General features: G+C 32.3%; 2 protein-coding genes and 1 long non-coding RNA gene across 6 annotated transcripts in view; all 3 read right to left on the bottom strand.

Moving 5' to 3' along the window:
• Nucleotides 1-6241, bottom strand: part of GLT1 (NADH-dependent glutamate synthase 1) — a 12253-nt gene extending 6012 nt beyond the window's left edge. Inside the window, exons 1-13 of one of the 4 annotated variants that reach the window (XM_085707204.1) lie at nucleotides 5598-6241; nucleotides 5175-5294; nucleotides 4038-4142; nucleotides 3523-3675; nucleotides 3211-3311; nucleotides 3004-3100; nucleotides 2422-2531; nucleotides 1983-2086; nucleotides 1720-1899; nucleotides 1288-1631; nucleotides 1135-1205; nucleotides 573-1042; nucleotides 1-483 (exon numbers count right to left, since the gene is read on the bottom strand). The exon at nucleotides 1-483 is cut by the window's left edge and continues 387 nt beyond it. In XM_085707204.1, the coding sequence (XP_085563330.1) occupies nucleotides 1-483; nucleotides 573-1042; nucleotides 1135-1205; nucleotides 1288-1631; nucleotides 1720-1899; nucleotides 1983-2086; nucleotides 2422-2531; nucleotides 3004-3100; nucleotides 3211-3311; nucleotides 3523-3675; nucleotides 4038-4142; nucleotides 5175-5294; nucleotides 5598-5951 (2692 nt within the window). In that variant the 5' untranslated portion in view covers nucleotides 5952-6241. Of the gene's footprint in view, nucleotides 484-572; nucleotides 1043-1134; nucleotides 1206-1287; nucleotides 1632-1719; nucleotides 1900-1982; nucleotides 2087-2421; nucleotides 2763-2799; nucleotides 2943-3003; nucleotides 3101-3210; nucleotides 3312-3522; nucleotides 3676-4037; nucleotides 4143-5174; nucleotides 5295-5597 lie in introns of those variants that run through there. The other 3 variants (XM_085707207.1, XM_085707215.1, XM_085707213.1) reach the window with 3 other exon arrangements.
• Nucleotides 6242-33847: 27606 nt separating this feature from the next.
• On the bottom strand, nucleotides 33848-38612 carry LOC146952952 (rust resistance kinase Lr10-like). Its single transcript, XM_085707199.1, has 4 exons — nucleotides 37717-38612; nucleotides 37023-37064; nucleotides 35801-35824; nucleotides 33848-35308 (listed from the first exon to the last, which is right to left on the bottom strand). Exons 1-4 carry the CDS (start codon nucleotides 38516-38518, stop codon nucleotides 34059-34061), a joined length of 2118 nt encoding a protein of 705 aa, XP_085563325.1. The 5' UTR covers nucleotides 38519-38612; the 3' UTR covers nucleotides 33848-34058.
• A 17615-nt stretch (nucleotides 38613-56227) lies between these two features.
• On the bottom strand, nucleotides 56228-58487 carry LOC146952951 (uncharacterized). Its single transcript, XR_015026395.1, has 2 exons — nucleotides 57231-58487; nucleotides 56228-56316 (listed from the first exon to the last, which is right to left on the bottom strand). It is a non-coding gene; the product is annotated as an uncharacterized LOC146952951 (long non-coding RNA).
• Nucleotides 58488-72089: the final 13602 nt, after the last annotated feature.

The following is a 72089-nucleotide window of genomic DNA, read 5'->3' as shown; positions in this document are numbered from 1 at the left end:
CCAACTCATGCAGATGAAGTGCATCTTGAGCAAGCATCTCAAATGTTGCACCCTCAACTCGACTTGGAGTTCCAGCAAAGCACTTTTCAATCACTTCTGAAGAAAGACCCAGAGCTTCAAATATCTGAGCACCTTTATATGATGCCAAAGTTGATATTCCCATCTTGGCAAGAACCTTCATCATCCCATAGGTGCTTGCTTTGAAATACTTCTTGACCAACTCATCTTTTGAGTTGAAATCACCACTTGCTTTTGGTGGGATCTTTCCGTCAACCTGCAGTCGCCAAATTGCCTCTATAGCCAAATATGGGCATATAGCATCAGCGCCAAAACCAACAAGTGTGCAGAAATGGTGCACTTCACGTGGCTCAGCAGATTCAACCATTAGAGCAACTCTTGTGCGCTCAAGTGTTTTAACTAGATGTTGGTGGACTGCACCAACAGCCAAAAGAGAGCTCACAGCAACACGTTTCTTTGAGAAGGCTACAAATTCAAACAAAGATTTAAATACATTAGGTGAATGTGGATATGGTATATTTATGCAACAGAAAGATAACATAGAAGTAGAATACCTCTATCAGAAAGAACAAGGGTGGTGTAGCCTTCACTAATTGCATTGTGTGCTTCTGTGCATATCCTGTCTAAGGCTTCCTCCAACCCTTTCGTACCACGTTCCTTTGAGTAAGTAATGTCTATAACTTTGCTCCTCCATCCCCTATAATTCATTTTTTTGATGGCTTCCATTTCCTTGGTGGATAAAAGGGGACCTTTTAGTGAAAGGCGGTGGCATTGTTCCTCAGTGGTTTCTGTTAGATCACCTTCTGGACCAACCATACATCGCATAGAAGTGACTATTTTCTCTCGAATAGGATCGATAGGAGGATTTGTCACTTGAGCAAACATTTGTTTGAAATACTCAAAAGTGAGTTTTTCTCTATTAGACATGACAGCTAATGGAGTATCATTTCCCATTGAACCAAGTGCTTCGACACCATCCTTTGCCATGGGAAGTAATAGAATTTCCAATGATTCTACAGAATACCTACATAAAGGAGAGCAACGATATTAAAAAAAACTTCATTTGTGAAGATGGTGGATAGATTGGAAGAATTACACAGTAACGAGATTACGTACCCAAAAGCTTTCAATGGAGCCAGCAAACCTTGAATTCCCATATTTTCCATGTCCACATCATCATTAGACAGCTGTTGTTCATGGAAGATGCAATAATTAGACTTGACTATGAGATATTTATAAGAAATTGACATTGGTTTTTATGTTACTTACTGGAGGCACTCCTGATATGGTTGGTGGCACAATATCAGATTCATGAACAGAGTCAATTATGTCCTTCAGTTCGATCTTCTGCTTTTCAAGCCAATCTCCGTACGGTCTTGCCAATGAGTATTGCTCTTTTAAGGCGTCATCGTTCACAACTATTTGCTTCTCAAAATCCACCAGAAGCATCATGCCTGGATTTAGTCTTCCTTTCCTGCACACATCTTCTGGAGGAATATCTACAACGCCAACTTCACTTGCCATTATAACCCGTCCACTGTGGGTGACATAGAAGCGGCCAGGTCGTAGTCCATTCCTATCTAATGTAGCTCCTAGATAGTGACCATCGGTAACTGTAATAATATTAGATTAGATTAGGCATCAAATCAAATACTAGCATGTATCAAGAGGAAAATAGAAGAGTGGTCCCAGAAAATTTACATGAGATAAGAGCTGGCCCATCCCATGGCTCCATCAGAGCTGAATAGTATTCATAAAATGCTTTACGCTGAGGGTCCATGTTCTTGTCGTTCTGCCATGCTTCAGGAATCATCATCATAACAGCTTCTGGAAGACTTTTTCCGGAATGAAGCAAAAACTCGAGGACACCATCAAAACATCCTGCAGAAGGAAAAACCATGCGTCATGATTCAGTAATATGACCACAGTTTAGCAAGCTAACAAAAAAGTCATAAAGGCTTCACCTGAATCTGATGAATTTGCGTCCACAATCGGTAAAAACTTCTTTAAATCATTCTCTGATAAGCCAAGTTCCTTGCATTTCAGTAGGCCCTCACGTGCTTTTATCCTACAAAATACACCAGATTAGCTGATATATCTACACAACTTCAACCAAAAGACAGTGAATAAGACCCCCGAATACACAACACTTAATGCCGTTAAGCCCATGCATAATCAACTACAATGACATCAGTTGAACAATGGACTTGGACACTTTCTACTTTAGAGGGGGGAAAGTAAACACAATCATGTGTAACTCCAACAGACAATGTCTACTGTTTTATTGATCCATTTCACCAGCAGTTGGATGATAACCGTTTAAATTTGTAGTGCAACATAGTATTCATTTGTAAGGGTCGTTTAATTAAAACTAGAGTACGGCAAAACTTTTTCAAGACATACCAGTTAACATTGCCTCTGAGTGTGTTGATTTCCCCGTTGTGGCCCAATACACGAAAAGGTTGGGCACGATCCCAACTAGGGAAAGTATTTGTAGAGAATCGGGAATGTATCTACAGAGAAGTATACCAAATTATGAGTTTTCATGGTTAAGTTTTTATAATAGTGTAAAAATCAAAGTAAAAAGTCAAGTGCAGTTTTCTTCCAGCACTTCGATATAAACATATACTGAAGTGCCAGTAGAAATTACAAAAATCCTATCCACTTTCACCAAAGTGATTATTCCCTTCACAACTTTGAAGAAATTGTCATCCAGACCAACTATAAAGCATCGGCAGAAATTTCTGCAAACATGATTATCTTGATAATGAACTTTCTTACCAACTCAACCATTGCATCTAATCCAGCATCCAAAATCAAATAGTAATCAAGGAAGCGGAAGAACTTAAGAGATCATTCAAACCTCAATGCCTCAGAAGTCATTCCCCAACCTTGCACCTCTTCAGTTACTGGTTGTTCCTATGCTGTTTGTCGGAGTATAGAGTTAGTGGAGGAAGAAGATGAGTTAATGGGCAAAATATTTACCAGGGCCATGTAGCTCGTAAACCTTTCATTGCCAAGATCTGCATAATAATATTCACCCAACTGAGCTGGTGTTAGCTGACCTTTGTAAATAACAGTCCTGTGCAGAATTGGAGAATCGTCAGAAATTTGAAATTTATTATTAGACAACTGCAGCAGTAACCAGAATTTACTTCTCAAGAAAATCAGGATGCCTCTTTGACAGCGCACCTAGATGAAAGTGAACAGATATAGAAATCTGTAATTCCATCGCTTTGGAGGTTTAATGCAGATGTAATAGAAACCATGCTGAGCTTCCTTAATATGTACATCTGCAAGTAAAGTATATCTATTAATCACTATTCAGTTGAAGCAAAATGAGCTAAACCAAATTCTTATATATCCTTTTTTCTTAGCAATAAACTCTACTTTGACCAGGATACTATGTCTAACTCATAATATTAACTGAAGTAATTCACTTGCTAATCTTTTCTTTCGTAAGGAAATCCCAATTCAATCATTTATTCACCAGATTAAACGTACCTGTTTCTCCAAATCAACTTTTGAGTCAGAACTTGGTGTAAGAAACACTTGTTCAATCACTGGTTCGGTCAGCTGGGCTGATTTGCCCAACCCTGTGTTATCCGTGGGCACAGAACGCCAACCAAGAACCTTGTGACCAAGAGACTCGGCAACCTTAAGCAAAAAGCAAAGTAGTATTGTCAGTAGAAGACCAAATCACTACAAGGATATGTGCAAAAGGAACGCAATATAAATACAAAAATAGCATATACAAGGCTAGAAAAAAAAATTGCATGGTGTACTAAGATAGTAGTATATGGTAGCTTGAAAACCTCATGCATAAAATCAAATTTCAAACAAGACAGAATAAACATCATAATTAAACACGGTGCATAAGTAATGCATTTTTTAGTGGTAATTCAGCACAATTACAACTGGCAGATACAAGGCATGAAAAAAGTATGGTATGCTAAAGTATGGCAGAAACACAGTCTATTTATGCATGAAATCAAATCATATTTCAGAATTAGATTTACCTTAGTAAATATATTTTTGCTTTCCTTTCTCCGACTATCGGATTTAGGTAAGAAAAACATGCCAACTGCATAGTTTCCTTGAGGAGGAAGCTGAAAATCCACAACCTGTAACAAGGCAAACCCATTACAATCATCAGCTTCTTTCAATATAACAGGTGAAAGATAGAAAAACAACACCCATTAAATCAAATGTTCTCTGTTAAACTTTAATTTCTATTCTAACTATTAATTCCAAAATTGGCACTTTGTTTTCACTTTGGAATAAGTCACATTTAGTTTTTTAGTTTTACAATTACAAGTGAAAACAAAAAAAGAAATAAAGCATTTTCTAAAACCAAACAGGCTTAAGAAATACACCCAAAATCCAAATATGAAGAAGGAAAATAGAATTTATTTTATATAAATAGGTAAGAATATTATGGCCACAATATTTCTCGAAGTCCATAAGTCATGTTCTTAAAAAAAATACATTAAATAAGATAGTAACTTACTACTGATAATAATATTACAAAAAAAAAAGTGTTTTTTGAATGTATCCAGTTTTTTTGAATGTATCCAGTTTGTAAATAATTGTGGGAGAAATTTTAGCAACTAATATTACAAATATCATCATCAAACATAGTTTAGGAGGATAATTTTTTATCAAAATTGTGAAGGATATTTTAACAATAAAGTGGAAAAATAGTCAACTCAGAGTTTATGAATTAAATCCTAACAGAAAACGAAAAAATAAAATAAAAGAAAGAGACAGCCAAAAAAGTATATACTGCTACTACCTGGTTGGGGGGCAAAATACACTTTCATAAATTTTACTTTTTAAATAAAAACAAATAAAATTTCATAAAAGCAAATAAAAACATCACATAAAAGCAAACAAAAACATCACATGTGCTTATAAGAACATCAATCACTCAACAACAACAACAACAACCAAGCCAACATCAATCAATCACTCAAACAAGAACAAAAATTAAATTCAAATAGATAATTCTTTTTTATCAAAAATATTCAAATAAAAAAAAATAGATACATAAACAAACATAAAGAAAGAAAGAAAAAAACAGAAACATTTTATTTTGTCAAATAAAAAACTGAAATATTTTAAAAAAATAAAATAAAAATAAACAAAAAACGTGCCTCTTGGTAGAAGCCATGAGGCAAAGCAACAAGTATCCCAGCACCATCACCAGTATTTGCTTCACATCCACAAGCACCTCTATGTGTCATCCTAACCAACATCTCCAACGCATCAGTTACCTATATAAATACACACAAAAATATCAATCTCAATCAAATCATTTACATGCGACCAGATACTCAGACACCTGACATAACACTGACACATCACGTCTCGACACTTGCGATCATTTTGAAAAATTAAAATAAATTAATTGAAAATGATCGCGTGTATCATGTCAGTGTCATGTCGTACATCAGACATATGTTTTTTTATCATAAGTGTCTGATGTCGAGTCAGACACTTGACATACACTTTCGATCAGAAATGTCAGTGCTACATGATCATTGACATCAAATAAACAAAAACTACAATCCTCTAACCGTTTTTCGACTACTTTGACCGTTCAATTCAGCAACAAATCCAACACCACAAGAATCCTTATCAAAAGCCGGATCATAAAGTCCCATCGGTTTATCCGGCACAGCCGAAAACGACGACTTAACCGCCACTCTGAGCTTCGGCAACCTCCCTAATCCACCGGATTCCCATAACTGAATCCTCTCCGAACCACCACCACTTCGCAATTTCGTCCCTAACCATCTCTTCCTCTCCACACACGTGGCAGAACATCGCGTAAACCTCGCTAACGGACGCAAACGAGCGTTAGGGTTACTTATAGCGTTTATCTGAGGATTGTTTAACGCCGTAAACGTTAACGAAAGAGAATTCGACATTGGAAATTAAAATTAAAATTATTCAAAAATATTGATTCGCGTTTTCGAGTTTTGGCTTTTTCTAACTGTTATTCAGTTTTGTTTGTTATTAAATGCAACAGATCTGAGATTGTTGAAACTGAAGAACAATAAGATCCAGATTTTTGAGAAGTGGTTATGTGGAGATTCGAATCTGAAAAACTGAAAAAACTAAAACAACAACGAGAGAAAAAAAAACAAGACAGAGAGAGAGACTATTAGAGAGAGAGGGAGAGAGAGAGGGAGAGAGAATAGCGGCTATTGTGTGAGGTAGGGATCGAAGAGAAAGAGGAGAAGAATGATTTATAGAGAAAAAAGGAAGAAGACAATGAACTGGGACCACAGAGTAATTTTTACTCGAGTTTAATTAGTATCGAGTGGTAGTGCAAATTATTTTACATACGTATATTTAATAAATGTGTTACCACGAAAAATTAACATAAGTTTAATGATGGATATGATGGATTGATAATCCAAATCAACTTTGTATACATAATTAAACTAAGGGTCATGCTAACCGATGCTTCGGAGGCATTGGTTAAGCATAACAAAAAAGAAATTATTATCATAAAAGAAAATTGTTCTTGACTTTTTATAAATTAATTACACAATTTCAATGCATTAACGGTTATATAATTTCCTTTTTTTATGTTTATCAGTGTCTGGGGCATCGGTAAGCATTTCCCTTAAACTAAATATTTATAATTGTTATATCACCAATTAATATTTTTATTGATTATGTGTGTAAAGTTGTTTTGTATTGTCAATCCATCACAATTAAACTTAAATTATGTGTTACCATATGTATCGACTGAGGTGTTGTCACAACAATTAATAAATACGATAAATCGTGTTTTCAAACAAAATAAATGAAGAAATTAGTTGTGTGTACAAAATAGTTTTACAATGTCGATAGATACTAACTAAACTTTTTTCTAATGTTGGTCAAAAAAAATTTGTGGAAATAAATTGTTCTTGCTATTAGACTTTAATTAATATAATATGTCGCTCTTAATTATATTAAAAGAAATGTTTTCAAGTGACCTTAAAGTATTTATTAATTAAGTTGTTTGACGAGAAAACTTTATCTTGAAAATTGTTTAATTATATTAAAAGAAATGTTTTCAAGTGACCTTAAAGTATTTATTAATTAAGTTGTTTGACGAGAAAACTTTATCTTGAAAATTGTCTGTTCATTAGCTTGAAACTTTGAAAATTGATTTTTGTTCCATCGAATTTAATAATTATTTCTTTTTTATTTGTCTTTTTCAAAAAAAAATTGTGTTTTTATCTTACCAAACGAAGAAAATGGAAAGAATTGTAAATGGAGAGGAACTTAAACATTGTTTTTTTTTTAAGGAAGAGAGGATCTTAAACATGTATCTAGTATATGTTGTTATGTTAATTATTACTAAATAGAGAGTTGAGATCATCTCCATTTACAATTCTCTTCATTTCCTCCATTTGGAAAGAAATAGACACAAAAAATCTTGAAAAGATTATACAACAATTAATGAGGACGAGATTCATTTATTGAAAGCATTCACTACCTTTTTTGTCTGTCTATCTCTCCCCAAATTGTATACTCCATTTATTTTGATAAATTGAGAGGTTCCTTACTCCTAAATAGAATAATTTGCATATTCATTAATTAATATTACACGCATTATTAATTACTCCCTCTATTTCAAAATGCATGTTGCATTTTTGTAATGTGTACTATTTACATGACTTACTTTGATCTTACTTTTTTTTTGTCAAGTAGCCTAGTTGCTAGAGCTCACACGATTAAATGTGGAGAAGTGGGGTATACGGGGTTCAAACTCCGACCCCTGCATATAATATACAATATCTCTACCAACTGAGCTAAGCTCACGGGGATTCTTACTTTTTAACTAATACTCCCTCTGGTCACATTTATAAGCAAAAAATCACTTTTTAGGTTCATTCAAAACCTAATGTATTTGGTCTATAATATATATCAAATTATTCAAAATACCTAAAAAGTGGTATTTTGTTTATAAATGTGACCGGAGGAGTATATCGCTTTCAAAATTTTACATGTATCAATATACAACTTTAATCGTTAATATCTTTTATTATCTAAGGTAAAAATTTATAAAAATTAATATTTTAAAAATATTTGTCGAAACAAATTAAACAACATCTTTTTTTGAACAAGAATCAAACAATATTTTACATGCTAACATTTGTATTTATATTAATTAAATTTTTACTACCAACAATACCAACAACAACTGAAAGCGCTCTTCCTTAAAAAAAAAAAAAAAAAAAAAAAAAAAAAAAAAAAACTGAAAGCGCACTTAGAAAAAAACACTGCGAGCGTTTGCACTGTTTTTTCTGTTTGATTTAGTTGACAGCTAAGGATTCAAACATATGACACGTGTGAGATGCGTCTATGCGGCACGCGACAGCCGTTTCTGTGATTGGGTCCCATTGTTTTTTGTTTTGGCTCGTGTGTGATAACATGTTACATAAATAATAAATTTGTTCTTGTTCTGGTAAAAGAGATTGAAACTATATTAACCAATTATGGTAGGTGAAAATATAAAACTAATTTATCCGATTTTCATCCTTATCCATTTGCTTTTACTTTTACATGTACTTTTACTTTTGTGAGTCAGAGAAGAGAATAGGAGATTTTGTAAATATTACTACCTCCGTCCTAATTTAATTGACACAATTTTGTTTTTAACACATATTAAAAAAATATATAAATAAAGGGAAAAGTGGAATATATTGTATTGAGAATGATAAAATATTATTTAGTGTTATATTGTATTAGGAATGATGAAAGTTATATTGAAAATTGAAATGAGTCAGTTATTTTGGGACACTTTTTTTTAGAAAATGGGTCAGTTATTCCAGAAAGGAGGGAGTAGATTAGATATTACAGTAGGTAGTAGTTTTTGTCCTTTGAAAGAGTTATTATGTTTTTTTTTTAATGATTTATGTGTGTATATAAATATAATTATTACTATGTGCATCGTAAAGTTTTCTGAAAATTTTAGATCAAAATGTGCACTCAATTATTCACCATCGGTGCATCCTACTTGTTTTATAATTATTTTAAAATTGTGGTAAAAAATAATAGGTTTGTCTTTTTACGTGAACTTACCTCAATTTTAATTGAGACTTTGTTAATATATGTGGTGATTGGGATTTGAATTTTGAACACCTCTCTTATGTATATTTTTGAAGTAAACTTTTAGTCACTGTATTATTTGACAAAAAATATATTTATTTAACCGTATCGAGAATTTTTATTTGAAGTTTTCTTCAAATAATTTAATGGCTCTCCCTAAAAAAATGGCTCAAAATTCACCACTAAGATTGCTCTTCGTTCATCTTTCTCTTTGCGGTTAGCGGTGTTATAAACATGGAACATGGAATTTTCCCATCACTGTTCAGTCCCACTTTCCTTTGACCAAGGCTAAAGTCACTACGATCCATGTTCTGAGTTAATGGGCTTGAGAAAGAATCAACTTCCCTCGCTCTGCTGCCTCATCATAGCCTAATCTTCCATCGATTGGGATATTTTTTCGCTAAAGCTAATCACTTATTTGTTGAGGTTGATAATGATAATTACCTTTACGTGTAAACATAACATAATATAATAGATTTTGTTCAAGAAAAAGTATCGTATTTGAACTTATTGATCTTTTTTTTTTAATTATTAAATAACTTATCGTACGAGAATTTATTAAATTTGACCAATTATGTGAATTACAATCACAGTCGATTGCTCTAATAGTATAACATACTCTAGTATATTTTGTTAATTTATTGAATTATGCCGATCACCTAAATATCTTGGTAATCTTTAATAACTTTTTACAATATAAAATCTTCATAAAGTGCATATAAATAGCTTCTTCTTTTTTTAAGATAAAAACTTATTTACGAAAAAAAGATGGAGTGGAGGACATAAACCTAACCTAGCACAAATAGCTAAAAATACAACATAAATTGTATTATTAAATACAAAATATTTTCATGTATGAATTGAAACTAAAATGCATCTACATGCATCCATTGTATCATAATCTAGTAAACAATCTTCTCTTATTTTAATAAAGATACAAAGTGGCGCACATAATTTAGATTTTAAATCAATAAACTCGCATAATTTTTTGACACAATAGTATCTCACATACTTTAAAAACAAAATAATTATTTACTCAGATAGATATGACTGATGCAGTTGGTGGGAGTTTATTAAAACAAATAATAATGTGACTTTTTTTTGAAGGAATAATAATGTGACGTTATGAGTGACGAAAAGATAATATTAAAAAAAGGAAATTATAATTATATAAAAATATTAGTTTTTGACTATATTAGTTAATCATACGCGGCTAATTGAGTACGTGAAAACTTAATTTAACAACCATTACTAAATGCTTTGTAAAAAAAAAAAAACATTACTAAGTGTTTTCCTAAAAAAAAAATTACCAAGTGCCAACAAATTTACTCATAACTAAAAAATGTCAACTTGTTCTACCACAACCAAGATCTCTCTCTCAAGTCAATTGTAAAATATTTTAATTATCAAATCTCTTTTATTGAATGGACATATTTAATTAACCTTAAAAAAATTGACTATATTGTAAATAAGTGACTTGGTGGTTTGGGGTAAAACATGGGAACTGAAGTGATATGAAGCAATAGATTCAACTCCTCGTACTAATAAGAAAAAAGCTAATATTTGTCATTTAAAATAAAATTATGTAAATATATGAATAAAATCAAATAGTTAGATTAATCCGGGAGAAACTTCCATTCCATATATTGATGTTGTCTAGGCATGACAACAAAACCCATACCTGCGGTTACCCGCCCGAACCAAACCCAATTTGACGGGTTTTCCCTGTTTTGACTGGGTTTGGGTATGGGTATGGGTTTTCCCCGATTTCAAAACACGGGTATGGGACGGGTAAAGGGTATATAGGTACCCACCCCGAACCCATACCCAAACCCTTCCCAAATGTAAGAAATTACTTTATTGATATGTCATGTTATTTTGTTTGATAATTATCATTTTAATAAAAACTACCATTGATATTTAAAGGATCAACTGAATCAATCTGTCTAACAAATGTTAAAGTGAGTGTATTGTTGGATAATGTATTACAACGTTGCTTTTGGGATGAAAAAAAACTTCTATTTTTTATTAAAAAAATTATTCAATGCGGGGACGGGGATGGGGCGGGGATACCCGAACCCGTTGGGGACGGGGATGGGATTCAATTTCTCATCCCCGTTGGGTATGGGTAGGGTAACGGGTAAGTATATTTAAATCGGGTATGGGGACGGGGAAGGTAAAACCCGTCCCCACCCCGCCCCATTGCCATGCCTAATGTTGTCTTGATGATTGAAGGGTAATGATCTTGATTTGTCTAATTGTGCGCCGTCTTAGTGTGACATTGTTTTGTTCGTCGTATTTGTGCAACGTTGTTTGTCTTTTTTGTTTCGTTCAGGTATTTGTTCGGTTTCGATTGTCAAATCAGCCTCGATCAAGTGCAGATTCAATCAATGACTTTGGCGTCGTCAACATTGCAGATCCGGAGACATGAATATTCCAGAGACTCGAATATAGTCATATGTGTAGGCTTTTGTACTTTTCAGTTTTATGCTATTAACATGGATGTTGTGAGTTTGTTCGCAGATTCATCATTTTTGTTTTTAGCGAATTTGCATTATATCGATGTATTCTAACAATTTGAATGAATAAATATCATTTATTTTTAGTCAAAAAAAATGCTGGAAAAAAAACTCATGCTTATGACTCGTGGAGCTATTAGAGTTGTGTGTTGGCTCTAGCATTCGCTAATGCTAACATGGTTGTTCGTCTGATGCTGAAACTATAACTAACTTTGTATGGCTTGACTCTAGGCTTTAATGTTGCCTTGGGTGTTTGAAGGGAGGGGAGGGTTTTGTGAAAGTGGAAAATATTTGAAAAATTCTTTTTCATTTTTTGAAAGAATATTTTTTTGAAGAATGATAAACTAATGTAATTTGTTTTTAATTTAAAGAATATTATAACATAGGTTGAATTTGAATAATTCATATAAATCCTCTAAAATTCGAGTTCTCACAAATGAGGATATGATTTTGTACTATAATCTCAAAGCCGTTTTGTTTCTTCCACTTGTTCATTCTTTTTTCTTTTTTTTTCAAAATTCTCCTTTATTTTTCTTTCCTTTTAAACTCGCAAACAAAGCTTATATTGTCGATCGAGTTGAAGCTTCTTAGCATCGACCATAAAAAGTCAGACGCTACCAATTAGCTTTGATGTTTAGAGAGGCAACCATAACACCGATGTTATACATCATGGATTTTCCAATAGTGAATCCACAATATACCTCATGAACAAAAAATTCAAAAAAAAATGTCAATGTATCAACTTGTTATACAAATAAATTTAAAGTGGTTTTGATATAAATTTGGATACTACAAAAAATACGTTATTTAGCCACGATCAATTTTTTTGGATCTTATACTCACGAATTTTTGAGAAAAAATAAATCATGATTGAAAATGTATTCGAGTTGAAAATCATATATATTGAAATAGTTCTTTTTAATTAATAATTAATATGGTTAAAAAAACGATAAACTAATCTTTTCTCCATCTTTTATCGAAAATTATTTTATGTGAAAGTCAATATAACTACTTAATTTTCAGCATAAGTTTTTTTTTTTTTTTTAACAAAGTAACTTTAGAAGGGCCATAACAAACCTAATTCAAACATGAAAAATAATTTTCAATTTTTTTTAACAAAATGACTAAATAATAACATGTTACGAGAGATCTTTACTTGTAAAAAAGAAACATGTGACGAGTTAAACCCAGACGTATTGCTCATCATTTAGCATACACTATCAACTTGATATTTGTTAATATTTTTTGAAAAAAAAAAAAAACTTGATTCTTGGAGTACTTTGGAAGATACTATTTAACAAGCTGAATAGGGTTGTGTTAATTATGCTTTGCTTTTTATACTATTGCTAATGTGCATGATCACACTTTTGCTGTTGATATTCTAAATGGGAGTGTGTCTAGATTACGTGTGCAAATTTAAAGTTCAAACTATTGAAAGTTGTTTGTATTTTGTGTGAAGTTATACATTGCTCAAGTTTATTAATTATTGAGTGTATAAATGTTTTGAACACTCTTTTCTATTGATATTATTTGTAGTTTGTTTGAAGTCTCACACTGCTCAAGTTTATGGGCTATTGATTGCATAAATGTGCTTGAACATTCTAATCACTAAGCTTGCTTTTGAGATGAGATTCAACTCATTTAACATGGTATCAGAATCAGGTTAAAGATCGTAAGGTGGAAATCTGATCAAGCTCATGTTGGTGAGTATCGAAATTGCTCAGGTTCTAGGGTTATTGAGGGTATAAATGTGTTTGGGTATCCTCATCTTTGAGTTAATTTTTGGGATGAGATTCAAGCTCATTTAACATAATATCATAGTCAAATTAAAGATTGCAATGCGAAATGCACGAAGGTATGTATTAAAGTTGTTTGTAGTTTTTTTTTTTAATCTCACATTGTTCATATTTTCGAACTACTGAGTGTATAAATATAGATGAACACCCTCATCTTTTAAACTAAATTTTAAAATAAGATCCAAATCCATTTAACACAAGCAACCAAAGCTATTATTGCCACTAGGATAGTTTGCATGACCTGCTTGTGTATTGCACATATTGAAAGTCAAAATTTGTATGAAGTGTCAATATTTACACAATTAAAAAAAACATTTACATAGGACACCAGATTAAGCCACCATAATTTTTATTCAACTTTGATAAAGGAGTTATGAAACTGATGGTGATTTCCTCCTACTTTATGAAGAAGTAGTTACGGATGTCTTACTTCAGTTGGTGCTATTCTTTTCTCTTTCTTTCTTTTTAATCTTTTTTATTTTTGACAATCTTTTTCTAATCTAAACTTTTTTTGAACGGTAATATAAACTTATATAACTCCGAAAGTATCATAGACATGCACGTGTATAAAATAATATTTTCGGAAAGGGAACAACCTCAAGATGAACTTGGTTTTTATTTATTTTTAACTCTATATCCGATCAAAGAACCAACTAATCACAAATATTCGTTTCATTATTCATTGACAAAGGTTCAACTGAAGTCAAAACAAAACATTTATGAATTTTCGATCACTATTATAAGCAAAAATTTATTTTTTATATTCATTCAATAAATGATGTATATAGTCTATATATAAACCACATACATCATTTATTGAATGAACATACAAAATGAATTTTTACTTATAATAGTGACTAGAAGATATGCAATAAAAAACATAACACTCATAATTTCGAAGTTACACATTTTTTCACGATCAAACTTAAGTTCAAAATTTAAATTGTTTATTTACCATGAAAATAAATTTAATTTTGAATCATACAAAAAAATTAAAGGAAATACTAATCTCAACGTTTTTTGTTTACGTGCATTCAATTCAATACCCATTATATGGTTTTTAGGACTTTGTAAACTACTCCCTCCGTCCTAAAATATAAGCAAAAAAATCTCATTTTCTTTGTATCAAAATATAAGCAAAAAACACCAACTTTTATGTTATTATTGTGTTTTTTCAAACAAATCATCTTTTCCAATATAAAATTAAATGCATGTTGCATTCAATTTGTTTCTCTTTTTATTTTCTCCATAATTTTTAACCAATGACAATTATTTTTACATCTTTCCATGAAACTTATTCCAAGGAGAACACAAAAAATTATACCTCAAATCACTAAGTATTGGTTTTCTTAATAAGTGTGAATTAGTGTTTTTTGCTTATAAAAAAAGACGGAGGGAGTACCTTTCCAATTTCTAGTCGTATATGTTCCGCAACAGTGACAGTCAACTGAAACAGCCACGTGACATGCAAATCTAGCGGTTGAAAGGGACATATGATCGAGGTCTCTTCCCCTCAAATTTCTGTAGTAGGCAGGCTGAGATAGCCACAGCCACATGGGAATCATATAAGACTCTGTTTGGTAAAAATAGCGGATAGCTGATAAGCTAGCTGATAGCTTTTAGCTGATAAGCTAGCTGATAGCTTTTAGCTGATAGCTGATAGCTGATAAACTAATTAGAGTGTTTGGTAAAATTAGCGGTTCAACTAGCTGATAAATGTAAAATGACATAAAAAACATTTTAATTCATAAAAACTTTATATCAATTAATGTTTTAAATATTTAATAAGTAAATTTTTAATTGAAGATATATTTTATATATTATTAAATTAATTTTTCAGTAAAGTTTTTTTTTAGTTTATTTCATTTCATTTCATTCCTAAAAAAAAATCATTTCATTTCAGTTTTTTATTTTTATATGCAGTTTACCTAAAGTAGATGAACATTCTTTCATAAATGACAAAAAATATATATTTTTCATAAGTCATACTAATGTAAGCAACTAAATGACATAAAAAATATATATTTTTCATAAGCCATACTAATGTAAGCAACTAGATTTGTACCCAGAAAAAAAAAACGGAAGCAACCACATACATTCATATAAAATTCAGTTATAAGGAACATAAATGCAATTATTTGTGAAGAAAAAAATGTAACGATTGCTTAATGAAACTAAATAAATCGTACGGGACTCAGTGAAGGTGTGTGGTCATAAATAAATCATAAAGGGTATATGTGGGTTTTAATAAAAATAATAAGGGTAAAACTGGAATTAAAAGTGAGACGCTATAAGCTATAAGCTCAAACGCTACTTGGAATAGCTTCTGAAAAATAGCTTATAAGCTCGTTGAAATTCGTGAAATAAGCTATAAGCTCATTGTAAAAAAAGTTACCAAACAGAGCTTATTTTGTCAAATGAGCTTATAAGCTATAAGCTATAAGCTCTTTTGGTGGCCTTACCAAACAGACCCTAAATGTGCTTCTTCAAACTAGTTCAATTTTGAAATTCGATCTAATATTAATTGATGGATCATGCTAATCGATGTCTTTTGGTTAAGGAAAAAAATAAGTTTTTTTTCTCTCTCCCTCTCTCTACGTTTTCTCTTTCAGTTTCTTCATTGAGGGGTGGTTTTGGGTTAATTTTTGACCTGAAATCACCCCATCTTCATATTTCTCTCTATTTCAATCTAAATAATTGATTTTTACATAGATCTAGGTTTTTTCTTTGTGATTTCATCATCTAAGTGTGGCAGTTTGTTTTCCGTCGTCTTGTGCGGCGCTGTTTGATTTCTCGTCTTCTTGCGGTGTTCAGTTAATTCATCTTGAAAGATCAATTATTCAATCAAAGATTTCGGCGTCAACGTTGCAGATCTGGAGGTCATGGATATTCTGGTCACTTTAATTTTATCATATATTTTTGTAGGCATTATGTATTTATATGCTATTAACTTGGATATTGTGAGTTTGTTCGCAAATTCATCATCTACGTTTTTAGCGGTGTTGAATGATGTAATATCTCGATTTGAATGAATGAATATCAATTTGTTTTTGTCAAAAAAAACATTTTTTACGTTTTTGATGCATTGACTACATAACTTTCAACATAAATACCATTCCCTTTGATTTTGTTTGTTGGTCTCATTTGATTTTGTTTTTGTTTTTTTAACTATTGTTGACTTGAGTACTTTTTGGACTTCTTATATAATCTTTGCTCTTTATAGTTTTAATTATTAATACAATTTGTCATCAAAAAAATTGTCTCAAATAAGATTTTTGCGAGCCAATACGGAAAAATATCAAGTTTAATATTACTGTCCAATAATATTACACTTGAAATGTCCAATAATATTACAGTTGAAGTGTTAGCTCAGTAGTAAGAGTTCAGCTTTAAAAACAGGTGTATAATGACCATTAATGCCACTTGAATACAGTAGAAACTCTTTAATTTAATACTCGGTAAATTAATAAACTCTCTAAAATAATAAATTTGTCTGGTCCCGATTTGGGCCAATGTAAAAAATTGAAAAACTCGATAAAATAATAAGATAATAATTTTTCGGGAGATCCCTTTATAATTTTCGGTCCCAAGAAAATCATAAATTAATAATTCATAGAAACTGAAAAAAATATATTAAGAATACATTGAACACATTTGTTCCTCTTGTTTACATTTACTGTACTTCAAAAGTCATTATTGATTTCCAATGCATATGAACACAGTAGTTACTAATTTACGTTGAGTCCCAAGGTTCGCTGCAACGTAATTCTAAGAGGCATAGACTAATTTGCCTTTTTGTTTGGTATGTACAGTATAATCACTTAAAAACTCTTTAAATTAATAATTATTAATTTATCGATAAATTAATAACTCTCTAAATTAATAAATTTTTCCGGTCCTGACATTATTAATTTATAGAGTTTTAACTGTAAATACAAATTTTCCTCTCAAGGTGTTGAGTTTGAGCGCCTTTGAATAAACACAAATTTTCCTCTTCTCTAATTTTCTAAAAAAGAAATATAATTAATTTTAATGATTTTAAAAAATTATTTATTTTTCAAAATATAATTACTCTTCATTAAAATATATTTAGAATAACTAACCAATTATTTCACTTACATTTTTTGTTTTTTAACACAGAGATCTAACGATGTTATTTAATGATCGATTAGAAAACTAATATTTTTGTAATTTATCTGGTCTCAACATCACAGTAAGAATCTTGAATCACGAGTTGATCCTAACCACATCGGGGAAAATACATTTATAAAAAATTCTATACTTTTTTTTTTTTGAAAGGATAAAAAATTCTATACTATAATGTGGATGTATGTGTATTAAAAAAAATATGAGGATATGGACCCCCGTTTTGTATTTTCCTAGGTTTACATGAAAATAACTAAAATCAAGGCGGGTTTGATAGATGCCTAAGGGTATGTTTGGATGATCAAAGAAAGTGAAAGGAAAGATAGTAAGAGGAAAGATTGTTGAAGGAATGAAAGTGAGTAGAAAATGAATGGAAAGTGAGATGATTATTTAGTTGTTTGGTATCAAAGAAAGTGGAAAGAAAGTTGAAGGAAAGATAGATCTATTTTTATTAAATGACATAAATATCCCTACATTGATATATATGCACACACATACATAATAAATATTAAATTTACGGTATATTGTATATATAGAAAGTTAAATAAAATTATGTTTTAATATAAAATATTTTATTTTTTAGTTTTTGATATTTTTACTTATATGTTCTTTTCATATTTTTTAATTTGTATATTTTGATAAATGACATTAGATGCATTATTTTAATCCTATACTAGCATTATTTTATTGTATTAATTGAGTGGTTTTTATGAATTTTTAAGGCACAATATCAATCCGTGCAGTTTCCTCACTAATTTGAGGGTAGCACTTTGGTGCCATTAATGACACCGTGCCATTAAATCTGGGTCACACAAACACATTGTCATTGCATCTGGATCACACAACACATCTATCTTGGTGCCATTAATGACCCAGATTTAATGGCACGGTGCCATTAATGGCACCAAAGTACTACCCCTAATTTGAAGAGAAACATTTTCTGGCATGGGACCCACATAAATCTTTCTTTCCTTAGAGCATCTCCAATGGGGGGTCCTTACTTAACAAGGACCACTCTCCGTTAAGGACCCTCCATTGGAGGAAGAAAAAATGAGTTCCCGTTAAGGAACAGACAACTATATAAGAACCCTCTCTCTCTCCTGGGTAACTAACGGGTCCCACGTTTAAAAAGTAATAAAATGTGTACTGCTTAGTCCCACTTGCATAAAGGAGTAATAAAATGTTTACTACTCGGTCCCACTTGTAAAAAGGAGTAATTGATAAATTATTTTTGTTTAATGATATAAAGATAGTGGGAGAATTTTTCATTGGAGTCTTTATTAGTGTATTACCATTGGAGTCATTGAGTCATTAATATGTACTTTTATTAAAAAATTATAAATAAGTGATGTGTCACGTGGGGTCCATTTAAGGAGTCCTTGTTAGAGAACTACCATTGTGGATGCTCTTAGCAGTTTATAAGAGAACCAAACCGTGGAAGTACAAAGATCAATAAACTTTCTTTCCACTTGTGCTTCTTTCCTTTAACCATCATTGGTTCCAAACAAACCCTAAAGGATTCTTCAATGATTAATGTCCTATAAATACAGCTTAGAATTGCAAATTATCTTATAAGATCTATGCAACCCTTTATATAAGATTGGCATAGTTTTTCTATGTGGATGTTGGGGTTTGAATTTTTATTAGTAAAATGCCAAATCTTAAAAAAAGAGTACGTACACTTCAAACATTAAAAGGTGGATTCCTGTGTGCTTAACTCGGTTGGTAAGGACAATGCATAATATATACAAGGTCGGGAGTTTGAATCCCCAAAAACATTAAAAGGTGGCGAAGATATTTGTTATACTATGATGCGGGTTTGAAGTAATAAATCAAATTTCTCAGCATTTTGTGTGTGTAAGTTTCGTCCCTAAAGCAACATCGTAGGTTGGTGGATGGTAACAATTAAGTTTATCTCTTATTTTTTACAAAAATTTTGACTTTTGATTTTTAAAAGTCAAAAATTCCTCCCATGTACCAATTTAGGTAAACTAATTTAGTTTCTTAAAAAAAATCAAAAAAATCGTGGGCATTTGTTGGAGAGACAAATTTATTTGTGCTTTTATGGATACATAAAAATACAATGAGTGTCTAACTACACCAATAATGCAATAAATGACTTTTTTTTTACTTAGAATACAAGTGAGAAGAAACAAGTATTGCTCAACATCACAATGTATCGACTCATGAAAGTTACAACACTAAAATTACGCGTGTCAATCGAAAGCTATCCCTTCATATAGAAGTAGTGTCAGTGACCAAGGTTAGGATTTTTGAGATAGGAATTAGTGAGTGTGGGATGAGTGAAAGGATGTGTTTAGGGTTGTAACAGATCCTTGCAAAAAAAACGGGGTATGTGAATGGGTCTTCCATAGTTTGAAGGGGATAAAGATAAATGAGGAATTTTAGGGTTTGAGGAGGAGTTGCATGTATGTTTTTTTGAGGAAGATGGGAGAATGGTTGATTCTATTCAAGTTGATCCAAAAACTGGCTTTTCTCATTCAGCGTGGGTGATGTACGAAGTTCGATCCACGCTGGTACGATACATTAGAATTTGAGACACACTAACTTTGTGTGAAAGAAATCTTCATTTGTGCTCTCGAACAATACAGAAACCACTTATAGTCGAACACAAGTATGACAAATATGGTGATCGTGTGTGCACGAATATATGTGTGGCGCATACTATATAAGCAAAATGTAGCTGTTTCTCATGGATTTTAGCATTTAGAATTAAATCAACAACCAGTTACAAAATCGAAGGCTCCTAAGATATACTTAAGATCTACTCTACTGAGTATGAATTCTAAATATTTGTAGAATAATTTTTGGGATGTTATACCTAACATATTCTAAGCATGGAACTTGTTGCACCCTTTTAACTATTTTATAATTGTTTAATATCTCAATTCGATTCAAACCGTTTTGATAAGTTCTTCTTTGTTCTCCATTGTCTGCTTTATCTTTTATCAAAAATGTGTTTGATTCAAATTTAACAATTGTAAGCTTGGATTTGTGAAAAGTGAAAAACAATTAGGCCTCAAAGTCAAATGACTTGCATGTCAAGTTGTCCAATTTATTCACTTGGCAATACCGACATCAACAGTCGATCTTTCTCTAAAGCAAAAGACGTTGACCAAACCTTAATGATAAAACCGCTTTTTGTCAAAAAGCTAAAAAAAATACTAATAAAATCCCTAATAAAATGTAGGCTAAAGTGCAACTTTGGCCCCCTATCTTTCAAAAAGTTGCGATTTAGTCCCCTAAGTTTGAAAACTACAATTTTGGTCCCCTATGTTTTAGCCCCTTTGCATATTTGGTCCTTTTGGTCAATTTTGACCAAGTCAACGCATACGTGGCATGCCACGTGTGTAATTAATTAATTAAAAAAATAAAAAATCGAAAAAATCAATTTTTAAATTAGATAAATGAAAAAAAATTAAAAAAATTTGAAAAAATGAAAAATAATGAAAAAAATTTAAAAAACGAAAAAATATTACAAAAAAATGAAATAAATTCTTGAAAAATAAAAATATTAACAAAAATGATTAAAAAACGAAAAAAATTTCACAAAAATTCATGGACAATTCCAAGAATCACTTATTCGAAAAAGTAATGTCAAGGAAACATTCATTTCCCTAAAGAAGAAATATGTACCAAATTTGTGGCCAAGTTGTATTCTCGTCGGTGTTTTTGTGTATACTTTTTTCATTTCCTTACGCCTTTAGAATGTCAAATTTTCAACATTAGAAAATTCTGTAAAAGATTCTGGAAGAAATTTGAAAAAAAAATTCTGAAAAAATTTCGAAAAAAATAATGTCAAATTTTCCAGATTTTTTAAAAAAAATTCCGTATTTTTTTCGAATTTTTTAAAAAATATGGAAAATTTGACATTATATTTTTCAAATTTTTTCTTTATTTTTTAATTTTTTATTATTTTTTTTTCATTTATTTAATTTAAAAATTGATTTTCTGGATTTTTTTCATTTATTTAATTTAAAATCTGGAAAATTTTTAAATTTTTTCATTATTTTTCATTTTTCCAGAATTTTTTAATATTTTTTTATTATTTTTCATTTTTCCAGAATTTTTTAATATTTTTTTATTATTTTTTTCATTTGTTTAATTTAAAAATTGATTTTTTCGATTTTTTATTTCTTTAATTAATTAATTACACACGTGGCATGCCACGTATGCGTTGACTTGGTCAAAATTGACCAAAAGGACCAAATATGCAAAGGGGCTAAAACATAGGGGACCAAAATTGTAGTTTTCAAACTTAGGGGGCCAAAATCGCAACTTTTTAAAAGATAGGGGGCCAAAGTTGCACTTTAGCCTAAAATGTAATCTATTGGTGGAACAGTTGTGGTGTAATCTTCTATCGTTTTGTGGTAAACGTAAGTGTCATATTTAAAATAATTTTCTGTATTAAATAATTTGTCACATGGTTTTTGACACAAAACGATTCGTACTTTAAGACAATTAAGAAAATATTTTTAAATTTTTTTAATTTCATTAATATTCTTTTTTTTTTTGGTCAAGATATTCTAAAAGATATTCTTATTGATATACACACACTAGATACCCTACTAGTTCTACTTTAACCAATTATGACAGGGGCCTATAACATATTGGAATGGAACTCACACAAGTAAAAGGAATCAGGGTTTGAATCTCGGTCACGACGTCCTACTCAACAATTTTAACATTCTTTATCAGTTGAGTTAGGGGTTGATTATGAAGTGTGCATTATTTTAAACAGCACTTCTAGTAAAATAGTGAAATACTAACGTGCAATTCTATGGATTTGAACGAAATTAATACTATTTCTACACTACATACATGTGCTTCTAAATTTATGTAAAGTTAACATCAACGATTAAAGTTGAAAAATACAAATTTCAGTGCGTAAATAATAACAAAAGATACTCCTAATAGAGACTGCATGTCTCACATGAAAAAGAGAAAAGAGATCAGTTATAGAGTGATTCTTCCATAGACACAAACACAAATGAACAGTGTTTGGTCACACACACATAAAAATATCATATTTTGAAATACTAAATCATTTTATTATCAATTTCTTTTTCATTATTAAAAAAATCTTAGTGATGTGTGTGTGTCCAAACACTATGTATTTGTCTTTGTGACTATAAAAGAATTTCCCTATATCTTAGGAGTAGCATTTTACTTCCATTGAAGGGTCTATATAATAAATAACTTATTTAATAATAAGTCGACGACTCACTCATCTTAAAAAAGATAAACATAGCTGTCTCACATGTTTTACTTTTTACTCTTAAGTTTTTTTAATAACTTTATCTACATATAAGCCCATGGTTTAATTAATACTATGGTTGGTCAACGTATACTAAATTATCAATTAAATCCACGTGACACATCGATATAATGTGACGTGAACAATGTATCGAACGCGGCATATCGAAAAAGTTGCATAATATTTAGATAATAAATACAATTCTGAGAAAGAAAAATTACTTTTTTCTATGCTGCAATGGATGATATGGAATATTGAATTAATCGACCATGCTTATGAAGCTAATTTGTCTATGTGTGATAGTGGTCGGTTTCATATAGTTATTGGGACGTATACGACACGACATCGTTTAATTTGCAACTTGCATACCTAAAGTTTAATAAATACAAGTTCTATGCACATTTGTTTCGATATATAAGTACTGTTTGCATAAGCACTTTAACAGCTCATGTTGGATATTTATATTATAGATTCCATAACTATATTAAATTGGGTGGAAGGGTTGAATTTGGCTAAAGTTTAAAATTATTGGTATATGCCTTGGCCGTTTGGTTCGTTGAGGAGCTCACTTTGGGGTTCAGGTGGGGCCCGTGATCACTCTTGACTCCTACTCACTCGTACTCTTTCACTTATTCTAAGAGTCACTTGTAACGTGGATATGAAGAAACATTCACCTTGTGCTTAACCTAATATTAGGAAACTGTGCTAATAAACATTCAAATATGGTAAATAAGTGATGTTAAGTGATGTTCATGTATATAAAAATTCAAATATGGAAATTTAGTTTCCTTGATCCTCTAAAAAAAAATAGTTTTCTTGATGTATACTAAAAGTCTCATGTTGTTTTTAGGTTTCATGATATTGATACGAAGTTTTTACCGCCGTTTAGTGGACATATGTAAGAGGTCAAATATGTTACCACTTGTACCAAGTTTCATGTTGTTTGAGAATCAATGTTTAAGATATTTTATAAAAAAATTGAAGCAGTTATGATATTTTATTAATAACACTTATATTTTTAAATCCATTGAAACAACTTTTACGAAGGATAAAATTGTTGGACTTACACAATACTTAAAGTAGATAATACCTTGAAAATGCGTTGTTGGCAGCGGCGGAGCTAAAAAAATTATAAATTGGAAAGACTACAAATATAAACTATAATATATACACACACAAAAGTTATGTTTTAAAAAGAATTAACACAAATTTAATCATTAAAATGTTAAATTACATACCTCAAATCACATACTAAGATGGAGAAAAGGGTGAATCAAAAGGTAATTTTATTTAAAAATAAAAATAATTTAGTAATTTCCTCTATAAAAAAAATGTAAGTTTTTTGGTGGGGACGACCAAGGCTCACCCGAGCCTTAGAGTTGCTCCGCCGCTATTGTTGTGGACTTAAGGTCGGAGCAAGTTTGTATTTAAATTATACTTTGTAAAATTTATTTTGATTTTAATCATATTAGTGATAATTGTATTTGATTTTTCTTCTTTTTTGGTACAAGTATTTGAATTTTATTATGTAAGGATATAACTTGTCCGTCTTCATTTAATTTGATAGTATGGAATACAAGAAAAATATATATGTTGTTTAGTCAATCTGTTCATGTTGAGTTTGTCAAGGATCAGAGGGAGTTAGGAATTTAGTTTAGAGGGTACCAGATTCATTAGTATAATGTAGTAAATAAGAAATAAAATTTCTAAATACATAACATACACAATAAATTCCAAATTAATATTGATGGTTCTTTTAAAACCTCATCGGTAGCTGTCCTCGTGAGCTTAGATCAGTTGGTTGGACAATGCATAGAAATATGCAAGGTCCGAGGTTCAAACCCCGGCCACTACCAAAAAAAAAAAAAAACTCATCGGTAGCTCTATGAATGGAGGCTAATTCGAGATTCTCATGGTAGATTTGTAATAAAAAAATAAAAAATAGTAGAGTCTGTTTTCGCTCTGCTATTTAGGCAGAACTTTTGGCACTAAAACTTGGTAGAAAATTTGCAAAGACTCAAAACTTTCCCCCCCGATTATTTTTTAACTAGATTTAATAGTGGTGGTCAATATTATCCAGTGATGATTTACCTCCAATGAGTATCTTCAACCTCTCCTTCAAGTGGCCATACACCTTTAGTAGAGAATTAAGATGAATTTTTCAGAGTTTATTTGAAGATGAAAAACTCTAATTTGTTATATTTTTTTAACAATTCTATAAAAAAAAATATAGCAGTGTTAATATTTAAGAACGTAAAAGACCAAATCGGAAAGGAAAAAAAAAAAGATAAATGATTGAATCATTAACTAAAATTAAGTTAAAAGACTGCATGAGTAATTTTGCATATACAATATCATTTAAGGTACACACTACTGAAGAATATAGAGATAAAAAAAAAATAGAATAAGTATGTATTTAAATTATACTTTGTAAAATTTATTTTGATTTTAATCATATTGGTGATAATTGTATTTGATTTTTCTTCTTTTTTGGCACAAGTATTTGAATTTTATTATGTAAGGATATAACTTGTTTGACTTCATTTAATTTGATAGTATGGAATACAAGAAAAATATATATGTGGTTTAGTCAATCTGTTCATGTTGAGTTCGTCAAGGAGCGGAGAGGGAGTTAGGAATTTAGTTTAGAGGGTACCAAATTCAATAGTATAATTTAGTAAATAAAAAATAAAATTTCAAAATACATAATATACACAATAAATTCCAAATTAATATTGATGGTTCTTTTAAAGCCTCATCGGTAACTCTAAACGTGGAGGCTTATTCGAGATTCTCATGGTAGATTTGTAAGAAAAAATTAGTAGAGTAGGTTTTTGCTCTGCTATTTGGGCAAAACTTTTGGGTCTAAGATTTGGTAGAAAATTTGCAAAGACTCAAAACTTTCCCTCAATTATTCTTTAATTAGATTTAATAGTGGTTGTCAATATTATTCGGTGATGATTTACCACCAATGAGCATCTTCAACCTCTCCTTCAAGAGGCCATATACCTTCAGTGGAGAAGATGAATTTTTCTGAGTTTATTTGAAGATGAAAAACCCTAATTTGATTTTTTTAACAATTTATAAAAAAAAAATTAGCAGTGTTAGTATTTAAGAATGTAAAATATCAAATCGAAAAAGAAAAAAAAAAGATAAATGATTGAATCATTAATTGAAATTAAGTTAAAAGACTGCATCAGTAATTTTGCATATTAAAGTAGAGAATTAATTAGATAAGGTATTAGCTCCTTCCTAATTGGCGTCTACACATATAAAAGAAATCACAAAACATATGATAGTAGATTCAAACATCCAAAACTCCCGTGAAATATTGTCCACCATCAAAATCACCAACATGATTATCTTCACCAGCATCCTGACCATCAACATCAAACTCTATCCCAGATAAAACACCTTCTTCATTGTTATCTGTAACCTAACTTAGATTGTTCTAACCTCCACCTAATTCAATATTGCCTCCACCACCACTTTGCACATCATTGATAACAATATAACAAGAGAAAGACATTAATGAAGGTAGAAGGAAACATTGTCGTCAAAGGTGAGAGTGACCTGAATTCTTTCATCATCAGTTAGAGTGAGAAGTTTCTAAATCGTGAGAACAAAAAAAGAAAAGAGATTACTATGTTTTTTTCCTTCAAATTTTGTTTAGTTTGGACTTGGTTGTTTTATTTCAAAAGAAAATTGTTTTAAAAAAAAAAATCGACGGACTCGTAAACTCGTCATGAGTCTAATCGAGTCTACTTTAATCTACCATAAAAATGATTCTATGTACGATTTTACTCGTTTTTGCCTTCTATGTATGAGTCTACGAAATCTACTCATAAGTTTGCCAACGATACTCGTAGTCAAATTCAAATCTTAGATCGTTGTGCCCAATTAGAAGGTGCCAAATTAGAGTATATGAGAAGTGAAAATCTTAGACACAACCTCATTGATCACTGCCTTACCTTCCATTTAGAAGGTGCCAAATTAGAGTATATGAGAAGTGAAAATCAACAAACTGAAATAATCGTGTCTTGATTTTATATTAGCATGATTAACAAAAAAGGAAATAGCACTTTATAATTTTTTAACAAAAACTCGAGAAATTCAGTTTGTCAAAATAATAGATTTGCTGCGCACGATAATCAGATTTAGTCAAATGATGAGAGGTGGAAATTAACTTAAAAAATCCATGAAAAACACAGACGACTTTATTCGAGTTTCTTAATTTTCTTGAAAGTGCTTATTGATTTGCTTGCAGATTAAACAACTAAACTTCCCAAAGTATCTTCTTGTTTTTTTTTTTTAATAATCAAAGCATCTTTTATTAAACTATTCCATAATGGACAAAAGAATCATCAAAATATGAATCCCACCCACTGTGTCTCGTGCTTTTGGGGAGGAAAGTTACATTAAAAAATAAGTTGGAATCTTAACTGTTTTCAGACAAAAGATTTTTTGTGAAATATTAAATCACGAATTTAGCAAATAAAAATAGAGAAGTCAATTGATCTATTGATCTTTTAAATCAATAAAATAAAAAATAATTTATGAATTAAAAAACATTCAATCACATTTGTCTTTTTAGATTAACTCTAAAAAATTATTATAATTGAAAATATTTAATTTTATAAACCAATTTAAAAATTCTTAATCAATTAATTTTATGAAGAAAAAAAAAACAATCAACACTACCACTACAATTTTCATTGACTATCATACTACGAGTAGTTATTTATTATGTTTGGAAACCTAGTATAGCATGTGTTTTAATTGTTGGCTAACATGGAGTTATTAATAATTAATTGAAGGTGAAGGCTTAATCGGGGGTAGGTTTGAATGTTTAATTATTTATTAGTAGGTGGTGATGATTCATAGAACTAATTGAGTGGGTAGCTAGGGATGTTTGAATAAGTACTACTCCCTCCGTCCCAATTTATTTGACCTCTTGGCTCATTTCACACAGATTAAGAAAAATGTATAAATAAAGGGGAAAGTGGAATATATTGTATTGGGAATGATAAAAGTAGTATTATTTAGTGTTATATTGTATTGGGAATGATGAAAGTTGTATTGAAAATTGAAATGAGTCAGTTATTTTGGGACACTTTTTTTTAGAAAATGGGTCAGTTATTCCGGGACGGAGGGAGTAATAAAGTGAAGTATGTGTAACACTCTTGTTTGATTAATTTAAAAGCTTGTATATGAAAGGTAGTGAAGTGATCATTGTTAGGGAATTAAACTATTTCACCAACCCAATTTCCTTGCATTTTATTAGCAAATTAACAATATTTAATTAAAAGAACTCAAATTGTATACTCCCTCCGTCCCGGAATAACTGACCTATTTTCTAAAAAAAAGTGTCCTAAAATAACTGACTCATTTCAATTTTCAATACAACTTTCATCATTCCCAATACAATATAACACTAAATAATACTACTTTTATCATTCCCAATACAATATATTACACTTTCCCCTTTATTTATACACTTTTCTTAATCTGTGTGAAAAACCAAAGTAGGTCAATTAAACCGGGACGGAGGGAGTACTTCTTTTGCGATTGCCACTTGTCTTATATGGACTGTGCTGTTGGTGTGCTGTCTACTTTGTAATAATATTAATAATTGTAATTGATTCTAAAAACTTGTTTGATTAGTTAAAAATTACAACTTTGATTCTAATTCTTTTTTATATAATAATTAGAAAGTTTATGATCAGTCTTCATAGCTGAAAAAGGTAGTGAAAAATGAATCTCCCCACTGAAAATATTCACCATTATACATATAAAATAATTTTTAAGGGTTGGTTGAGATTCCAAACCCCATGTTATGAGGCCCTGGCACATTCATGAAAATTTGTTTATTTATTGTTTGCTACAAATTAGCTCAGCCAATGATTATGTAAGGAGATTTAGGTTTATTTTATACACATTTGATTGTTAGAGGGGTGTGATGGAAATCAGGTCATAGTTTTATGTTTTTCAAATTTATTGTACTCAATGATATGCTTAGAACTTATGGATGATTCTTGTTCACTTTCACTAATAATTTTTCTTGTCCAATTGTAATTTTCTACACAAGCAAAGAAGGGTGCATCTAATATGGATTTTTTTAAAAAAGAGCCTAAATGTGAACTCTTAGTATTTTAATTAAATTTTAATAAAATATTCTCTTCCTTTATTTATCATTATGAAATTTACTATCATTATGAACTTAGTTGTCATTTTTTTATTTTTTTTTATTGTTTTGAGAGGTGTTAATTAGTTAGCCTATGTTTATTAATCAAAAACCTTTTATATAGACTAATTTCATATATCTCTAATAAAAAGGAAATCAAAAAGAAAAGAAAGAGAGAAAAGTACTGAGCATTTCACCAACCTTTACTCCACTGTGGAGGACCATCCATTAATGATTAATAAATGTTGAAATAGTAAAACTCAGTACCATAACACCTGATAAGGACTGAACTACTCTAACTACCTCTCTATCTATGAATATGATAAGCAGGATGATAATGTTCATAGATTATTACATCCAACAATTTTACAAGGCCTTACATTATCAATGAATGAATATTCTGTAAGTTTTTATTAAAAAATTTAAAATATAATATTTTCACTAAAATTGATAATATGCAATAATATGTAGGGTTAATTATGTTTCTAGTCCCTATAAAATAGCGACCTTGTAAGTTTAGTCCCTACTTAATTTTAATAGCATTTTTAGTCCCTAATTTTGTTTTTCTGCACTGAGTATTAGTCCCTACTCAATTCAAATTTGTTTAATTTATGCTTAAACTCTTAAATTTTTGAACAATCTTTTGCAGACATGTTTAGAACATTACTAAAAGTTCGTCCGCAAAAAATTATTGCAAAATTTGATTTCTACATCCAGATTTTATTACTTTTTATCTTTAACTTTTGTCGTTTTAAAAAATTCATATTTAATTCATTTCATGTCAGAAAATTCTAAATTTTAGTAAACGAACCTTTCATAGTGTTCTAATCTTGTCTCAAAAAAATCGTTCAAAAATTTAAGAGTTTAAGGATAATTAATCAAACTTTGTTTTAGCAGGGACTAAAATTATAAGTAAATTTTTTTTATAGGGACTAAAAATGCTATTAAAATTAAGTAGGGACTAAACTTACAAGGTCGCTATTTTATAGGACTAGAAACATAATTAACCCTAATATGTAAATAGCCTTAAAAGCTTATTTTTTTATTATTTATTTCTTAAATGAATTTATTAACAATTTTGAAATTAGATAAAAACAAAGGAAAAATAGTAGTAGTAGGGTAGGTAGCAAGAAAAGTCACGAGAAGGACTAGAAAACAAAGGGAAAAAGGGGGTGAGATGCAGTGAATACTACCAAACCGGGGCACTTTTTGATTGATCAATAAGCTATTATTATGACATTTCATTTTCAAACTGGGGTACTTTGTTTTATTGTCTGTTTGACCAACCTAAAGAAAACCGTGAGTGAGTGAACGTAGAGTATAGTACATAGTTTATCCAAAACAAGATTTAGCACTGTAGTTTGTACCAAAGTACAGTAACAATGTTTCAACTATGCACGTGAAAAATGATAATTTTACATGATTTGGTTGAATATTAAGCATGGTTTGACTATACTCAAATGCATCATTCACCACTGTACTTAAATCTTCTTTTTCGTGTTTGTTTGGTACAACGTTTGTAAAACAGAGTTTGATGAAATCACGACAAAAAACTATGTTAGCGTAGAAGCTAGTATTTGGAGTTTTTGGAAATCACATTAAAAACACATCGGAAAACATACCAACATGATTTTGTTTGTTGTAAACGGGAAACCAAACACACGCTTAATCATTTATATCGAAAATTATCACGACTAAGAATTTGAGTGAAATTGTTCAAAGATTAAATTTTAGGGCATATCAAATGGTTTGAGCTGGATGGGGCTATTGCTGCCTAAACTCTTTGTTGTTAGGTTATTGCTTCCTACACCCTTACGTTTTACAAATCACATTTCCCATTTCCAGAAATACTCGAAATATTTTTGTTTCCTGGAAACCACTCAAGCCACTACAGCAGTTTATTCAAGTTTTGAAAACTAAAGGTCCTTTATTGAAGGAAAAATTTTCTATTTCATTTAATAAAATTTGTATTAGTTCTTTTAAAGCAAAAATTTGTATTAGTCTTACTTCTTAAGAAGAAGAAAAGAAACGATCGTAAAGCGAACAATTGTTTCGCATTTTTTAAAACAATAATGAATCATCCTGATATAGCATTCTATCTTCTCTTCATCACAAATACTACTCGTTTTTAAAAGTATAATTTCATTTTGTTAACAAATAAAACTAACATGAATTTAGAAAATGATAATAAAAATTGTTTTTGCGAACTAAACAAGTTAAGTTTCAAAATTCAAATTATTTTAACTTTAAGAATTCAAAACTTATTTTTATAAATTATTTTGGAAATGCCGGTGTGTTTTCCAAAATGTAGGAGTGTAGGTAGCATAAGCATTGTTATTGTGCGTCTTAAATTCTATGTAAAGTTTATATTGGATCTTTCTTACATTATAGTTGGCCCATTTGAGGGAAGTAAACATGCATATTGCTGTTCACACTTCAATGTTTGCTAAAAAACACCAGTATTTTACGAAAATAAACCCTCGGCAGTTAACTAACGATGAACTAAACCGGAGGTAGTTAACTACCGATGTGGTTATCTGTTTAGAATGGAAAATTTTAGGTTTGAAGCTCCGCGGCAGTTAACTGCCGATGAAAAATAACCACATCGGTAGTTAGCTACCATCAATTTAGTTCGTTGGTAGCTAACTGCCGAGGGATTATTTTCGTAAAATAATGGTGTTTCTTAGCAAAACATTGAAGTGTGAACAGCAGTATTCAGTAAACATAGGTAGTGTTTTTTTTGTTGTTGACAATTATAGGCCTTGTTGTGCATATATCAATTGTCACATTGATTGGGATGTTAGAGAAAGTGTATCTTTGTGATTTCTTCCCACAACCGGCTCCAAGGTTAAGGGAGTTTACTCCCAAGAGTTCATTATAGATAAAAACAACAAAATCAAAAGAAAGCAAGAAGTGAAAACATGAATACTTTATTAAAATAAGGGTTAATTATGTTTTTAGTCCCTATAAAATAGCGACCTTGTGAGTTTAGTCCTTACTTAATTTTAATAGCATTTTTAGTCCCTAATTTTGTTTTTCTGCACTGAGTATTAGTCCCTACTCAATTCAAATTTGTTTAATTTATGCTTAAACTTTTAAATTTTTGAACATTTTTTTGCAGACATGTTTAGAACATTACTAAAAGTTCTTCCGCAAAAAATTATCGCAAAATTTGATTTCTACATCCAGATTTTATTACTTTTTATCTTTAACTTTTGTCGTTTTAAAAAATTCATATTTAATTCATTTCATGTCAGAAAATTCTAAATTTTAGTAAACGAACCTTTCATAGTGTTCTAATCTTGTCTTAAAAAAATCGTTCAAAAATTTAAGAGTTTAATGATAATTAATCAAACTTTGTTTTAGCAGGGACTAAAATTATAAGTAATTTTTTTTTATAGGGACTAAAAATGCTATTAAAATTAAGTAAGGACTAAATTTACAAGGTCGCTATTTTATAGGGACTAGAAACATAATTAACCCTTAAAATAATAAGAATAATACAAGAGTTTCCTGTGTAAAAGTGGTGAGTAAAACTTCAATTACATGCCTTTTTTATAGTCACTAGTGTTGGAAATTTAGGTCTTAATGAAAACAGATTTCATAAAATATGTTCAACAATTATGAATCAATAGCGGAAGCAAACAAAACATTAAACATGATTATGATCGGATCTACGACATGTTTGATTTATCAAGGATATCAAGAATTAGGGTATTAGGAATACCTGGATAAAACTTTCATGGCAGCCTCTCTTAACAACGTTAAAGAAAAGAGAGGATGTGAAGATCTGAAACACACAACAGAGGGTTAGCGGCGGCTGATTTGGTTCTTCCTCAACCGGCACCTTTATGCCTCAAGTTCTCTTCAGATGGGGAGAAGAGAGAGTTTGCCGTGTACGGTATATTGAGGACCATAGCCTATTTTATATTGGATGACCATTAGAGTTTCCCATTATTCCGTTAATAGGCCATCCAGACATCCACTCATATTGAGTCCATATCCATTAATTAATTAATTAATATTCTAAATAGAAATCTAATAGCCTTATTACTTAATTTGATCACTAATCAACTAAGGCTCACAATTGATAAATAGCTAATATAATTATTATTGCGATATTTACCCACATAATGATATCGGAATATTATTAAATAATGGGTCCCTAATTTCGTGTCATTCACTACACATCATACTTAAGTGCACCTAATTACACAAGACTATTAAAATAGTCAAAAGAAAAACCATCAAATTAAGTGGTGAAGTCTCTTGTGGTCGCGATGGCTCATTACGGGTGTAACATGTCACAATTTGTCATCTTTTAGCAGCATTTATGGTAATTGTTTTGGGTCCTTTAGCAACACTTCTAAAGTGTTACAAATTGATTTTCCACTTGTGATTCATTGAAGAAACATTCCAAAATTGTGTCATGCCTTTATTATGAGTGGTGTTGGAACCCGAAAGAGTGCTTAAGGAGGTAGTGTGTGGTGGCTGTGTTATCTTGCGTTTGTATTTTGTGCTGCTGTCATTTGTTTTCGGTTGATGCTGTCACCGGTTTTCTGTTTGACAGTTTGTGGAAGCTGTTGGTGTGGTTTTTTCTTTTGTTTTTGGCCGCTGTTAGTGTGTATTTTGCGGTGTTTTGCTGTTCTGATTTTTATGTGCAGCTGCCTTTGGCATTTTGTATTCTGCCCTCTTGCCCTTTAGGCACTGCTTGTGCCGGGGTTGTTTAATAAAATATGCTGATTTCAAAACAAACAAAAAAAAAAAAACAAGAACAAATAGAACACCATTTATCCAATATAGTTCAATATGCTAAATTACCATATAGATAGGTTCACAGTTGAATGAGATTTTAACATTATTACATATTAATTAGGGACTTCAAAAATGAAGAAGCTTTTTCGAACATTTGATGTAGAACACAGTAGGGGAAAAGGCATTACATAAGAACAGTGTAATAGACAATAAGTGGATACAGAAGATTTTGCTTTCATGAACATTCAAGCAATATTCTCTATCAGAGAACTAGTTTCTCTTTCAACAGAATCATTAGAACTAGTGTAATCATCGCTCGACATTGTTCGGTCATAGTTGGTTCTTTGATCGTCTACAACCGTTTCATGCGGATAAAGCGTTGGCTTTGGAGGCATTTCAAGGCTTTCAATATCTCCTTCCAGCATCTCCACTACTTTGCTCATTGAGGGGCGATCATCTGGTTTCAATTGTATACACCAAAGTGCGACTATGATCATCTTCTTTACTATTTTCTTTTCCTCCTCTGTCACATCTTCTATTTCTATTTCTCCCTCTTGTCCGAATTGATCATAAATCCATAAAGGAAAGTAAAGTTGGCTTGAATGCTCCGCTTGGGCATTTAGGTTTTTCCTTTTACCTGCCATCTCCATCAAAAGCATCCCAAAGCTATAAACATCAGCCTTATAGGACACTCCCCCGATATTTTTATAGAACAACTCAGGAGCCATATATCCAATGGTACCTCTTGCCGCAGTCATTGTGACAATGCTATTCTCTACAGGATATAGCTTAGCCAATCCAAAGTCAGAGACTTTTGGAGTGAAGTTCTCGTCAAGAAGGATGTTGTGAGGCTTAATATCAAAATGCAAAATCTTCATTTCGCATCCATGGTGAAGATAAGCAATCCCACGAGCTACTCCTATTGCTATATCGTAAATTTTGTTGTAGCTTAAATTTATGCTCCCTTCTTTAGAGAAAATAAACTTATCGAGGGATCCATTAGGCATGAACTCATAAACAAGAGCACGTTTTGATCCCTCAGCGCAAAATCCAATTAATTGCACCACATTCAAATGATGTATCCTTCCAATGGTTGCTACTTCACTAATAAAGTCTCGCCCGTTACCTTTTGATTTACCCAACATCTTGATTGCCACACAAGGACCGCTACGTAGTTTTCCCTTATACACAGTGCCAAAGCCTCCTTCACCTAATTTGTCTTTGAAACCTCTAGCCATGTTCTTGATTTCTTTGTATGAATATCCAATAGGCATGAGATTGTTCTCTTGTTGTAGATATATTTCGATATAATCAAACATTGACAAATGCCTTTTCCTCCATTTGTATATCAACAAGGCAATAAATAATGTCATCCCAAACAGAAATCTAGCTGCAAAGAATGATGGTAAAACGTAGTGTCCTGTGCGTAATCCTATTTTATATTCTGTCAAACCTTCATATTTTTGGTTTGGCCCTTTTATTATTTCAAGTAATCCTGTAACGTATAATCACCAAGAAAAATAGATATATAGCAGCAAAAATTTAGGCAGATTTTGTTAAGTTTACTTGCCAACAAGCAGGTGACCTTTCAATTACTCAAAAATAAAATAAAATAAGGGAGATGATCTTCAAGTGAAAAATTGTATACATTTTTTAGAAAAAAATGAAAACGTTAAAAACTTGTTTTTAGCATCCTTAGTTAACATTTCATCTCATCTTCATCACAATTTTCTTACTTTCAAGAGTCTTACATATTTTATTAGCAAGTTAAAACAAACACATTTAAAAGATGAAAATAGATAACATTTTTACAGAATAAGAGATGGCACATTTGAATTTTTCAGCCTTTATATACTCCGATTTCAAGAGAAAATTAGAGTTGGTAATTTCTCCTAAAATAAACCTGGTGTTTTTTCTTTCCTATATTCTTGGAAAAAAATCATTCAAATAAAAAATATTTCTATATCAGAATAATTGAAGAACTCACCTATCCACGTAGCGATCGTAATATCTGCAATGAACAATTAACTCAAGTGAATAAAAGGGCGATGGATGATAAAATAATGATTTACTATATAACAATGGGAATGAGATAATGTACAAAGAAAGTTGTTCACAATTGATATAAAGTGAGTATCATAATTAGTCAGTCATCAAGTCCATGGATCACATAGACGACAAATCTTAACTTTGCAATGTACTACTATATCTTGTACTTGAAATAGTGTCTTGAAAATATAAGTTTTGATTTTTTATTAAGTAATAATTACACAATTTTTTATAAAAAAATACTTTACTTATTTTGGTTGCTTAACCAATGCCCTGACGACACTGTTTAACATTCTCCTTAAAAATATAAGTTGGATTTACCTATAATTGTCTTACTTTTAAGTTGCTTAACCAATGCCCTGATGACCCTGTCTAACATTCTCCTTAAAAATATAAGTTGGATTTACCTATAATTGTCTTACTTTTAAGTTTGACCTACTCTTTCTTTCTCAAAAGTTTGGTATGACGTGTTAGCCTACCTAAAAATATACACCCTCCGGTCACTAATATAAGCAAAAAAACTACATTTTAGGTTCATTCATTTAATGATGTATGTGGTCTATAATAAATACCATGTGCATCATTAAATGAATGAATCTAAAATGTAGATTTTTGCTTATAATAGTGACCGGAGAGTGTATTTTATATGGTGGTTCAAATTAGTAATCATAATGTTAAAATCCTACACCCTCCGGTCACTGTTATAAGCAAAAATCAACATTTTGGATTCATTCATTTAATGATGTATGTGGTCTATAATAAAGATCACATACATCATTAAATGAATGAACCTACAATATTGTTTTTTGCTTATAATAGTGACCGGAGGGTGTATTTTGATAGCTACATCATGTTATAAAAATCTATTTTGAACCTAAAAAAGAAAGTTTTAAAGTGAAAATAACACTTTTTATACTTTTAAGAAGTTGACAACACAAGTTCCAATTCAATACTTGATTCCTTAACCAGTTCCCTAAAGACACTGGTTAACATTTCCCAAAAAAAAAAAAACCATTCAATATGATATCATATCATCATAATTTTTTTATTAATTTATTTAAGAGAAAAATTTGTGCTACCTATACTCAACTAAATTGCGATATTTAAGAATTTACCATAAAAAACCACATTTCTAAATTTAGGTGATGTAGAATTCTTACCTTTAGCGTATAAACGGAGCTGATACCATATCCCTCGAACACCTAACAATGGAAGAAAATGTCACTTTCTTAAAATTTATTATGATATGATGATTAGGTCAAGAAAATACAAATTATTTTTATTTTTAAAAAAATACAAATTATTCTTATTTTCCTTTTAAAAAAATTATTCTTTTGTTTTATTGTCATTTCGACATATTGTGTGTAAATAATAATAATTTATTTTACATATTAAAAAGATATACTACTTTTTTTTATAGAAAAAATAACCTACCATATATATATATATACACACCCTTAAATTTTTTTAATTTCGTCAAAAAAGTAAGCTTTTTATTGATATTAAAAATATTCTGCAATAGTAAGAGGTCTAAAAGAAGCGATAATGTGGCTTGGTAATATGAGGTTTTCCACGGTATCTATCGAACTTGATTGCAAGAAAGTGGTTGACGGCATCTCTAGCAACTTCAGCATCAATTCCATGTTTGGCGCGATTCTCAATACTTGAAAAACTTCTCTTATGAATCATCAAAACTTAAGTTTCATTAGAAGACAAACAAATAATGTTGCCCACTTGTTAGCAAGTTTGTTTTTGTCAAAAAAAAAAAAATCTGCAATTAAATTTTTTAACTAAGGTGAAGGTAGACAAATTTAGAGTTAATAAATCAAAATAAAATTGACAAATATATTTTACCGCAAAAACGATCGCCCGGATCTCCTCCCCAGAAATTATGGCAGAAACGAAAGCATTGAAGTTTCTCAGTGGTAAAGTTGAAGGAACAGTTGTCTGGATCCCCACAAAGATTCTTACAAGGAAGATGAAACCATGAAATATCAAATCCATAGACTAATGCTTTGTGCATGATATCATAGGAAAGTACTTGATTTCTTTGCAAACCGGACCAAGAAGTTGGAGTAACCAATTTCACATGACAACCAACTTGAAAATCTTCAGCAATTAAATCACCAGCCATAGCATAAATATAATAGTTTTTGTTGAAATGAAAATTAACGCAGGAAGAAGTATTCACATACTTAGGATTGTTAGTCACTTGATGGCTGCAATTCAAGTAAACTATATGCTCAAAATCTCCTTTTTGGTATGGATCCTTGCAATCTTTGGCCTCATATTCGTAAGTATCACAAAAGTCCGATGGAGACAAGAAATAGCGAGGAAGCGAAGAGCAATTAGATTGTTGAACTCCGGGATCAACCAATCGGATTGTGAAATTGTGGTAGTTGATGGATTGAACATGATATTTTGCAGAGTATAAAGGTAAAATTGTTACATTATTTTCACATGATAGTTCGTACCTGCTGTCCCCGCAATGAATTGGATCATCTTTTAATCGAAATGGATAACTTATTTTTGAGAGTTTACCACACGATGAAGGGGGACAAGTATGCTCTTGCTCAGTACTAGCACTGCAGGTACCTTGCTGGAGTAGAAACGAAAATGGCAGCAACAGTACCAATATCACTCTCATCCACCACATAGGGCGAAACTGTTGATGGAGAAAGTATACGGTCAAATAAATTAAATTAAATGTTAGAAACTTGTGTTTCTATGTTCATATTTGGCGTGCGTATAATTAAGCTAAGTAACGACCTTGTGATCTTTATATATTAGTTTATCTTTAGTTCTTTACATTTAGGCTTTGTTTGCGAGTTTGGAGGGGAAGGGATGGGAAGGCTTGGGAAAAAAGGAATGAGCAAGTGGAAGAAATAGAGGAAAATGGGAGAAGAGGGCTTTGGGAGGTTAACTTTTCTTCATGATACAAAACCCTTCTCATTTGGAGGAACTAAAAAATTGTATTGGAGGAGGATTTTGGGGGGTTTTGGAGGGTTAATAAGAATTTTTCAAATTTAATCTATGTTGTTATAATATTTTTAAAATTAAAAATAAAGTAATCATATGCATTAATTTATCTTTCTCTAAAAAACTACTCTTTTAACAAATTTGAGAGATTTCTCTATTTTTCCTCCTATTTTGCACCCCTCAAAGTCTTTCCTTTCCTTCCCCTCCAAACTCCCAAACAAAGCCTTAGGAAATTTCTTTGATACCCTTGCCAATAAATTTATAAGGAAAAATTCATTCAAAATTTAAATTTATATTCTAGATAGTTTAATATAAAAAAAACATGGCATTTGTTTTTTGTCGTTTGAATTATGACTTTCAAATTTCAATTATAATTTATACAAAAATGGAAGGCAAGCGGCAACATGGTATTAAATTAATGGATGTTGGTGATGAATGTAAATACACGATAATTCGTACCACCAAACACAACCGATAATATGGATATCTTTTATGGTGTCTTGAGTTTGAATATTGTTGAGAAGTCAATGAAAACCACACTAATTAAATGCTTGATGTGTGGAGCAAATAATCAAGCAACCAATATCAACGTGGGAACAATTATAAACACAAGGAAAAGTAGAAAACAACGAGAGAAAGAAAGAGAGAACACACAAAATTTGTCTACCCAGTTCGGTCCAATACTGACCTAGTCTGGGGGAGAGAGCAGCTCTTCGTTCCACTATAATGATGAGTAACTTTACAAAAGAGATATCAATGGGTTACAAGAATAGGTCTCCCGCCTAATTCTACCCAAAGTCCCAATCTCTTCCCGTGACCAAGAGACTCAATCCTAAGAGTGTTTCCCAAGGTGAATCAACTCCAACCCTAGTGTTTGTTGCCAAGAGCAAACTCTATACAAACCCTTGTTTCAGCCCCCTCTATCTCTCTCAAGGTTTACTCTGATAAAAGGTCTATATTTATAGTAAAAGTATCCTAAAAAAACTGGAACAACTCTGGACCTGAAAATACATTTCCGTTTTATTTTATGCTGTCAAAATCGGCCACCGAATTTCTTCCTTCGGCCACCGAAAATTGTCGTAAGGAATGCTGAAAAAACTTGAGCAAAATCGGCCACCGAATTTGCTTCTTCGACCACCGAATTGGCACATCCAGAAACTCAAATTTGAGTCACTTTCACAACAAATATGTATCTTTCACTTTGTGTGTGCAATTATAATAGTGTTTGTCACTTCTTTAAACAAACAAAAATCAAACATACACGACAAAAACTACATGACATAGGATGACAATTCGACCCAAACCCAGTAGATACCCACAACGTGCAGATAAATACCTTGGGCTCAAATAATTATCCGCAAGTTTGAATGGGTACGTATACGAACACACTAATGCCCAGCCTACCCCGCAGCCCCATGTGTGGGTATACACACTTTTTAATAGGAATATTTTCCTTCTACATTTTTTTTAGAGAGAACATGAGCTAAGGAGTCACAAGTTTATGATTTTATTTTGTTTGAAATTTATAGTAATATGCACTTCTTTTCAAACAAACTTTTAATGTTTTTTATTTGGCAAAATACTATTATTACTTATAATATTTTATTGGGTCCCCCTAATATGATCCTTTTGGTTAAGGGTCCAGCCATGGACCTCTCCCATTTACCGGCTATAGCCTGTTCAATTTATTCAGCTTTTATTTATTTATTTATTTTCTGCTTCCTTCCTTCTTCTCCATATAGTCTATTGTAACACCCCGTTTTCCCAACATAAAAATTTCATATAAAATCAGAGTATTTAAATCATAAACGGAATGTCACATACTTCTTGAAAATCATAAAATAGATAATAATAATTATCTTTCAAGTTCATTCATCATAAAATCTGAAACTACGCAGCGGAAAATAGTTCAACATGATAAAAGTCTTGGCACGCAGGCCTTATCAGAAAATCTCATAAAATAGTTCAATACTTAATCATAAAAAGGTTCATAAAAGACACGTAAGGAATAGATATGAAAGCAAGCCCCATCCCGTTACGTATCATAGCACCTAGACACAAGTGAGGAGTCCACTCATGAACACCTCTAGTCTTTATTACCTGCAAGTTACCCATACGAAGGGCAACATTTTCAAGCAGAAGGGGTGAGATTTCACAGTCAATAAATTAAGCATGTAATTCATCAAAATGCATTTAACAACATAAACATCTCTATCATATCAATATTTATTAATTAGCATAATATCATTTCATAATTAACTACCATCATCAAATATCATATTCAGCTTAACACTTGACTCGACAACACGACTCAACTTGACAATGCAACTCTTAACAACTTAACAACTTAAACCATCGTGAAACTTCTTGATATGCAAATGCATGTGGTACCATTCAGCAACGTGTATGAGCATAATTGGCTCTTCAACAAGTGAGCATAAAGCTGCCAGGCTTAAAGCCCCCAACGTAGTTTGAGCATAAAGCTGCCGGGCTTAAAGCCCCCAACGTAGTTTGAGCATAAAGCTGCCGAGCCTAAAGCCCCCATCTTTAATGAGTATGCAATGGACTCAATCTTCCTACAACTTGGACAACAACGTGAACATCTTATACAATTCCATTAAAATGGACAACTTTTTAAATCATAACAACTTAGACCGACTCATGCAACTTCAAGACATTAACAGTCAACAGTAGTAAACATGCAACAAGTGCAGCATATAACAACTCTTATATAACACATCGTCATTTAATAACATCACTATATAATAATCTTCATTTATCACATCAATTTTACAATCATTGCATAATTCATAAATTGCACTCAATGATAAGTGTTAAATGCCTTATTACGCTTTATATATCTTACTCTATCCTTTTATGCAGGAATTAGCCTCAAGACACTGATCAAAGACTAAAAATCATGAAAAAGTACTATTTGGGCAGAAGCTGATCCAGGAGGCATGCAACTCGCACTCAAACTCGCAACTGCGAGTGCCAATGCGAGCAGCTCGCAACTGCGAGCTCCCTTACTCGCAGCTGCGAGTTAGGGCGGTTTGACCTCCTCATTTATGACGTGGCAACATCTCATTGGACTAGAAGAATCACTCGCATCTGCGAGTGATGCTGCTCGCATCTGCGAGCTCAAGCAGAACAGAGGCTATTAAATGCCCACTTGCTATTCCTTGAAAAATGATTATGTTGGGATCTTAGCTTGATATTTTCTTAGTTTCTCTCTTAGGTTTTAGCTTTAGATATTTTATAGAGAGAAGTAAGGTAGATCATATAGAGTGAGAGTGGTTTTGGAAGTTGGATTATTATTCCTTTGTTGAGACATCACAAGTGTAATGAATCCTTCCTTTTCAATCCATCCTTGCAAGGCTTCCATGATGATGTGTAGCTAAATACCCTTTGTTGGGATGAGAGGTACTTGATCCTTGCTAAACATGTAATCTTTTGATCTTGCAATATATGGTTCTAGCAATTTATATTCAATATTGTTGTTATTCTTGTGTTAATGCTTTCAATGAGATTCAAGATGCTTTGGACACAAACTCTTGAATCTAGAGCTAGAGTAGCAATATATCTTAGGTTAACTTACTTAACATCTTTGTTAATCTTGTGATAATCACCATAATCAAGAGTTAAATGCTTTCGGATACTTAATCAGGCTGGACACGGTCGATTAGGTTATTGGATCGACTTTGTTATCGTTTAAGGGATTTGGACACGAATGTTTAAACGATACCTTAGAGTTAATTATATCACTTTGGACACGAAGGATAGTTTAGAATTGATTGTGATAATGTTGTTTATAAAGCTAGAATTCGTATGGATCATTAGGTTACGTGTGACGCTTGGTTAAGGAACGCTACTCCTAACAAGTTTCAATCCTTATTTATCTCAACTTTTACTTTTTGCAAATTAGTTTAGCTAATCACATTTCAAACAAACAAGTACTCTTAATACTTTGAATGATAATTGATGTTAAACTGTAATTGATAACGCACTATTCCCTGTGGAGACGATACACAAATACTTATCTTGTTTGATGTTAAAAATCATTCCATCAAAATGGCGCCGTTGCCGGGGAATGATGTTTAGTTATCATAGATAGAACGATTGATTTATCATTTTAAGCATTCGTACATAATCCGTAAATAGTTTTCATTTCTTGATAGTTGTTTGTACTAACCCCTTGTTGATAAACAAAGAAAAGTTTCTTGTTAGTTGTTTCCGTTTTAGGATCATCACCTAGCCACAATCATGGTTGATCATGGTTATAGCAACTTCTATACTCCACCCGAGTATGAATCCTATCAACAATATCCTCAACATTCTTATGAAGATGAAAGATATTCGGTGATAGAAAATACTTTGAATATCTTCATGCAACAATCCATGATAAACATGCAAGATACCAACCAAAGATTGAAGACTTTATCACTTCAAATTGGGTTGATTCAAGCACAAATCATGGATAACCAAGCCAACAATCAATCCACTCTTAGAGAACAAGAAAATAATCCAAACATGTTTGAGAGTGTCGGAGAGATTGTTGAAGAAGTTGTTGTTCAAAATGAGGAAGTTACAACTGTTGATATTGAAGAAGTCATGGTGGTTGAGAAAAAGGAACGGTTACTAATCAAGGAAGATTTAATAGAAGCAAGAGGGAAGAAAGTGAACAAGGTAGAAATCGATCGGGTAATTGATGAAATTTGCACCTTGTTCAATAAACCAAAGCTAGGGAGGTCATGGACTCCAAATCATTTGTTCCTAAAGTTCATGGAATTCCTACCAAAACGTAGGGTTTCAAAAAATGATGTGCTATCCGTTTCATTTTGGCCACCCTAACGGAAAAGGCGTCGAGCTAACGACGTTAAACAAGCGCTTGTTGGGAGGCAACCCAATTTTGTAAGTCCATTTAGTGTTTTAATGCATAATTAGATATTAGAGTCATGTGCATGCATCAAAACATCCAAAAACAGAAGCCAAACAGAGAGCAAAAGTCTGAACCATAAGTACTCGCCACTGCGAGTAAAACAGCTCGCAACTGCGAGCAGGTGGATTTTGACTGCGTTGACTGCCAAAACGCTCGCATCTGCGAGTAGCTCTGCTCGCACCTACGAGTAGCTGCAGTTTTGGGCAGTTACGAAACCCAAGGCCACCAATTCTCTTTAACTCTCATTAATCACCCATTACCAACATTTTTATCTCATTTTCGATTTTGTGTCTCTCTCATTCAAAAATTCCAAAAATTTTCTCCCTTACTTTGTTGAACCAACGTGAAACACAATCCCTAAAGCTTCAAAGATTCATTCAAACCAAAGCAAGTCAAATCATTCTTTTTATTTTTTCTGCACTTGCATCTCAATTAATTCAGGTGTGTAACTCATTTTATTCACTGCTTTTAAGGTTTATGATTTAATTTCATTGATTGTTTGTGAAACTTTAGGGTAGATGACAGATTTCTGGTAGTAGATCTAAACTCATAATACTTGAGATGATTCTGAATCAGTTTGCCTTTGTAAAGTCAAGAGCACCAAACTTTTGAAATAACCCTAACTTGTGAAATTTGAAAATAAAAATGGGTTTTTGTGAAAATAAGAAAAATTTCGAATTACAAAGCAGAGGAATGTTTCAGTTCATCTCTAATCTTTACCAAGGTCGAAATAGCTGTGTCTAGGGTTAGGAAGCACTGAATTTTTAAAAACTTTTGAAAAGGGTTGCGTTTTGAAATTTTCTGGGCAACTCGCAGCTGCGAGTGAATCAACTCGCATCTGCGAGTATTCACTGAACTCGCAACTGCGAGTGGCACTGCTCGCAACTGCGAGTTAGAGCAGAACTTGCTGCATGTTTCTGTGATTTAACCTGCATTTGTTTTATATTGTTCCATACTGGTTTTAATTATATATTCTATGTTGTATGGCATTTTCCAGGTTTTTTTGCAGGCATGGCACCAAAAAGAATTAACACCGGTAAATGTAAGCAAGGCGAAACATCCGCAACTCAACCCCCACCCTAAAACCAATCCTTTGATAGGGAGAGATTTAGGTCCAGATACCACCAGAATAGGTACAATGCCTTGCTCAAACAGTCCTTGTAGACTGAAAGGGTATTTCAAATCAAACCGGATGGACCATATGGCAACTTTCACCAACTTTTCCTTGAGCAAGGGTGGACTAGGCTCCTAAACCCAATAACCAAAATCAACCAAGAATTGGTGAGAGAATTTTATGCTAACGCCCTTCCAGAGAATCCCCAAACCGACCCATTCACTTTTGAAACCTTTGTGAGAGGTCGGAAAATCAAGTTTGATCGTGATACCATAAACACTTTCCTAGGAAATCCTTTTGACCTAGATGTTGAGGCTGAGGATGGGATTGATGAATTTCATAAGAAGCAAAACTTGGGTCACTTTCTAGATGATGCCACCCATGAGGAAATAAAGAGGTACATAATGTTAGAGGGGGAAAGTTATGACAAAAGTGATGCGGGGAGAGAACATATTGCCCAATACAAGCTCATGAAACCATCGACTAAACTTATCTTTCGGTTCATTCTCCACAATGTCAAACCTAATAGCCATATGACCGATTGCACCATTGATGTATGCCCACTAATTTATTACATTCTCAAAGGCATCAAGGTGGACATAGCCCGAACCATTGCTTGGCAACTAAAGCTGGTTGTGCTTCAAGGCCGTGGTGAGCCAAAAACCCGCCTCTCCTTTCCTGGTTTAATCATGGGTCTGATCAAAGACACCCACATGCGGATGCCCTCTGATTTTCATGAAGAGATCAAAAACCCCATCAATGATACCTTCATTACCCGTTACATTATGGGTGAATCTAAGAAGGATAAGGGTAAGGGTAAGCAAGCTTCATCTTCTAGGGCACCTCCCTCACACTCCGAGCAACCCTCTGCTGATTTTGACTTTGCCAGCTATGCTCAGTGGCAACATCAGAGCAACATGCACACTTGGAAGATGCTGGAAGCCACCAACCGAGCAAATATGTACTTCCAGCAGTCTCAGTATCTGATGCAGCAGCAGTCCGGGTACCCTCCAGAGATCATGGACTAGTTTATGACCCCTCCAGCTTTTCAGAGTTATGTGAATTGGCCTGAGGGCATGCCAGGTCCCTATGGAGGGGGTAGTTTCTTTACAGGTCAGGAGGATGCAAACATGGAGGAGGATGTTGGTGGTGATGGCAATGAGCAGGATGATCCAGAGTTGGTCCACAGTGCTACTTCAACCCCTCATGGGTCAGATGATGATGATATGCAGTCTTGAGGAGGAAGAAAAGACTTGAAAGCTAGTCCTTTTTGATTGATTTTATTATCAAGCTTTCAGTCAATTCTTGCTGTCTTCCTTATCTGCTTTTTGCTTTCTCTTTTGCTACTTTGTGAACAATATTTTTGTTTTGGTTATTTCATTTTAGCACATTGACTCATGCTTTGTTTTATCAATATTTTGTTTAAGTATTTTGGATATTGATGTATGGTAACTTTTGTTTCGTGTTAATTATTATTATGATGTTCGTATTTATATTAGTTTTGTTTTATTTTATTTTGTTGTAAAATAATGTGTTAGCATTTTTCAAGTACTTCATTTGGTTTTAATTTAAAAATTGTGGAAGTTTCTTGCGTATCACTCTTGCTTAATTTTCAACTCTCAGATGATTGATAATGATTCATAGTTGTGATTAAAGCGCAAAGCCAAGGTACAAGTTTCCAGTTTTTCTAGGTTTTTACTCGAATATGGAACGAGTACTTTGTGCAAATTTCATTCCATTTAGTTCTTCGCAATAATTTATTTATTTGTGAACCACTTAGTTCTAGCTCAAAAGTGAGGAAACCTCAAGTGTTTGTACATGTGCAAGGAGACCGGAATTCATTGTTTAACTCAATTGTGTTATTTTAAATCCAATAATTGTTTTAAATTGTGTGAAGGCATGGAAGTGATCAAGGCACATTTTTGTTAATGAGTGAAACATACTTGACCACAAATAGCCTACCTTGTGAGAAGAGCGAGTACTTGCTAACCCACTTGAGCCAAATAAATCGGAGTCATCAATTATGAACTGTCAATTCATAAGCACAATGCTTGATGTAGTTGCCTTTAAATTTTTCAAAATTCAGTTCATCTTTGACGCACTTTAGGACTCTGATATGTTTTTAATTGTTGAACCCTAAAATTTCATTGTTTAATTGTCCCTTTTGCCTTAGAGTAAGGGAACATTCAATTAGGGTGTATTTTGATTCAAGTTGGGGAGAGTAGGTAGATGTTAATCTTATGTCAAGTATAATGGTGTAATTTCATCTTTGATCAAGACAACATGGTGTTGTAAATACAAAAAGAAAAGAAAAAAAAATGTGTACATGAAAAGAAAAAGAGAAAAAGAAAGAAAAATCCAAAAATAGAATAAGTTGTCAAGATCAAAGTGCTTCATGTTTAAGCACCAAGGGTTGGTAATGATTGGTAGGAAAGATTGTGGAATTTAATGGTTGATACAAGGAATGTTCCTCTTTGTTAGGCTTTTTGATTTCAATTGCCCCACATATGACATTTCTTTAGTAGCCAAGCCAAGTTATAACCCTCAAAGACCTTTTGATCCATGTTTTTATGCCTTTTAAAATGATATTTGGATGGACACATAACTTGATTGGAATGTTAACTTGATTGCCGGATGTGTGTTCATAACCCTCATTTATATGTTTTCAATTGTTTATCTACTTTCAAAGAAGTGTGTTAGGTGTGGTTCGTAAATAAATGCATTATTTTTTTGAAATATTTGACATGAACTTTGTACTTAGGACTCATCTCATGTTAGTAGTAGAATTTTAGATTAGTTGGAAACTTAGACTTGCCCGCGCATTCACTTTCAAATCACTCATCTGAAATAATTTTCAAAAGCCTTTTGTACTTGTGTCTTGTCCTGTTAATTTGTTTGATTTTCAATCTTTTGTTTGAGGACAAACAAAGAGTTAAGTTGGGGAGGGTTTGATAAGTGCCAAGAAGTGTTAATTTCATGTTATATTTCATGCACTTTTTGTTACTTGTTTTACAAGTTATTGAAGGAAAAGCCGAGAAATAAGTGTTAAATGCCTTATTACGCATTATATATCTTACTCTATCCTTTTATGCAGGAATTAGCCTCAAGACACTGATCAAAGACTAAAAATCATGAAAAAGTACTATTTGGGCAGAAGCTGATCCAGGAGGCATGCAACTCGCACTCAAACTCGCAACTGCGAGTGCCAATGCGAGCAGCTCGCAACTGCGAGCTCCCTTACTCGCAGCTGCGAGTTAGGGCGGTTTGACCTCCTCATTTATGACGTGGCAACATCTCATTGGACTAGAAGAATCACTCGCATCTGCGAGTGATGCTGCTCGCATCTGCGAGCTCAAGCAGAACAGATGCTATTAAATGCCCACTTGCTATTCCTTGAAAAATGATTATGTTGGGATCTTAGCTTGATATTTTCTTAGTTTCTCTCTTAGGTTTTAGCTTTAGATATTTTATAGAGAGAAGTAAGGTAGATCATATAGAGTGAGAGTGGTTTTGGAAGTTGGATTATTATTCCTTTGTTGAGACATCACAAGTGTAATGAATCCTTCCTTTTCAATCCATCCTTGCAAGGCATGATGATGTGTAGCTAAATACCCTTTGTTGGGATGAGAGGTACTTGATCCTTGCTAAACATGTAATCTTTTGATCTTGCAATATATGGTTCTAGCAATTTATATTCAATATTGTTGTTATTCTTGTGTTAATGCTTTCAATGAGATTCAAGATGCTTTGGACACAAACTCTTGAATCTAGAGCTAGAGTAGCAATATATCTTAGGTTAACTTACTTGACATCTTTGTTAATCTTGTGATAATCACCATAATCAAGAGTTAAATGCTTTCGGATACTTAATCAGGCTGGACACGGTCGATTAGGTTATTTGATCGACTTTGTTATCGTTTAAGGGATTTGGACACGAATGTTTAAACGATACCTTAGAGTTAATTATATCACTTTGGACACGAAGGATAATTTAGAATTGATTGTGATAATGTTGTTTATAAAGCTTGAATTCGTATGGATCATTAGGTTACGTGTGACGCTTGGTTAAGGAACGCTATTCCTAACAAGTTTCAATCCTTATTTATCTCAACTTTTACTTTTTGCAAATTAGTTTAGCTAATCACGTTTCAAACAAACAAGTACTCTTAATACTTTGAATGATAATTGATGTTAAACTGTAATTGATAACGCACTATTCCCTGTGGAGACGATACACAAATACTTATCTTGTTTGATGTTAAAAACAACATCATCACTCAATCAAATAATTCATCATTTACACATCTTAAAATGACTTGACAAATACACATCTTTAAATAGCATCATCGTCAAATATTTCATCTTTATATAGCACATCTTTAAATCACACATCTTCAAATAGCACAGCTTTATATAACACATCAAATAATTCATTCAACACACATCATCAAATAATTCATATTTACTCCTCAATTAATATCTAATCAATTCAATTCATCATCTAAAACTTGTTATTTCAAACACTTAAAATAATTTTCAATATAACTATCATGCCTGTAAAAATATTACTATTGTTATAAATATTAATAGTGGATGTCCAAATAGCAAACTGGTTAATGGGCCATTCCACTAGGTTATTGGGCTTAGTTCATATGCTACTCTATTTCCCTATAAATAGAGCTCATTGTAACATTCATAAACACATCAGTGAATAAGAATACTTCTCCTTATTCTCTCTTCTTCTCCTTCTCTCTACTTCTGTCTCTATTTACTTATATTCATAACACGTTATCAGCACGCTCTAATCAACTAAGAAGGTACATAACTCTTCTTAATCTATTATAGTATATTGTAATTTTGTATCGATGATTATAGGCTATTGTTGTAATTCCATCAATTTGGAATCAATGCCTTATAGATACACTTTATCGTTATTATGCAAATTATATACTGTTTGTTTATTTTTTAATTAAAAAATTCAAGCATCCCTGAAGGATTGCATAAAAGATTGATCATATCTATAATATAGTTCCTGAAGAACTATATTCAAAAAGAAACGCATCCCTAAAGGATTGCTTAAAAACTCAAACTGTTTTCCAATGAATTCCTGATGAATTCAAAGGTGCTGCATCCCTGAAGGATTGCTTAAAAACTCAAATTGTTATCCAATAAATTCCTGATGAATTCAAAGATGTTGCATCCCTGAAGGATTGCTTAAAAAACACAATTTTTACTGAATTCCAGATGAATTCAACAAAGATACGTCCCTGAAGGATTGTACAATTGAATTAATTAGAGTTATTATATTTTTGATCAAGATTTAATTTATTATATAGTTTCGGAAGAACTCACAAAGAATCAATAAGTATTTTAATATCCCTGAAGGATTGCAAAAGTAGCACAATTTTCATTATTTTTATCGTAAAATTGCTCTGTTTTAGTATGATCATCTTTAGTGTATATTTTAATCACTTGATGAATAATATATCTTAATGTGCAAGAGTAGTAACTATTTTTTTTCTTTAATGTGAATTTTATTGTATTTTAATATTGTAATCATTAGTATTTTAATATTCACGAATAATTACCATATTAAAATGTTATGTCATTATGGTTGCATTAAATCATTATTATCTGAATTGTTTTATGTTACTGTGATTATTTATTCGATACTCTTTTTTGAAGAATTCAAAAGTGTTAATCTCTAAAGGATTGCTTAGAGAATTGATTTCATTGTTTAAATATATTGTATAGTTCTTGAAGAACTTAAAAACTCGGTTTTATTTTCTATGAATTCCTGAAGAATTCGGTAATGATACATCCTAGAAGGATCCTACAATTAACTGATTGGATTGGTTATATAGTTCTTGAAGAACTTAAAAACCAAATTTTATATGAATTTCACAAGAATTCAAAAGTCTAGAGTTTATTCTCTATGAGTTTCAGAAAAACTCAAAAGTCTCAAATTCTGTTTAAATCAGTTGGCTAATTCCTGAAAATTTAAAAAGGCAATTTTTATTCTCAATGAATTCTTGAAAAATTCAATATTGATACCTCCTTTTAAGGATTACTTGAAGAATAATTTTCAAAGATCATTGGTTATGAACATCTGTGATATAGTTATTGAAGAACTAAAATAAACATATTATTGAAAGCATCCCTGAAGGACTACTTAAGGAATGAATTATCTCAATCATTGTTCATGAAGATTTGTGGCATAGTTCCTGAAGAATTAATGCTTTAATAAACACCCTTATGGGTCGTAAAAAACGGTGATTTTTCTTGATCGCCGTTTATGTAAATTTGATGTTGAGTTCTTGAAGAACTACACATTTAAATCATAACATAACACAAATTTATAAGATCTATTTTATCATAAAAAAATGGAGGAAAATATGAGACAATAGATGTTTTTATACCACTCGAACATGCTCCTGAAGTAGCAAAATGAGTGAATATCTTGAAGAATATTTTTGAAAGGTTACTCACATTTGTAATTGAATAATGAGTGGTTCTTGATCAAAATAGTGAAAAGTCACATTGAACGTCATTCCCAGAAGTGAATGGTTCATACTATAACTAATATCATGGTTATGGTAATTGATTTAGTAAAGATTAGTATTGATATGATACATGCCAAGGTAATACAATTCCTTTAGTATGAACTTAGATTAGATAGAAAATTACTATTTGATCAAAGATTTTCTTGATACGATCATATTTTTATTATATGGATTGAATCCGACAAGATTGTTTTCTTATTGCATGATCAAAGTTTGGTTATGATTTTCTTCTTTCTTATTGCATAAGTGTAACGCCCTCCTTTTTATTTAATTATTTTTATTAAGTTAGAGTTTATTTATGTGATTTATTTAAATATGTTATATGTTGGTATTTACTAGTATAATATATTTGTTAAATTGGTGTAGAGATATATTTAATTTAGAAATAAAATAAGATTCGAAAATAAAATAAATATATGAGGTGTTAGTATTTTATTATGTGGCATTATTCTATTATTTATTAGAATATGAGAATTGTTAGTGTAAGTAGAATTGGAGGTTAGAATAGAAAGAAGAATAAGTTATTGGGCCTAAATAGGTTTAGGAAGAGTATTTGGTATTATAAATAAGGAAGCTTAGGTTAGAAAGAGTTTTACATTAAACCGCTTTTTGGAAAGGAGGAGAACAAGAGAGAAGAGAAGAAAGAGGAGAACTCAAAGAGAGAGAACCCTAGGAACGAAGAACGCTGCTTTTGATTTCAGAAAAACAATCTAAGGTAAGGGTGAGGCTATCTTTCACTAATATTGAGTTTGTAAATCATTAGGTTGCATCTGCTTTAGAATGAGTTTGTGAGATTATGAGGAATTAGGATTAGTATAAATTCAATTGCTGAGATCAAAATATCAAATTAGGCTATTTACTCGGTTATTAAGATCCGAAGAATTGAAATATTGTTCCGTAAGAAGTATGTACGTAAAAGCCTAAGTATATTTTGTCAAGAAAGCCTAGGTATATGGTTACACTATTGAGATGTTTGTCTATTTTTTTTTGAGGTAGATTTTGTTTATATATTTGATACTTTGTGAAATTTGATTTAAGCTTTTGACAAATAGAGCTCCCTTGTTGTTGCTTCATTTTCCACAGACATGTGATTTCATGCAATTTTCTGTCCATAATCATATATATGTTTCGATTGATTGCCTTGATGTTTTATATGTGAATCATGAATTGAATTCTTTACATTAGTTTTAATTTGATCATTGTATGTGATTCTGGATTTCCACCTTCAACGTATGCCATGCCATATACATAAATATTAAATTCGGCAACTTTTATTTATTTATAAAATATTAAATTGAAGTTTATATCATTTAACTATACCTATGTGGCAAATGTTATAACCAATATTTGATTATATTTTAGATGATGAATTATTTGATGATGATGTGTTATTAAATGATGTAATTGATGTGATATTTGACATTGTGTAATCGATGAGTTATTTAACAAAGTGTAATTGATGAATTATTTGACTATGTGTGATTTAAAGATGTTCTATATAAAGATGTGTTATTTGAAGATGCGTGCTTTTAAAGATGTGTTATGTACAGAAGAGTTATTTGAAGATATTTGATTTAAAGATGTGTTATATAAAGATGTGTGATTTAAGGATGTGTTATATTATGATGTTGATATGCTATGAATTAATATGTGTTGCATAAGTTGCTGTCGACCTTATTTAAGATGTAAAAGTCGGTCTAAGTTGTTATGATTTAAGAAGTTGTCCATTTTAATGGAATTGTATAAGATGTTCACGTTGTTATCCAAGTTGCATTTAGAGTTGTGTTGTTGCATAGTCAGCGATGGGGGCTTAATGCCTGACAGGTCCTTTATGACCTTAGCGATGGGGGCTTAATGCCCGACAGGCTCTTGATGACCTTAGCGATGGGGGCTTAATGCCCGACAGGTCCAAATATGACCTTAGCGAAGGGGGCTTAATGCCCTGGTGGTACCACATGCATATTGAAGTTGTTGAAGTTGTCTAAGTTGTTGTCGAAGTGGTCTAAGTTGTTGTTGAAGTTGTTGTTGCATTGTAGAGTCGTCATAACTTATATTTAATGATGATTTGATAAGTGATGTTCGATGATGATGTTTTGATTATGATTTAATGATGATGTTTGTTTAAGAAGTTGATTATGAACTTAATTATGAAGTTGTTTTCGATAAATGATATGCTTTGATAATGATACTTATGTGAATTACATGATGATGCTTATGATTATATTTGGTGTTAGACGTTGATGTTTGTGATTAATATATGTGTTGATGTTTGTAATTAATATTTGATGATGTATGCTGATGTTTATGATTAGTAACTGATGTTATATGATGATATATGATGATATGATTAAGGTGATATAAGATGAAGTATATGACTAATGTAGGAGATTAATGATGCTAGTTAATGAAGTTTAAAGTTGTTAAATGTAATTTATGATTTATGAGCTTAATATTATTGTTTGAGAAATCTCACCCCTTCTGCTTGAAAATGTTGCTCTTCGTATGGGTAACTTGCAGGTAATCAAGATTAACTGCGGTTGTGGGTGACTATCTCTCACTGTGTCCTTAGGTGCTCTGATACGTAACGGGATGGGGATTTTAATACTATTTTCTGTTCCTTTACGTATTGCTTTTGAAGTTTAAGAATTATTATTGAACTAAGATTTATGAGACTTTTATGATGAGGCCTGCGTGCCGAGACTATTACTATTGTTAAACTAAATCCGCTGCGAAGTTTTTAAATATTATGTTGATGAATTTTTGAAGGATAAATTATTATCTATTTTGTTAAGATTTTATGAATAAAGAGATGTAGCATTCCGTTTAAGTGAATTACTCTGATAATTTATTATGAAATTTTTATGTTGGGAAAACGGGGTGTTACAATAAGACTTCTAGATGGCTTGAATTACAAGGTAAGCACAAATTCTTCTCTACATAATTCTTGAAAATATCTTCTATGAATTAACGTTATCTTATTTACTTCTAAATTCTTCAAGATTATTATCTCATAAACATTACATGTTAGATATATATATTTTCTTATGAAATACATTTATTTGATCTTGATCTCACATGTAATTTACATTATGGAGATGTCAAACTTGAAAAAGATATTTTATTGACAATTTGTGTTGCCTAAATATTACCTTGAAAGAAAAGCTTTATGATTTATAAACTTTTACTTCTTCGAGAAATTTCGTGTTTAGTTTATTTTATAATTGATAAAATGATGGCTATGCAAAAGATAAATCAAGGTTTTAAGAATATTCCTTATATAATTTTATTTGGGTAGAATTTTGTTGTTGTTTATTATTATTGTTTCAAATTGATAAAAAACAAATGAAGCGAATATTATTGTAAACCAGAAGTTTACAAATCATCTTTCAAATGGTAATTCTTAAAAATATATAACAATTCCAGAAGGATTGCTCAAAATTGTTTTTCTTGATTATTTGTGATATAATTCCCGAAGAGTTACAAGATTACTCGAAGCTCCTGAAGAGCTAATGTATCGTTACATAAAGTAACAAAGTTACACATTGAGATTGCATTCTAATATGATTTTATTGAGTTATAAAATATCCATCCAAATGGATATCATATTGAAAAATATATGTTAAATATCTCTATTACGAGATATACTCTGGTGAAAATAAGCGTAATGGAAAAGTGATGTTGTCTATGATTTGTAATACGCTTATATTAGTGCAATGGAAGCACATATTATGTAAACCAAGAAGTTTACATACTATATTAAATTTGTCGTTGGCAAGACCGGTTGGGTTATCCCGGATCTATTATGATGCAAAATAGATAAATTTTAATGGATTTGTATTGAAGATCCAGTAGATTCTTCAATCAAATAACTTTTGTGTCTTAAAAAATTGGTGATATTTGTAAATCGATATATCGAAAGTGTTGATGAACTAAATGACATGTATGACTATTGTCAATTCACAACCAGAAGTTTGTGAGATTATTTTGTCAACAAATTTGATAAAGAGTTTATTTTCTGAACTTTTCAGAAAAAAAAATATGATAAGTATCATTTGTCAATTGAAATTGATATTGAACAATTGCTAGCATATGCTCATGAAAAAAATGGACTTGAAGATCCATTCTTTAGACGTCTAAAGTTAATTGTATGTTTGATACTTATGAAACCATACATTATAAACTCTATTTTGGGAATCAACAATCCTTTATGTTGATATATTGATTTGCATCAAGCCAACTTATTACTATATGTAAGTCCTCCCTCTAATTCATCATTGGTTTTAGGTTAACAATCTAATATTTCTCATCTTAGTAAATTTTTGGATGTGTTGTGTATATCACAATTGCTCCAATATAATATACTAGGATAAATCTTGAAAGAATATTGGGAAATTTTTTTTGATATGAATCTCCATCTATCATAAGTTTTATTAAGTCAACTTGTTTACAACCCAGTAGGTTGATTATCGATTGATGGATTAGTTTTCCCAATATTAGGGGGAGATGATAAGCAGCTAAAAAAAAATGTGAACCTGAAGTTCAAATAATTATTTGAAAGGAAATATTATTGTCTCATCATGATCCTCAAGATATAACTCATTTGCAACATTAAACAAATTGAATATCAGCTGCTAATGCTCCAAACGAAATAGATATCCCTGTAGGATATTCTAATATTGCAAATGAGTCTCAACTGTGCCTGAAGCATGGTAGACCAATCGGTTCCAAATATATAGAAAAAAAACCTCGAATAAGAAAAGGAGCTTAAAGGAAAGATAACCCAAACGAGGATATAAAAACTCTAAAAGAGTGTTCTGACATAATTGATATTTCAGTTCCAGATGAAACTGATCAGGTACCTGAAATTCCCAAAAATAAAGAGATCTCAGTAAATTATGTCACTATTGAAATCCAATGGAACCGACATGAAGTCAACGTTGACGATATTTTTGCATATAATATAGCGCTAAATATGATGAATGATAACGAGGATCATGAACCTAGGTCTATTAAAGATTGTAGACAAAGCGAGAATTGGCCAAAATGGAAAGATGCAATTGAAGCAGAATTAAACTCGCTCAACAAGAGAAAAGTCTTTGGACCTGTCGTCCGAACACCTAAAGGAGTGAAACCAGTTGGGTATAAATGGGTGTTTGTGCGAAAACGTAACGAGAATGGTGAAATTGCAAGATATAAAGCAAGACTCGTTGCTCAAGGATTTTCGCAAAGACCTGGGATTGACTTTAATGAGACATATTCACCTGTAGTTGATGCAACTACTTTTAGATATTTAATTAGTCTTATAGCTCATGAAGGGCTAAATTTGCACATGATGGATGTGGTCACTGCCTACTTGTATGGCTCACTTGATAGTGACATCTACATGAAGATCCCTGAAGGATTTAACTTGCCTGATGCAAATAGTTCAGGATCTAGGGAAGACTACTCCATAAAATTAAATAAGTCTCTCTATGGGCTAAAACAATCTGGACGCATGTGGTATAATCGCCTCAGTGAATATTTGCTAAAGGAGGGATACAAAAATGACTCTGTTTGTCCATGTATTTTTATGAAAAGATCTGAAAATGAATTTGCTATAATTGCTGTCTATGTTGATGACATAAACATTATTGGGACTCCCGAAGAGCTTCCAAAAGCCATAGATTGCCTGAAGAAAGAATTCGAAATGAAAGACTTGGGAAAGACAAAGTTTTGTCTCGGATTACAAATCGAACATTTAAATAATGGAATTTTTGTGCATCAAGAAACTTACATAGCAAAAGTGTTAAAACGTTTCTACATGGACAAATCTCATCCATTGCCGACTCCAATGGTTGTTAGATCACTAGATGTGGAGAAAGATCCTTTTAGACCTCGAGAAGATGGTGAAGAACTACTTGGTCCTGAAGTACCATATCTTAGTGCAATAGGAGCACTAATGTACCTTGCTAATTATACGCTTCCAGATATATCATTTTCTGTCAACCTATTATCAAGATACAGTTCTTCACCTACACAAAGACATTGGAATGGGGTCAAGCATGTATTTTGTTACCTTCGAGGTACAATGGATATGGGATTGTTTTATCGCAAAGTACCCAAATTAGAATTAATTGGTTATGCAGATGCATGTTATTTGTCAGATCCTCATCATGGTAGATCATAAACAAATTACTTGTTTAGAAGTGGAGATACAACCATTTCATGGAGATCTGTAAAGTAGACCATAACAACAACATCATCAAATCCTGCAGAACTTTTAGCATTTCATGAGGCAAGTAGAGAATGTGTTTGATTAAGGTCATTGATTTAACATATACAAAATAATTGTGGTTTATCTTTTGGAAGAATGGATGCAACAATCATTTATGAAGATAATACATCATGTATTGCTCAGTTGAAAGAAGGATACATTAAAGGATACCGAACAAAACATATTTCTCCCAAATTCTTTTTCACCCGTGATCTTCAGAAGAATGGTGATATCAGCATTCAACAAGTTTATTCGTGTGATAATCTTGCAGATGTTTTTACAAAGTCACTCCCAAGTAAAGTTTTTGAGAAACTTGTATTATGAATTGGTCTTCTCCGTCTAAGAGATATTTGTCTTCATGAGGGGGAGAAATAAATTTGTTCTGCACTCTTTTTTCCTTCACCAAGGTTTTGTCCCATTGGGTTTTCCTGGTAAGGTTTTTAACGAGGCAGTTCACACTCAAAAGGATATTGTACTCTTTTTCCTTCACTATAATTTTTTTTCCCACTGGGTTTTATTTTAGTAAGGTTTTAATGAGGCATATCCTCAATGGACATCCAAGGGGGAGTGTTATAAATATTAATAGTGGATGTCCAAATAGCAAACTGGTTAATGGACCATTCCACTAGGTTATTGGGCTTAGTTCATATGCTACTCTATTTCCCTATAAATAGAGCTCATTGTAACATTCATAAACACATCAGTGAATAAGAATACTTCTCCTTATTCTCTCTTCTTCTCCTTCTCTCTACTTCCGTCTCTATTTACTTATATTCATAACAACTATGAAATTTTAATATATATTCCTTCAGCCAAAATAGTAGCTAATATTCGGTGCTCATATATATCACATAATCCTTTTCAAGTAGATACCCAGTTTATAACCTTAATAACAAAGCATTATATTGTCAGACACTTCGGGCTTATACATATAAATTTCGATGGTGACTAGTATCCTAATCCTTATACATATACCCCTTGGCCTAGCTTATGCCTATAGCTATGTCCTCATACCTTAGAATAACATATTTCGGTTCAAAAGTTTAAACATGATATCTAGTATCACAATTCTAGTCCAAAAATATATACATATGAGTAAAGCCATTGAATACCACTAATCAAATACAATATCCAGTAAATAACAAAGATCACGTAAATCGGAACAATTCATAAAGGTCACGTAATTCATATATATATTCTCATTGAAGTCTCTAGTTCAAATGAATATGAATAAAACAAATGATAGCTACATAATGTTTTTCGAATTAAAAATTGAATTCTGTTATTGAAAACAACGAAGGCTCACGCAGACAAATTGATGTGCTAAAACCGATCACAAGCTCTTACTGATCCATATTCAAAATTAAAGCATATAATCATAAAGGATGGACAGGCACACAAAATTCAAGTATAACTATTAAAATATCAAAATATAATTATAGCAGCACCAAAGAACACAATTTAATCATAGATTCATCAAGGAATAAGAAAATAACGAAAATTAACAACCCTTCACTACCCACATGAGTACACAAACCTTATGATGAATAAAACTCTTCCCTTACAAACTCATCCTAAAGCATGTTAGATGCAATCTAATGATTCACAGACCTAATATTAGTGAAAGATAGTCTCACCCTTACCTTAGATTGTTTTTCTGAAATCAAAAGCAGCGCTCTTCGTTACTAGGGTTCTCTCTCTCTGAGTTCTCCTCTTTCTCCAAAAAGCGGTTTAACGTAAAAAAAACTCTTTCTAACCTAAGCTTCCTTATTTATAATACTAATTACTCTTCCTAAATCTATTTAGGCCCAATAACTTATTCTTCTTTCTATTCTAACCTCCAATTCTACTTACACTAATAATTCTCATATTCTAATAAATAATAGAATAATGCCACATAATAAAATACTAACACCTCATATATACAAATAAATCATATAAATAAATTCTAACTTAATAAAAATAATTAAATAAAAGGAGGGCGTTACATCTACCATCTCGATGAAATCTCAGGTCCAACTGGTACTACTTTTCTAGTTTTGATAAACATTTTTTTTTGTTTAATAACTATTAATTAAACAATATAAACTCTTAATTAATTATGTGTATTCGAGATGAGGAAGTATGTCTAAAACTCTATGGCTTACACATTTATGCTCCGTGGAAATTGGCGAAGCTTTGGGGTTATATCAGGCAATGAAGTGGATTAATGAGCTACAATTAACAAATATTGATTTTGAAGTGGACTAGAAGAAAGTCGTTGATTATTATGCAAGGAATAGAGGTGATATTACCGAATTTGGTGTCATTATGGATGATTGTATCCATTTGTGTCAATTCTTTAATAAACTCTAGTGTCGAGTTTATTAGGAGGCAAACAAATGAGGTCGCTCATAGTTTAGCGCGGGTAGCCACATCTCGAGTTAGCTACCAAAGTTATATTGAGATTCCACATTATATTACCGATTTGATATCTAATGAAATGCTATAAGTATTTTTCCTTAAAAAAAAGTGAATAAGAGTAAAATTCCTATGTAAATGCAACAATTTAAAAGAAACAGAATGCCTTTAAAAAGAAAAAGAAAAAAAACAAGTGAGTATAATATTGTTTGTAATACATATAGTCAATGTGTTATGTTCAAGATTTGGCCAACCCACAAGACAATTGGTGGACAGTTTCCAAATTTGTCTGTCCAGTTGTGATATGTGCTAATCATATTCACCATATTATATCAAAACAAAATCAAATTATCTTTACCTATTAAATAATGATATTATCATCGTTAAAAAAAATAAAGATTACAAAAACTATATCATTATATATTTAAAAAATTCAAGATACTTCAACATCCACAAATTATAATCATGATTCATCATTGTAAAAATTTGGCATGCAGTGATGGATTTAGCGACCAAACACTGAATATGAAATTGTTGACTATATCAATCACTAACTCTTTTATCGACCAACACATCAAGGTTGCATAGTGGTTGGCATGCAACCTTCGAATGAACTTCTCTCAAGGTTTCAGGTTCATTTCCCCAATGTAAATTTCGATGAACTAAGTCCATAAAATGAGGCCCTGCGAATGGACGGTGAAATTGAACCATTCGAATTAATTTGATCTTAGATTAAATACCGATTAAAAAAGCACTCTTTTAGCGACCGATTGAAATAATTTGGTCACTAAACAAGAATTTTTAACAGTGGATTGCTTTCTCCATGTCTTTATATTTTAAAATTGTGTATACTTTTTAATCAACCAAATTTAATAATTCATCTTTTTATGACTACACATTCAATTCTTTACAAATAAAATTATTTAATTTTTTTTATGGGGACAAACACTTTGCAATTAGTAGACTAAATATAAAATAATTCAATATATGTGCATCCGTCCCTCGTTCCAACATGAACCCTCGTCAATGTGTTATCCGACATGGAATTGGTGACATTGATGATATTGGTCAACCACAATGTTATAAGTGGGCTCTCTCTCTCTCTCTCTCTCTCTCTCTCTCTCTCTCTCTCTCTCTCTCATAACGATTGTGGAATACCAATATTACCAAATACTATGTCACCCAAGTGATATCCCTTAGTAATGTAAGAAAACAAACATTTGATTTCACCTCATTTTAAAAGAAAAATGTTTGCAAATGCTTTTGAACATTATTAAAGAAATAAATATAATAAAAATATCTTAGAATATGTGTATTCAAATTTTGAAAATGTAAAAAATATTTTTTAAATGTAAAATTTATTTTTTGTGTTTTGTTAATTAGTACCTAGAGATACGGGTTAACATTACATTTTCAAATGATATGGATTGATTGTTGTGGCTAAAAATTCTTAGTCAACTTCTACAAATGTTGCACATGCCGTCCCTACCACCAAACTTTTTTGTTCAGTCATGATCATAGTTCATTTAAGCTGATTGGAAATTGATCTTCGTAAGGACTATTCTGAAAAACTTTTGGTATCCTAAGTCATCGATGTTGTCCGTCAACGTACATTGTGTGGTTTATAATTACACGGCGAGCTTTTGAATTTTCTACTTGTGAGTGAGACAATGGAAATCAACCGGTTACATTACTTAGTGTGGCTGGACCTTTTTCTATACGGTGCATATTAGGGACTCCCATATTTTATATGTTGATTTGAAATACTTTGGATCACATTTAAATTCGATTGTTATATTTTTTTTCATCATCTTTTTGGTGTTAAAGTGCGGGTAATGGACATGAAAACGAGCTTAAATGCCTATATGATATAAGGACGGACACTAAAGTTGCCCACGTAGGTATGAATTCGGATACATACATTTTTTACAAACGCGGTATGGAAATAGACATTGTTGTACCCTACCCATTGGGGGACATTGTGTTGGGACAAAATGTGTTTAACAATGAACCTTAAAGAGTTTTGATGATAACAATGTATTAAAAATTGTAAATTGGACTAGCTAATATTTGTTCAAGTGTACAGGACCACAGTTAAAAAGTTACATCATTATTTGGTTCTGAATGAGCAAATAAAGAGCAAAAGAAAATGAAGCTTAGACGCTTCTGAAGGCAATACGCTCCTGAAGACGGAAAAGCGCTCCTGAAGTCAAACTGCTCCTGAAGAGAGTAAAACGCTCCTGAAGAAATGGTGCTCCTGAAGATTACTGCTTCTGAAGACAAGAGGTCCAGAAGTTACATCATCAGAAGCCGCCTCATCAGAAGTCATTTCACCAAAAGCTGAAGTTCAACTGGATTTGCAAAGATTCAAAGATTGAAGAATCAACACTGCAAAAGTTGTCTATTGGATTCGAAAACATAGCAGAAAATTAGTGGAACATTGCAACGGTCATTTCAAAGGTGTTTGAAGGCATGTGCTTGCAATTTGGACGAAAGCGTTGACATTGTACTATTGTACGAACTGTACAACCACCTTCTCCACTACTATGTTTTGTGTCCACACTACAAGACAAGAAAACAGCTCCAGAATACGGCTTCGCCTGCATAGATGTTCCTTTGGATAAGGAATGGATTTCAAATTGGTTCTTCATAGGACAACAACCAAATCAGGCAAAAGATTATTGGTGAAAGATCAAGCTTCAACAACGACTCTTTGATGTGCTGGCAATTTCACAACGTCTCTTTCACACCTCTATATAAAGGAGTGAAGACTTAGAGAATTGGCAATGCAAGAACGTTAATGCTAGAACGCTGAACCAAAGACTCAAAACATTTTTACAAGTGCCAAACCTCTGCTGAAATTGTTCTGCATTCACTTAGAATTTCTGTGTCTCAAAGTCATATCTTAGAAATTCTTAAGTCATTGAGTTTGTATCTGATTTGTATTGTGAGCACCTCTGATTGTATATCAAGTGTTCAACCTCAAACAATTTTCTGTGTAATTTTGTTTAGTTAGAAGTCTCTTGCAGTTGTGCTTGAGCAGGGAAGTCTCTTGATTGTGTTCTTGAGCAAATGAAGTCTCTTGCTTGTGTGCTTGAGCAAAGGAAGTCTCTTGCTTGTGTGCTTGAGCAATTGTAATCAGATATTACTCTTAGTGAAATCTCCTTGGAAGTGCAAGGGGGACTGGACTACTTCCGGATTGTGGAAGGAACCAGTATAATTGCTTTGTGTCGTTCTTCTTCTCTCTCTCTGTTTTATTCCGCTGCATTTAGATTCTGATTACCACTTCAGAAGCTGTCTTACTTAGCTTCTGAACTTGTGTGTTCAGTTTTAGGAGAAACGAAGAATTTTTCAAAACACAATTCAACCCCCCCCCCCTCCTTGTGTTTTTTCTCACCTTCAATTGGTATCTAGAGCATTGGTCTGTTGTGTATCACTTAACCGTGTAACAGTCAAAGATCTGAGAAAAACATGTCTGGTCCTATTCCAACTCCTACTCCTGATGGAACTAGCTATAATAATGTCTCACAAGATTATAGTGATAGTAAGAGATCCAGTGTTGGAAAAGTTCCAAAGTTCAATGGAGATGCTGAAGAATTTTCTTGGTGGAAAACCAACTTCTATAGTTATATCATGAGCCTAGATGAAGAACTATGGGATATTCTAGAAGATGGTGTTGGTAACCTTGTCCTTGATGAAGAAGGAGCTGCTGTGGATAGAAAGAAACATACTCCAGAGCTGAAGAAACTCTACAAGAAGCATCATATTATCAGAGGAGCTCTTGTCACTGCCATACCCAAAGCAGAGTACATGAAGATGAGTGACAAATCCACTGCTAAAGCTATGTTTGCTTCTCTCTGTTCAAACTACGAAGGCAGCAAGAAGGTCAAAGAAGCTAAAGCTCTCATGCTTGTACATCAGTACGAGTTATTCAAGATGAAGGATGATGAAACTATTGAGGAGATGTACTCAAGGTTTCAAACCTTACTCTCTGGGCTACAAATTCTAAAGAAGAGCTATGTTGCTTCTGACCATGTGAGCAAGATACTCAGAAGCTTGCCTGCAAGATGGAGACCAAAGGTGACTGCCATTGAGGAAGCTAAAGATTAAAACACTTTAAGTGTCGAAGATCTTATTAGTTCTCTCAAATTTCATTAGTTAAGTCTTAATGAACATGAGTCTACTAAGAAGAGTAAATCAATAGCTCTTCCATCCAAAGGCAAGTCATCAAAAGCTCTCAAAGTGGTTGAATCTGAAGAGGAAGAACAATCAAGTTCAGATTCTGAACCAGATGCTGCTGAAATGGCCATGCTCTCAAACAGACTTCAATATCTAGCCAAGAAGAACAGAAAGTTTCTAACCAAGAGGAGTAACTCCAGAAGCTCAAGGAAAGAAGATCAGAAGGGATGCTTCAACTGTAAGAAGCCTGGACATTTCATTGCTGAATGTCCTGATCTTCAAAAAGAGAAGACAAAGGACAAGTCAAAGAGGTCTACATTCAAACCAAGCAAATTCAAGAAGCAGATCAAGCAGAGTTTAATGGCAACCTGGGATGATTTGGAAAGTGAATCTGGATCTGATAAAGAGGAAGCTGATGAAGATGCAAAGGTAGCAGTTGCGTTAGTTGCCACAGCAACTTCAGAAGCTGGATCAGATTCAGACTCAGAAGATGAAAACGAGGTATATTCCAAAATTCCCAGAAATGAACTTGTTGAGTCACTTAAAGAACTTCTTACACATTTTGAAGTAAGAACCAATGAGTTGAAGGATTTAAAAGAAAAATATGTTGAGTTAATGAAACAACAAAAATCAACTCTATTGGATCTGAAAGCTTCTGAAGAAGGACTTAGGGGCTTTGACTTCATTTGTAAAACATACGAAGACAAGCTCAGATTCTTATGTCAGAAGCTACAAGAAAAGTGTAATGAGAAACCTTTAAGCAACCATGAAATTGCTCTTGAAGATTTTATCATATCTGGCATTGATAGAAGCAGAGTTGCTTCTATGATTTATAGCATTTACAGAAACAATGGCAAAGGGATTGGTTTTTCAGGAGGGAAACCAAATGAAATCAGTCTCAAAGCATGTTGTGAATGCATCAAGGAAGCTCTGAAAACAGTTTTTGTACCTAAAGGTGCTGAGTTGGAAACTGTTGTTCAATCAGAACCTGAAGCTTCTAGTTCTAAGGCTAAGATTACTTCAAAGCCAAATAACTCTAAGCCAAAGGCAATGATCAAATCTGATTCCAAGACTTCAAAGATCAGGATCCTGAAAAGATCAGAACCTGTACGTCAAAGTCTGGTGAAACCAAAATCTGAGGTCCTGAAGTCTAAGTTTCAGAAGAAGACAGTTACTGCTTCTGAAGTACCAAAACCAAAGGTAATGGTTAATCAGAAGCAACCCAACTCACAGCACAAGGTACAAGGAGTGAAGAGTAAAGCCTTAAGTACTAACCTTTCAGGACCCATAGGACAATGAGTACCTAAATCTGAAAATGTCAATGATGCAGGTATGTCTAAGAGTAGCACCAAAGCAAAGATCATGGTACCTAGACAGCGGTTGCTCAAGACACATGACAGGAGAGAAGTCCAGCTTCCTCAGCTTAACAATGAAAGAAGGAGGAAATGTGAAATTTGGAGGTAACCAATCTGGCAAGATCATAGGTACAGGAACTATTGGTAATTCCTCTACCTCAATTAATAATGTATGGTTGGTAGATGGTCTTGAACATAACCTTTTGAGCATTAGTCAATTTTGTGATAATGGTTATGATGTGCTTTTTGAGAAAACCAACTGTACAGTAATCAACAAGGAAGACAAATCCATTGTGTTCAAGGGAAAGAGAGTTGATAATGTCTATAAAATCAATTTTTCTGAACTGGCTGATCAGAAGGTGATTTGCCTTCTATCTGTGAATGATAAGAAATGGATGTGGCACAGAAGGTTAGGACCTGCTAACTGGAGGTTAATCTCTAAGCTTAGTAAGTTACAACTTGTCAAAGGGCTACCAGACATTGACTATCATTCAGATGCACTCTGTGGTGCATGTCAGAGAGGGAAAATTGTGAAATCATCTTTTAAAACCAAAGACATTGTTTCAACCTCAAGACCCTTAGAACTACTCCATATTGATTTATTTGGACCAGTGAGTACTGCATCCTTATATGGAAGTAAATATGGATTAATCATTGTTGATGATTACAACAGATGGACTTGGGTGAAATTCCCGAAAAGTAAAGATAATGCATATGATGTATTCAGTAACTTCTGCACACAAATTCAAACTGAAAAAGTGTCAAAGATTTTGAAAATCAGAAGTGATCATGGTGGAGAATTTGAAAATGAGCCATTTGAAGCTTTTTGTGAAAAACATGGAATCATCCATGAATTCTCTTCTCCTAGAACTCCACAACAAAATGGGGTTGTAGAGAGAAAGAATAGAACTTTACAAGAAATGGCAAGAACCATGATCCATGAAAACAATTTGGCTAAACATTTTTGGGCAGAAGCAGTGAATACAACATGTTATGTTCAAAATAGGATCTATATTAGACCTATTTTGGAGAAAACAGCATATGAACTCTTTAAAGGAAGGAAACCCAATATCTCTTACTTTCATCAATTTGGATGTACATGTTACATTCTAAATAATAAGCTCTACCTAAAGAAATTTGATGCCAACGCCCAAAGAGGAATCTTTTTAGGTTACTCTGAAAGGTCAAAGGCATACAGAGTGTATAATTCAGAGACACTCTGTGTTGAAGAATCTATGCACGTTAAATTTGATGACAAAGAGCTTGAAGATAAAACTTCAAAGCAAGGTGAAAGTGTTGCAGAGATACAGGTTCCTGAAGCTACTCCAGAACCTGATCAGATAGCTGAATCTGAAGAAAGTCAAGAAGCTGAACCCACATCAGAAGCGCAAGATGAAACTGCTTCTGATGAAGCACAAGATGGCTCACATCAAGAAGATCCTCCCAGAAACACTTTCAAGCACAAGTCTTCACATCCTGAGGAGCTAATCATTGGAAACAAAGATAGTCCAAGAAGAACAAGATCATACTTTAGACAAGAAGAGTCAATGATTGGACTGATCTCAATGATTGAACCTACAACAGTTGATGAAGCACTTTTAGATGATGGATGGATCTTACCTATGCAAGAAGAGTTGAATCAATTTCAAAGAAATGATGTGTGGGATCTGGTACCCAAACCTCAACACAAGAACATTATTGGAACAAAATGGGTATTCAGAAACAAGCTGAATGAGCAAGGAGAAGTAACAAGAAACAAAGCCAGACTTGTTGCACAAGGGTATAGTCAACAAGAAGGCATTGATTACACTGGAACATTTGCTCCAGTTGCAAGATTGGAAGCAATCAGGTTACTTCTTTCCTATGCAGTTAATCATGGCATTATATTATATCAAATGGATGTCAAGAGTGCATTTCTTAATGGTGTCATAGAAGAAGAAGTGTATGTCAAGCAACCTCCTGGATTTGAGGATATTAAGTATCCTGACCATGTTTTTAAACTGAAGAAATCACTATATGGCTTGAAACAAGCTCCCAGAGCTTGGTATGATAGACTAAGTAATTTCTTAATCAAAAATGACTTTAAAAGGGGACAGATTGATACAACACTCTTCAGAAGGACTCTTGGGAAAGAGTCATTTTTCGGAGATCAAGGCTATTTGATTAGCTTTTGACTCACTTACTTATTTCACGACTGAACATTTTATTTTTTAAAGAAAAGGGGAAAAAAGTTCAAACTACCCCGTATTGGAAAGATTTAGGGTTCGGGGGTTAGTTACATAAAGGGAAGGTGTTAGCACCCTTTATGTCCGTAGTACTCTACGGGAACCTCTTGATTTTATTTAATTAGTGTGCTATAACTTGCTTATTTTTGAAAGAAAGGAGTTTGAAAATGATTAACAAAAGGAAGACCTAATTATCTACATTTTATTGATTTGGAAGGACGAGTGTCCTCTGCCTACGTACCCGTGAGGGATCAAAACCTCGTAGTTCGGGGTAGAAATTGACGTTTGATGGGTTTTGTGTTTTTTATTAGTTTTGAAAAAAGTTTTAAAGAAAAAGGCCAAGTGGCAAAAAGAATTTGTTTGTGTTTTTTATATTGTAAGAAAAATGACTCAAAGTAGAATTAAAATTGATTTGATATTTGATTAAGAAAGAAAATAAAAAGAACGATCACTTGATTAAAAATCAAGGTTTATTATGAAAATATTTTTATGATTTTTTGATTATTTGAATGTTTTTGTTGTTTTGGAATAATAAATGAAAATTAAACTAACGGAGCAATAAATTTAAAAGCGCGTGGATTTTTGTAGTGACGTTGGATCACCACAATATCCCTAATCTAATTTTTTTGATATATATATAAAGCAGTAAAGAAATAAAAGACACACACACACACACACACACACACACACACACTTTTCTCATTTATATTTACATTGGACCTAAATACATTCTAATTGCTAGAAAATAAATGACAATAATTAAAATGCTAAATAGAAATAAAATAAAATGCTAAAAAGAAATAAAATGCAAGAAAATAAAAGAAAATAAAAGGAAAGGACAACCGAAGGGACAAAATTACCGAAGGGACAAAATTCCGAAGGGACTTTTCCGAAGGGACTTATTCCGAAGGGACACCAAAAAGATGTAGTGCAAATATATGTTGATGATATAATATTTGGTTCTACTAATGCATCTCTTTGCAAGGAATTTTCTAAGTTAATGCAGGATGAATTTGAAATGAGCATGATGGGAGAGCTGAAGTTCTTCCTGGGCATTCAAATTAATCAATGCAAAGATGGAGTCTATGTTCATCAATCAAAATATACAAAGGAGCTTCAGAAGAAGTTCAAGCTTGAAGATTGTAAAGTGATTAACACTCCAATGCATCATACGTGCACCTTAAGCAAAGAGGATGAAGGAGCTAAAGTTGATCAGAAGTTGTACAGAGGTATGATTGGTTCTTTGTTATACCTCACTGCATCTAGGCCAGATATTTTATTCAGTGTATGCTTGTGTGCAAGATTCCAATCAGATCCTAGAGAATCTCATATGACTGCTGTCAAGAGAATCTTCAGGTATTTGAAAGGAACAACTAATCTTGGACTCCTTTATAGGAAATTCTTAGATTATAAGCTAATTGGATTCTGTGATGCTGATTATGCTGGTGATAGGATTGAAAGAAAGTCAACCAGTGGCAATTGTCAATTTCTGGGTGATAATCTTATATCCTGGGCTAGCAAAAGACAAACAACTATTGTCATGTCTACAGCAGAAGCAGAATACATTTCAGCTGCAAGTTGTTGTACACAACTACTTTGGATGAAACATCAGTTGGAAGACTATCAGATAATTGCTAACAGTATTCCCATTTATTGTGATAATACTGCTGCTATTTGTTTGTCTAAAAATCCAATTTTGCATTCAAGAGCTAAGCATATTGAAATCAAACACCATTTTATCAGAGACTATGTTCAAAAAGGAATTTTAGATATACAATTCATTGATACTGAGAATCAATGGGCTGATATATTTACTAAGCCTTTAACTGTTGAAAGATTTGATTTTATAAAGAAAATTTGAACATGCACTTTGTGACTGATTAAATGTTTGCTTGCTCCTGAATAGGATTTTAGGTTCTGAAGTTAGTTCAGAAGCAGTAGTCCATCAGAAGCTCTTTATTGAGGTTCTGAGGAAAACTCGCTTCTGATGATGACGTCAGCATCTGAAGTCCAGAAGCTGAATTTTACGCTTCTGAATAGTAGAGTTAGTGGAAACGTTGGGAGTTACTTTTTGTGGTAACTTCTGGCCCACTAACTTGGTAGTTACTCTGAGAACTTCTGACGTGGCCTGTATGTATTGGTGTATAACTAAAAAGGGCAATGATGATTTAATAGCTTTGAAAGTACTTTTCACGCGCCCTCAATTTTGTCATTAATGTTATGTTTGTTTGTCTCTTTTGAATTGCAATCGTTTTTACTTTTAACATTTTGTCAATTCACACACTACTCACTCACAACAAACACATTTGCTCTCAAACCTCTTGCGAAGTAAGTGCAAAAACCCTAGAACCCTAAAATCATCATCTTCTTCAAATCTTCTTCAATCATCAAATGGCGTCATCAAGCTCACAACGAAAAGTTTCAGAATCTACTTCTAGCATGCAAGGTGCATCAGAATCTGGGTCCGTGTACAAAGAGAAGACTATGGATATTCCATGGAAATCCTTAATAGTTCAAATAGAATCACCGGTGGATTTCGCTTCACTTAAGAAGTACGAAGTGGACATGGAAGGTTTGGTAGATACTCAGAAGCTATCTGAGTACTTCAAGATGTTGAATGAGCCAACTTATGTGAACTTGGTCAAGGACTTTTGGTTAAGGGCTGAGGTGTACAATGGAAAGCCTGCAAAGGTCGTAAGTAAACAAGCTGGGTCAAAGAAAGGGAAAATGACCGTGGATTTGAATCCTACCTCTTTTGATAGCTTAGAAATAAGGTCTGAAGTGATGGGCATTCCTATAACCATCACTGAGGATGTTATAGCTAAAGCTTGTAGAGTGGATGCAGAGGGAAGATTCCAAGAAATAGTCAAGAAGGGAGATGTCATGCTAAATAGTGTTATACCCTAATTTTGGACCTAAAAATACTAACTTCTTTCTTTTCTTACATTTCAAGTCATTTGATTTGTCTCTGATCAGCTACATCTTTCTCTGTGTTTTATTTCATTGTTATTTGCAAAATTCACATAAAAGGGCATTTTAGTCATTTTCTATGTTAAGATTTCTTTCAATCTTTTAAAAATTGGTTTGAGTCCTTTCAAATAGCTTGAATAAGTCTTCATTTCAATTCTATGTCAAAATCCATTTCAAAAGTTGCATTTGAAGTCATTTTGAGTCAGTTTAGCCTCTAGGGGGCATTTTAGTCTTTTCCAGTGTTAAAACCCTGATTAGCCCCTAAAATTTGTCTCTGAGTCTTTTAAATCGCTTGTATAAATTCTTGCTTTAATTCCCTGTCAAAAACCACCTTAAAATTTGCATCTGAGTCATTTTTTAGTCGTGTTAGCCCCAGGGGCATTTTGGTCATTTCACACGAAATTTCGGCAGAGAGAGGTTACTATAAAGTACCTCATTTAAGCCATTGGTTCGTTTTAGTCCATTTTGTCAATTTTAATCGTTTCACTTTACGTTTTTTCCAATTTACCAATTTTATTCCAATTTTATTATTATTTTCATTTTTAGTCCCTAAATTTTTTTTTAAATTGCACTTTGGTCCTTTTATGTCATTTTATTTCTTTTAAGGTTTTTATTTTTTTAAGTCCTTTAAGTCAATTTTTGTTTTAAGTCCTTTTTTGGGTCAATTACAGTCAAGTCCTCTAAATCCCCTAAATTGCAGGTTGGTCCTTTAGTTCTTAATTTTGCACAAAGGCCCTCAAGTCATTTTAAGCCAAGGCCGAATTTGTTCAGGTCCAAGTCCACATGTCAATCCACTATTGGTCCAGAATCACACTTGGCACCTATAAAAGAAGGCCAACTCATCAATGCACAGAACAATCACCATTCAATCACTGACACATCATCAGAAAACCCTAACAAACTCTCTCTCTCTGCAAAAACTCTAGCCACCGTAACTGACTTTCCACCACCACAAAAACAACCGTAACAGAATCTCAGCCACCATAACAAACACAAAATCCTCATCAATTCAACACAAAAAACACATCAATTCACAACGATTTCCACAGAAAAGCCAAAGCTCAGAATCAAAATCAAGAACACGAAGGAACAATCATAAACCCTAGAAATTCCAGAATGCAAACTCAAGGTCCAGTGCGAAGAATTCGAAGTGATTCTCAGTGATTCCTCAGAGAATCATCATCATCGAATCACCACCTCTGCAATTCGAGTGCGAATTCACCATTGTCAACGGTGAACTCAAGCACGAT

This window comes from Medicago sativa, chromosome 1 (assembly GCF_051527215.1).
Source record: "Medicago sativa cultivar Bolivia chromosome 1, Bolivia_mono, whole genome shotgun sequence".
NCBI lineage: Eukaryota > Viridiplantae > Streptophyta > Magnoliopsida > Fabales > Fabaceae > Medicago > Medicago sativa.
Note: the sequence above shows the minus strand (reverse complement) of the source record. Positions and strands in the feature narration are given on the sequence as shown.

Bases quoted from the DNA above. Each gene is read 5' to 3' on its own strand.
- LOC146952952 (XM_085707199.1), bottom strand. From the start codon at position 38,518: ATGTGGTGGATGAGAGTGATATTGGTACTGTTGCTGCCATTTTCGTTT. The intron at 37,065-37,716 runs GTAAAATATATT...TTCCATTGTTAG, and splicing joins TCCGGGCGATCGTTTTTGCG to GTGTTCGAGGGATATGGTAT. The intron at 35,825-37,022 runs GTAAGAATTCTA...TGTTCATTGCAG, and splicing joins GCTCCGTTTATACGCTAAAG to ATATTACGATCGCTACGTGG.